Below are 72,089 nucleotides of genomic sequence, written 5' to 3' on the forward strand. Positions count from 1 at the left end.
ATTACAGCTCTCACAGCAGCTATTTTTTACAATGCAAATATCAAAATAGCCGAATGCATGGTTTAAAAGAACAAGAAATTACCAACCGTGGTTGATCAAGGGGAGGTGATGCCGCTGGTAATGGCCTTTCGTGTTAATCATATTGAAATGGGCCGTTATCTATACTCAATTAGACCGATAGAAGATTTAATACCGTCGGACGGCAATCGTGCACATGCTGTTGGGCTCATAAACCAAGCAATAATTGGAAAATGTTATGGTAAGAGGATAATACATATATACGCATATTATATATTATAGTCAGACTCACATTATCATATCTTATATTTATTACTATGTGACATATATAGTGTTTGACAATTGTGGTGCAAATGATTATTGTTGTTGTAGTGTTTTTTTTTTTTTTTTTTTTTTTTTTTTTTGGATGGTGACTCTAAAAAATTCTCATTTTATATGTGCAATGTAGATGTTGCTTTGCATCTTCTGCAGCGTTGTCCACAGTTGGCCACAACTATTCATACGTCTACACTTCGTAGTCCTGTCCGTACATTCGCAATATATCCAAGTGGACGTCCGCTCAAATTTTGGCAAAAATGGATACATGAATGTTAGTACATATTATATTAATTAATACAGAATATAATTTATATCTATATAAATATATATATATATATATATATATATATATATATATATATATATATATGACATTGATATTAATACATTTCTTTTGTTTTCAATAGCTATATTTATAGATGGAGACCGCGTCATTAAAGACATATATACAAAATTCTCCACCAATACTAATATGACCTCACGTATGCCAAATTTCCCACGTTATTTTAATTTAGATCAATTAGGTTGAAGCACGTGCACAATTAGTGCAAAAATATATAGTTGAGAAACTGATATAATTTCCAGTACAAACTATTCTAGTTTTAGTATATATTTAATTAATAAAAATTAATGTCAATGAGCATGTGAAAAAAAACTTTTATTAAGTACCTTATAAATAACATTGAAGATTTAAATTAAGTCAAAGATATTAAGAACTTGTTTATGAATACAAAAGAGTGGCAAAAACCATTATTTCCACTTGTACAATAATCCAGAGTTTGAATTAATTCCCTACATTTACAATATCAAAAAAATTTAAAAAACAATTAAAGAATTGAAAGGTTATGCATATATGTTAATCTTGCACGATAGCTTATATATAATTCTCCTACAAATCTCCATTTGTTATTGAAGCTTGTTAGAAATTTGCTCAATAAATGTTTGTTCTTATAATTGTAACAATATTTCTTCTGAATATACTATTAACTCAAAGCCATTAGTCAATCAATAGATAAGGCATTACATGGTGAAGTTTGGTCATTACAAAGAATTGCAATGCACTTCGACATTTTAGGTAAATAATTAGTTGTATTCAATTTTTATTATTACAATTACTGTTTAAATTCTTCCTCCCATTTATTTATTTATTTATTTGTTTTGATGTTTCATACATCCAATAATAGCTAAAATAATTTTTTTCATTATTAATAATTACACAGGATTTAAGAATATATATGAAATGAAATTGGTCCACATTCAAACCTCTGAACTTCTACGGCGAATGTGCGAAGAAATAAAAAAATTAGATAGAACCCAAATATCAAGATCAGATATTATAATTGCACTTCTTCAAGCTGTGGAAAAAGGAAATTTTGAATTTGTTCAAAGTATGTTAAATTCGATTCCCGATCTAGCGGAGGCCGACGATATCCATGGGAGGAACATATTTATGGTTGCAGTTTATTGTCGCCAGGCAAAAATTTTTAGCTTTATTCATGAAGTTGGCTCCAAATTAGGGGCAACAAATTATATAGATGATGATAAAAATAGCATGCTACATATGGCTGGCTCCTTATTGCCTCACCCGCAACTTGATCGTATTTCAGGAGCTGCTTTACAAATGCAGAGAGAATACACACACACACACATATATATCTATATATATATTAATTTCTTTAGCTGTATGTTTTAAAATATATTTAATATAATCATGCATTTCTAAGGACACAATCTAGTGGGAAGACTATTATTTCCTCTAGCAAAAATCTAAATTTTAAAGTCATTTTCTAATAAAATAATAGCTTTATTATTAACTTGTCCTTATAAAAACAACAACCATTAATTAGTAGTTGGTTGATTCAAATAAAAATCAATTATATTTAGTGTCCTTTAATTTGAAAAAATTAAATTTGTGCATTTTTAAATTTAGATTCTCAAACTAAAAATTATTGCATTTTGAAAATAACTAGATATTTTGACTAGCATTAGTCGCCATCACACATAAATAACAATGTCATTATTTAGTCCCTCTAGACTGTAGCTTTAATTTCATTGTAATTTAAATTCTCTATTAGTTTAAATTTTTTGTATTTTAGTACCCTTTAATCATTAACATCCTTAACCGAAAAAAAAAATAAAATGATTAGACTATAATATATATAACAATTGAAACTTAATGTTGCCCAAGTGCAATGTCCCCGAATCATGTAGGGTTAAAATAAAGTTTCTAATTATATTTTTTTGCTCTACTATTTGATTTATATATATATATATATATATATATACACACTACAAAAAATTCACATTTTGCTGACATAACAATATTGTCGGAAAAAATATAAAATTCATTAGGAAATGTTTTACCACGAAAAAATTTGTTGCAGTTTCATCACTTATTCCTTCTCTGCAATCGTAATTACTGAGAAATGTTTCCCGGCTAGAACTTTTGCCAACAAAAATTCAATTGTCTCGCCAAAAACTATTTCCATCAAGTTTTAAATTGTTGGTAAGAGATTTTGGCGACAAAATATTGCACAAGGAAAATTATTTTTTTATTGGTGAAAATATTATTACTGCAAAAATCTTTTGTGAGCAATAACTAATCTGCCATCAAAAGTCAATTTGTCAGCAAAGGTTATTTTAGCCGATGGAATAATCTTAGTCGGCAATAATTAATTTGCCATCAAAAGAGGAATTCATCGGCAAAGGTTATTTTAGCGACAAAGGTATTTCGGCAATAATTAATTTTCTATCAAAATTGGAATTTGTTGGCAAAGGTTATTTTAGCAACAAAAGTATTTTAGTCTTAAATGTCTTTAGCGATTAATATTTTTACAGTAATATTGTTTTTACCGATAAAACTATGCTTCCATCGGCAAAAGTCTTTCCAACCTTTTTTTTATTTTTTATTTTTTTTGAAAAATATTACAAATAATTTGTTTTTGTAATTTTTTTTTTGCCTATAATTTTTTTCAGTTGTGTTTTATCAACGTGAATATTATAAAAATATTCATATTGTATAAAAATAATTAAACAAAAAAGATACTTCTTACCATTAATAGTAAATATAAACATATATATATATATGTTATTAAAATTTATAAATCTACTACAATAAAATAAAATAAAATAAATATCAACAAGTAGCTAATGGAAGAGGTGGAGGAAAACGAAACCTATTAAACAATATACGATTACCAGAGCAAGAGTTTTGTGCCATAAACTGTCGTATAAACTTTCTCATTTGGTTCATATCTTCTTTATATTTTGACATCTGTTCTTCAGTTTGTTGACTGTGTGAGTCATATTTTTCTTTCAAACTTGATATCCACTCTTCATTTTGTTGTTTGCATGAGTTATATTCATTTTTCAAACTTGACATTCGCTCCTCCAAAGCAACTATATCGGGTATGTATATATGTATGTATGTGTGTATATATGTATATGAATATATCAGTTTTCTATCAATTAAATTAATTATAAACAAATATATAGAGGCGGTGGAGTCAGTTGTACCTCCATGGACATATGGATACACAAACTCAGAGTTCTTGACACCAAGACAACTATTTACAAGAGAACACAAACAATTGTTATCTGATGGAGAAAAATGGATGAAAGAGACAGCAACTTCATGTACTGTTGTTGGTGTACTCATTATTACAATCATGTTTGCTGCAACATTCACTGTTCCTGGTGGGAACGATGAAAAAACTGGTTACCCAAAGTTTCTTGATGGCAAAACATTCATGCTCTTCATCATATCAGATGCAGTCTCACTTTTCTCTTCCACTACTTCAGTTTTGATGTTCTTGGAAATCCTCACTTCAACATATGCTGAAGATGATTTCCTCAAGTCTTTGCCTAAGAAGCTCATGATTGGTCTTGGCACACTTTTCCTCTCCATTGCTGCAATGATGATATCTTTCTGTGCTGCTGTTTCCATGATGCTTGATGATAAGAAATCTTGGGCTGCGTTTTTAATCATTTCTCTGGCTAGTATTCCGGTCTCTTTGTTTGTTTTAATGCAATTCCCTCTTCTTGTTGAGATTTACCTTTCTACTTATGGACCTAATTTTCTCAATAGGAAGCCATCAAGTTGATTATATATGGAAAGTGTTTGCAAATTGTGTATTATTATTATTATTATTATTATTAATTACCAATTTTTATGTATCGAGATTGTTAGCTATAATAAACTCTTTTTTTAAGACTATTTAGCATATCATGTATCTGTGTTTTTTTTTTTTCCTTATTTTATTAATTTTCATTGGAAGATTGATGAAGTTGATATGAAGGGTTATTGTAACATGGACACATGACATTTGAGGAGAAAGCAAAAAATTATATGCATTTTTATACAGTTATATTATGTTGAAAGAAAATATTCATGTCACTAATATAGGGATATGCTATTTGAATACATGTAATTTATGAATATATATGTGAGAACAAATGTTTACAAATGTAGCTCATAAAAACATTTGTTTCAAATTATGGATAATCCAGGTGAAATGCCCATTAATTTTGAAGTAAGCAACCTTCTCTACAATAGCAAAATTTTAAGTTTTATATCCTACAATCAAAGGTAAACAACTAAAACCTGCTTTATACACCCCTTCTAACATTTAAATTCCCAAAATACCATTATCATCGTTAACTCGTTACGTGCGAAAAATCGAAGGGATGAGATGAGGTAATTTTGGACTAAACAGATTAGCAAGTACGTGCAAGAAATGTGCAGACAGGTGTTTATAGTTTATCAACTGGTATTTCTGTGCTCTAAGGCTGTTGGGGGTAGGATCTCCAGTCTAGAGTGAAGCTTTCAGCGCTTGCGACAATGGCGAGGACTAGTTCTTCTATCCTCCATCTTCCTTCCCCATCTTTCTTTCCTCTTCTCTCTTCCAAAACCAGTCATTCCTTACCCTCTCCTCTGTTCCAACGAAACCCATATTCTCATTCACTCTACCATTGCACCTTTCCCCCGAAGTCCTCCTCACCGTCTCATGAGCATGTATGGCAAATCAGTTTTCAATTCTCTGACTGTAACGTCCGAATCCAAACCCATCATCAACAGAGAGCCTACGCTGCCCCCGTACAATGTTCTTATTACCGGTTCAACCAAAGGTCCGCAGTCCCTTTTTCATTTTTGGCTTTTGGGATTGTTTTTCCATTGCTAATTGTGTTGCTGCACGAAGTCCCAATTTTATTTTTTATTTTTATTTTTTGTATTAATTTTTTGGTGTCTGCTGGTTTTGTTACTGTGATTTGATATCTAAATTCCAGTACTAATTGTCTTGTAGGTTTTCAAATTGCTATAAGAAGTTTGAGGAGAATTTAGCACAAACGATTTCACTACTCTGATTATTATGTGTTTTTTAATTTCTCTCTGTTTTCTATAGGAATTCTCATGAGTAAACAGATTGTGTTATAAGTAGTTATTGTTGTGGTTCTCTGACCACTTTAGAGAAGAAATATGAGAAGAAAAAAATAAAAAAGAATTCTATTACTCTCTTTGAAATAGAATACAAAAATACAAAAAAAAACTTCTTTCTTGGATTCTCACGTGGAACCTCTCTCTACACTTTCCAATTCTCTCTGGAATTGCTCACTCTTCTCTCAAGCTCTCTCTGGAACTTAAACACACTCTCTCTCTCAGAGTTTTCTCTCAATATTCCTCACTTAGGATAATATTGAGCTTGCTCTCTTGGCTTGGCTTGCATACAACGGGATGGAGCCTATTTATAGGCTTACAAGGTCGGTTGCATGGCCACAATCTTCAACAGCTTAGCCCACAATTGTTGATCAATCCATTTTCGGTGCAGCAATGGCCATTGTCAAGAATGGTGGCTGTCGGTGTGTCAAGAATGGTGGTTGTCGGTGTGTCAAAAATGGTGGCTGTGGGTGGTGCGGCTGGACTTCACAATTCTCCCCCTCCAGCCGCATTTAAAACTGATGGTCATCTGCCATCTATTCCAGCTATGTCTCTGCATAGCTTCAGCTTCTCTTGAGCAACAACTTTTGTTAGCATATCTGCTGGATTCTCTTTTGTGTGGATCTTTATCAGTTTCAGCAACTGTTGATCTATTACTTCGCGTATCCAATGATAGCGGATGTCAATGTGCTTTGTACGGGAATGATACATTGAGTTTTTGCTCAAATCCATGGCACTTTGGTTATCACAATGTATCTTGTAGTCTTCTTGCTTGATGCCCAATTCTGTGAGAAAACGCTTTAACCACAACATTTCCTTACCCGCTTCCGCTGCGGTAATGTACTCTGCTTCAGTAGTGGATAAAGCAACACTGTAACACCCCGTCCCGAATCGCACCGAAATCCGTGCATGTTGACCGAGGTTGACCGTTGATCGTTGACCGAAGGGGGTCAAAAGTTGACTTTTTGACTCGGTGAGAATTTTGAGTTGACTAGGGTACCGTGGCGAAGTGCACGATGCCACGAGTTCGTAGACTGGTAGCACGTCGAAAACGGAGCTACGGTTTGAAAGTTATGGACGAAACAAGTTGCGGTCCAAACTGTCCAAGGGGTGCCGGAGTTGACTTTTTGTTTATGGGGAATTGAGCTTTGACTCATGCATGGTTGTGAAGTGCTCGTCGATACGAGTTCACAAACTAGCGGCACGCTCAAAACGGACATCCGGTTAAAAAGTTATGGACGTTTGAAGTTTACCGGATACCGTATTATTTTAATGTTTTTGGGTCGGTAAACAGTGAAATGCCACGTGTCAGCTTCTGAGTGGTCCACGTGGCATGAACAGTGTCACGCAGGGGTTTTATTTGTTAAAACACTCGGGGAAGAGAGAGAAAGAGAGAGACGAGAGAGAAAGAGAGAGAGGAGAGAGAGAGAGAGTCACCGGCCGCCGGTCATTTTCACGTTTTCAGGCCTATTTACTGTACACTCGCCGGCCAACCAGATTGCCCACCTCATTTCCGGCAAAACCTCCAAATTTCACGGCGAACGGCCGCCGGACGCGCCCGGATCGGACCTCCGAAGTTTGGCGGCGATTTTTCCCCCGCCACCGCCGGCCACCGCGAATCGGCACTATTTCGGCTGATATACAGTACACGCGCCGTATACCCATCATCCTCTCCTCAAGTCCGGCCTACCCACCAAAAATCACGGCCATCGGACCACCGACGCCCCGGGATCGGAGCGTTTTCCAGCGAGGGGTCGGAAATCTTCAAACGGTGATTTCTCCGCCGTTCGACCTCCGTTTTGCTCACCGTTGGTCCCGTTGGATTGCTCTCCTCACGATCTACAAGTATACAAAATTTCACAGCCAACGGCCACCGCACGCACGCGCCGCCGGCGACGGTTGCCGGTGACCGCGGCGGCCCGCCGGAAAATACTGTTACGGTGAGTACCCGAATTTCCGACCGGCTCCAGTCCGCTGTGTTCGACCTCCTGAATCCGAATCCGGCTTCTGTTTCTGCCAATTCACGATGGTTTGGGAGAATTGCAGAGCCGAAACTCGAAAAGCTTTTCGGCGAGATTCCGACCCCGTCGGGTCCGATCACCGGGAAGTAAGACCGAATCTGTGATCAGCATCACTCGAGCTTCGATTCGGTATATAACTCGTAAATTCTAGATATCGTTTGTGTTTTGACCCCCCGGGTACCGGGTATTATTTACCCGAATAAAATATTAATTTATTTGACTGTCTGTGAATTTTGTTCTAGGAGCACCGGTGAGTCGTAGAATTGATCCCGTAGTGGATCATGGGTTAATTGCGTGCTCCAGGTGAGTGACCCACCTTCAATTTAATTTTGGGAAATTTAATTGGTGAATATATTATGTGTGATTTAAATATTTGGAATTTAATTTTTATGTGCCAAATATTTATTTGATTTATTGTGGAAATTATTGTGATGCATTTCACCAATTTATGCCATGTGGAATTATTTTATGGTTTTGAGGATTTTGAAATTGGTGTGGTTTTAATGGTAAATTTGGGCACGATTTGAATTTCAAATATTTCAAGGAAAATATTTGGTTATGTTGGTGATTTCAATTTTTATAAAATATGCCCATGAAATATTATGAGATTTGATTATGATATTTTGAGCATTATTTATGCTATTGGGAAAATGTGGATATTTGAATTGATGGATTTGAAAGTTGGTGGATTTGAAAATCATGGAATTTATGGCATTGATTATAAAGAAATTGTGGAGAATTTCCCGGTTCAAGCGGATGGATTATGCCCGCTATGCTTATGAAAAATGTGAAATCTGTTTTATGATTTAAATTTATGGATTTTATGATTTTTAGATGCACCGTGCACGTACTGGTGTTCTGATTATGTGATATGGTATATGTGATATGGATATTTTGCACACGGATATGATTAGCGCGCAGGTGGGTGTGAGTAGCGCGCGGTTGATATTATGAGGGTGTCCTGTGGATGCCATCGGAGAGGGTGGCCACCCCCCTTTGGCCGGGACACCAGGTTAGCAGCGGCGCAGTGGGACGCCACGCGACCGTATGCCGGTTTCTCTCTATAACCTCCTGTCTGGCGGTACCTTGGGACGCTGGGTACTGTTGGCGCCACTGGTATATAGTGGGTGCATCAAATGATTTTCAGAACTGTGTTTTAAAAATAAAATGTTTGGAAACTGTATTGGAATTAAAAATATAATTATTACTGTTCGGATATTTATTTGATGTCTTGGTTTTCGGGGAATATGAATAAAGGGTTTTGTGAAAATGTTTTAAAAGGGGAACCTTTCCAACTGAGAGAATTGTAAGGGTTTTGAGAGAAATTATTATTTCCAAATAATTATTATTTATACTTATTACTGTGATATTATATGGTATAGTAGTAGGGTCGCTCACTGAGATGATTAGTATCTCACACTCTTAAATTCCGTTCCTCTAGGTACCAGGTTGTCGGTGTTCATTCGGAGCGGACTTGATCTTCCTCGCTGTTTTAGTTCGGCAGTACCCGTTTATTCTTTTATTGCAGTTGTAATATTTCTTTCACTCTTGTTGTATTTATTATGCACTGGATTACTGTATTTATTTTGGAGTGCTGTAATTTGTGGAATCAATCTGTAGTAATGTGGGAGGAATAAGGGGATGTTTTTAGAAGTGTGTTTTCAGTGCAGGAAATTTTTGGTTAGTTCTACCCTTAGGGGAGGTGCTGCCGGATTTTTCGTTGGAAGGTTCGGTGGTATTTCCCTCGGATCAGGGCTTGTCTAGGGTTCCGGGGAAGGAATTCTGGACGGGTCCTGACAGTTGGTATCAGAGCTCTAGGTTCTAGTATTCCTAAGGGACTGTGCATTGTTGTGTGTCCCATCCGTGTCTAATCTCTCGTTTTACCCGCGTGAAAGCGTTCTTTCCGTTTGTCTCGAAGTAAATTCGTTGCTCAAGTTTGAATAACTCTAATCTTCGAGGGTGTCAATTAGGATCATCTAGCCTAACGGGGAATTCCTATGGCCTAGTCGATGGTCGAGGATGCCTTTTCTTTTTGAAGGTCAAACTTATCATCGTGAATGGTATCCGTTTCGTTCATGGAGAAGAATGATGATTGCCTAAGGATGTGTGTCGATCGATTTCAAGACGTCAAAATATTTTTCCGATCGTTTATTAAAAATTAAATGCTTTTCAAAGTGGTATTTGAAATTAAAGGTGTTTTATTCAAGTATTTTTGGTTTGTGTTCGTACATGTATTTGTATGTTATATTGTTTGATATTATATTGCACCATATGGAGGCGGCGAACCAATGTGGTCCATGTAGAGCTAGCCCCATGATCATGTTGCCTACGAGTCTAGGGGATTGGACGGCCAAGATAGGCAACCACCCTGGTTTGTATTGGTAGCAGAGTGTCGGCGACAGTTGGAATCATGGATTACGTAGCATGTAGAAGGTGTCGTACGTACCTCCATTACAAGCGTGCATATTTTATTTTATGCTATGGATTTTAAGATATGAATTTCAATGTGGAGTTTTAACAATTGCCTATGCAAGTTAGGTATATTTGAAAAATATATTTTATTATTTGTTTTATGTTATGGTTTTTCCAAAAGCGACTTAAGGTTAAGTATCGCCAGTCGAGAATCCAAAGCAAGGTATCGTTGAGTTCAAAAAGGAGATCTTAAAGGAAGCACGCGATTCAAAGTATGCGATACACCCCAAGGGTACCAAGACGTATGGAATGCTCACTGGATGACATGGTGGTTTGGCACGATAAAGGAAGTTGCAAGATCCGAATAAAGGTACTTAGGTCACCGATAAGTAAAAGTAGGGAGATGTAAATATGGATTTCGTGCTTAAACTATCATTCATAAAGAGAAGGTACGACAGCGTTTAGAGAATCAAGCAAGATCCGGATAGCGACTAAAGTTCTACTTGGTGGTTGATGAGGTTAATGAGATGAGGATGATTCCTTAGGCATGGTTGGATGTTTAAGCATGGTTATTTTCATTCTAGAAGCTAAGATCTTGATATCTTATTTCCTTGGAGATTTAAGGTTCGCATTGATGGTGCTTCATCGATTCAAGGTGGTTGATATTGTTGGTGATAATTTACAATGATAAGGAGTATGATTTTTGGGACGGAGTTAGAATTTAAGGAGTGTGGAATACTTTATTGGGTTAAGGATCTAGTGATTTGTTCATAGTATTGGTGGTGATGCTAGAATTAAGATTTAAATTTCTTATTGCTTGAGGTGTGGATTCATGGAATTTATTTGAAATGAGGGAAACTTAGGGTTTTCAAGAATGGTATTTGGATGTTGAGAATTTTATTCATGACCTTGATGAATTTAGTTAAAAGAAAGATTGATGTTTGTCGAGGTTAAGACTATTGATTAATCAATGAGGAGCAAGGGTTTTATAATTGTAAGTACTAGGAGGGTAATCGAAGACAAGTGAATTAATCTCAACCTTAACTTGGTGATACCAGTATTTGAGGAAATTAGACTTAAGTTCTAATCTAACCTTTTAAAGTACTGATCGAGTCACGAGAGTTGGTTGTTGGTTTAAGGATGCATGCTTTAGAAGCACCTTATGGTTAGCGTTCGACTATGACCAAGACTTGCAGATCGTGTTCTCGTGGACCAATTTGACTATCCTTAATTAGTGGGCATGAGAAGGAAAGTTGCACAAGAGGGAAGTTAAAGTCACTATTAGGCGAATGTAGTGGCAGATGCTTTGAGTAGGAAGGCTACTGGATCCCTTGCTCACGTCCAAGTCGTCCAACTACCTCTCATGGTGGAGTTGAAGAAGATGGGGGTGTTAATGCATATGCACCCTTCAGGAGTTCTTATGGCTAGCTTCCAGGTACGACCGGTGTTGGTGGATCGTATAGTAGAGACCCAAATGGAAGATCCTAAGTTGAGGACAATTAAGGGCAAGGTACAAGAAGGTCTTGATCCGGAATTTTCCATAAGGAGGGATGGAGCCCTCGTGTATAAAGGACGACTTTGTGTTCCGGATATCCCAGGACTCAAGCAGGAGATTTTGGAGGAGGCGCACAGCTCGATGTATGCGATGCATCCGGGAAGTACCAAGATGTACCGGACGCTTGTTAAGTATTATTGGTGGATTGGTATGAAGAGAGAAGTGGCAGACTTCGTATCAAAGTGTTTGATTTGTCAACAAGTGAAAGCAGAAAGACAGAAGCCTTCGGGACTACTCCAACCTTTACCGATTCCCGTGTGGAAGTGGGAAGAACTCAACATGGACTTCGTATTCAAGCATCCTTCCACACCTAGAAGGTACGACGGCATTTGGGTAATCATTGATCGTCTCACCAAGTCGGCACACTTCCTACCGGTACGAGAACGTTTTTCACCCGAGAAGTTAGCCCAGTTGTTCGTGCAAGGCATACGTGGGATCAGTTCAAGATGGCCTTCTCTACTGAGTTTTGTCCTCCTGCCTACCGTGAAGCAAGAAGGAGAGAGTTCGAGGAACTACGACAGGGGAACATGACGGTGACAGAGTACGAGAGGAGATTCCGAGAACTATCAGAATTCTACATGCACCTAATTCCCGACGATCACACGAAGAAGGTGAGGTTCATGAACAGTGAAATGCCACGTGTCAGCTTCTGAGTGGTCCACATGGCATGAACAGTGTCACGTAGGGGTTTTATTTGTTAAAACACTCGGGGAGGAGAGAGAAAGAGAGAGAGGAGAGAGAGAGAGAGTCACCGGCTGCCGGTCATTTTCACGTTTTCCGGCCTATTTACTGTACACTCGCCGGCCAACCAGATTGCCCACCTCATTTCCGGCAAAACCTCCAAATTTCACGGCGAACGGCCGCCGGACGCGCCCGGATCGGACCTCCGAAGTTTGGCGGCGATTTTTCCCCCGCCACCGCCGGCCACCGCGAATCGGCACTATTCCGGCTGATATACAGTACATGCGCCGTACACCCATCATCCTCTCCTCAAGTCCGGCCTACCCACCAAAAATCACGGCCATCGGACCACCGACGCGCCGGAATCGGAGCGTTTTCCGGCGAGGGGTCGGAAATCTTCAAACGGTGATTTCTCCGCCGTCCGACCTCCGTTTTGCTCACCGTCGGTCCCGTTGGATTGCTCTCCTCACGATCTACAAGTATACAAAATTTCACAGCCAACGGCCACCGCACGCACGCGCCGCCGGCGACGGTTGCCGGTGACCGCGGCGGCCCGCCGGAAAATACTGTTACGGCGAGTACCCGAATTTCCGGCCGGCTCCAGTCCGCTGTGTTCGACCTCCTGAATCCGAATCCGGCTTCCGTTTCTGCCAATTCGCGATGGTTTGGGAGAATTGCAGAGCCGAAACTCGAAAAGCTTTTCGGCGAGATTCCGACCCCGTCGGGTCCGATCACCGGGAAGTAAGACCGAATCTGTGATCAGCATCACTCGAGCTTCGATTCGGTATATAACTCGTAAATTCTAGATATCGTTTGTGTTTTGACCCCCCGGGTACCGGGTATTATTTACCCGAATAAAATATTAATTTATTTGACTGTCTGTGAATTTTGTTCTAGGAGCACCGGTGAGTCGTAGAATTGATCCCGTAGTGGATCATGGGTTAATTGCGTGCTCCAGGTGAGTGACCCACCTTCAATTTAATTTTGGGAAATTTAATTGGTGAATATATTATGTGTGATTTAAATATTTGGAATTTAATTTTTATGTGCCAAATATTTATTTGATTTATTGTGGAAATTATTGTGATGCATTTCACCAATTTATGCCATGTGGAATTATTTTATGGTTTTGAGGATTTTGAAATTGGTGTGGTTTTAATGGTAAATTTGGGCACGATTTGAATTTCAAATATTTCAAGGAAAATATTTGGTTATGTTGGTGATTTCAATTTTTATAAAATATGCCCATGAAATATTATGAGATTTGATTATGATATTTTGAGCATTATTTATGCTATTGGGAAAATATGGATATTTGAATTGATGGATTTGAAAGTTGGTGGATTTGAAAATCATGGAATTTATGGCATTGATTATAAAGAAATTGTGGAGAATTTCCCGGTTCAAGCGGATGGATTATGCCCGCTATGCTTATGAAAAATGTGAAATCTGTTTTATGATTTAAATTTATGGATTTTATGATTTTTAGATGCACCGTGCACGTACTGGTGTTCTGATTATGTGATATGGTATATGTGATATGGATATTGTGCACACAGATATGATTAGCGCGCAGGTGGGTGTGAGTAGCGCGCGGTTGATATTATGAGGGTGTCCTGTGGATGCCATCGGAGAGGGTGGCCACCCCCCTTTGGCCGGGACACCAGGTTAGCAGCGGCGCAGTGGGACGCCACGCGACCGTATGCCGGTTTCTCTCTATAACCTCCTGTCTGGCGGTACCTTGGGACGCTGGGTACTGTTGGCGCCACTGGTATATAGTGGGTGCATCAAATGATTTTCAGAACTGTGTTTTAAAAATAAAATGTTTGGAAACTGTATTGGAATTAAAAATATAATTATTACTGTTCGGATATTTATTTGATGTCTTGGTTTTAGGGGAATATGAATAAAGGGTTTTGTGAAAATGTTTTAAAAGGGGAACCTTTCCAACTGAGAGAATTGTAAGGGTTTTGAGAGAAATTATTATTTCCAAATAATTATTATTTATACTTATTACTGTGATATTATATGGTATACTAGTAGGGTCGCTCACTGAGATGATTCATCTCACACTCTTAAATTCCGTTCCTCTAGGTACCAGGTTGTCGGTGTTCATTCGGAGCGGACTTGATCTTCCTCGCTGTTTTAGTTCGGCAGTACCCGTTTATTCTTTTATTGCAGTTGTAATATTTCTTTCACTCTTGTTGTATTTATTATGCACTGGATTACTGTATTTATTTTGGAGTGCTGTAATTTGTGGAATCAATCTGTAGTAATGTGGGAGGAATAAGGGGATGTTTTTAGAAGTGTGTTTTCAGTGCAGGAAATTTTTGGTTAGTTCTACCCTTAGGGGAGGTGCTGCCGGATTTTCCGTTGGAAGGTTCGGTGGTATTTCCCTCGGATCAGGGCTTGTCTAGGGTTCCGGGGAAGGAATTCTGGACGGGTCCTGACAAACACACTTCTGCAATCTTGACTGCCATGACACAGCTCCCCCTGCAAAAGTGTAGAGATAACCTGATGTAGACTTTCTATTATCAGGGTCTCCGGCCATATCTGCATCTGTATAGCCTTCTAAGATTGGATCACCTCCCCTGTTGCTCAAGCACAGCTTCGATGTACGTTTAAGATACCTGAGAATCCATTTGACTGCTTCCCAGTGTTTCTTTCCAGGATTTGAAAGAAATCTGCTCATAACACCTACTGCATGAACAATATCTGGTCTGGTACACACCATTGCATACATCAGACTTCCTACCGCTGAAGAATATGGTACTGAAGCCATCTCCTCTATCTCTTCTTTGGATGAGGGGCACAATCTTTTACTCAACTTGAAATGATTTGCAAGTGGAATGCTGACCAGTTTGGCTTTATCCATGTTGAATCTCTTTATCACCCGTTCAACATACTTCTCTTGAGATAGCCATAACCTTCTATTCTTCCTGTCTCGGATTATTTGCATTCCCAAAATTTGTTGAGCTGGTCCTAAGTCTTTCATATCAAAGGACTTAGACAATTCTTTCTTCAGCTGACTAATCTTCATTGCATCTTGTCCAACGATCAACATGTCGTCCACATATAGCAAAAGTGCAATGAAGTTTCCACCTGAAAATTTTTGAATATAAACACACTGATCTGCTGCAGTCCTTTTATAGCCTTGACTCACCATAAACGAGTCAAACTTCTTATACCATTGTCTTGGTGCTTGCTTGAGGCCATACAAGCTCTTCTTTAGCTTGCATACGAGGTTTTCTTTCCCTGAAACCTCAAATCCTTCTGGCTGCTCCATGTAGATTTCTTCATGTAAATCACCGTGAAGAAATGCTGTCTTCACATCCATCTGTTCAAGCTCTAGGTTTAGACTTGCTACTAAACCAAAAATGACTCGAATTGAAGTCATTTTTACCACTGGTGAAAAAATCTCATCAAAGTCAATTCCTTTCTTCTGAAGAAATCCTTTGACCACCAATTGGGCTTTGTGTTTCACCACCTTTCCGCTGCCATCTTTCTTGAGCTTGAACACCCATTTATTCTTTAGTGCCTTCTTTCCTGTTGGAAGCTCAACCAACTCATAAGTATGATTTTTCTGCAAGGATTCCATCTCATCTTGCATTGCTTGCAGCCACTTTTCCTTCTCTTGATGAGAAACAGCTTGCTGGAAACTCTCTGGCTCCCCCTCTTCAGTAAGCAGAATATACTCAAATTCTGGAAATCTCTTTGATGGAATTTGGCCTCGCTCAGATCTCCGAACTTGTAACCCACTGGTTTCAGGAGGTGTACCATCATCTGACCGCTGTGATGGCCCTGCAGCTGCTTGAGAGGATTGAGTCTCCCCCTGCTCAATATCCCCTTCTTCCTCCTGGTCTGCTTCTGGTATATCTTCATGCACCTCATTATCTTCTGTGGCTATATGTGCTGGTGCTGGATTAGGACAAAAATTCTCGGCACTAGAACTACAATTAGGAGACATTCTGGGCTTTTCAATGTCTTCCATTTTCTGGTTTTCATGGAATACTACATCCCTGCTTCTAATAACCTTCTTTGTTTTTGGGTCCCATAACCTGTATCCGAATTCTTCATCTCCATATCCTATAAAGATGCATGGAGTAGATCTTGCATCGAGCTTCTGTCTGAGCTCCTTGGATACATGTACATAAGCTAAACAACCAAACACTCTTAAATGAGAGTAGGAGGGAATCTTACCCGACCACATTTTCTCCGGAATTTCAAAATTCAACGGTACTGACGGTGATTTGTTGATTAAATAGCAGGCGGCACGAACAGCTTCTCCCCAGAATGGCTTTGGCAGCTTAGCCATACTGATCATACTTCTGACCTTTTCCATAATGGTTCGGTTCATTCTTTCGGCTATTCCATTATGTTGTGGGGTGCGTGGGACCGTCTTCTCATGTCGAATGCCGTGTCTTCTGCAGTAGGCATCGAACTCCTTGGAAGTATACTCGCCTCCATTATCTGAGCGGAGACATTTCAGCTTCTTTCCTGTTTCACGCTCTACCATGGTATGAAACAGTTTGAAGTAATCAAATACCTGGTCCTTTGTTTTCAAGAAATATACCCACACCTTCCGAGAAGCATCATCAATGAAGGTCAGGAAATACTTGTTGCCACCTAATGATTCCACCTCCATGGGACCACAAACATCAGAGTGCACCAGACTAAGCAACTCTGATCTTCTCGATGCAGAGGAACTGAAGGAGACTCTATGTTGCTTACCAAACAAGCAGTGATTACAAGGATCTAGCGCAGCATCCTTGCAAACAGTGATAAACTTCTTCCTTGCCAAAGTGGACAATCCTTTTTCACTCATGTGACCGAGTCTCTGGTGCCACAGATTTTGAGACGCCTCTCCTTCTGCAATATTGAGGCTATCTGCACATATCTTCACATGGGTTTTGTACAGCGTTCCACAAATATGTCCTCGGGCGACAACTATGGCACCTTTCGTCATTTTCCATGTGCCTTTGCTGAAGTAGTTGTCATAGCCTTGCTTGTCTAAGGCTGCTCCCGAAAGTAGATTAAGCCGAAGATCTGGAACATGACGGACATCCTTCAAAGTGATTGTACAACCAGCATTCGTTTTTATCTGAATATCACCAATTCCCATAATCTTTGCGAAATTGGAATTTCCCATCTTTACCGTACCAAAGTCTCCTGCTTTGTACGTTTTGAAGAAATCTCTGTGTGGAGTGACATGGTAGGATGATGCAGTATCGACTACCCACTCAACATCTTGGGTTGATATATGAAGGCATGTCTCTTCTTCGATGGAGTAGAGCGCCACTTCGCCTGTAACAGTGACTAGTGTCTCTCCATCCTTCTTCGGCTGATTACCTTGGAGTCTCTGCTCTATCAACAACTTTCTGCAGTTCTTCTTCATGTGACCCTCCAGGCCACAATGATAGCACTTATATGATGATTTTCTGCCGTCTGTAGATCTGCCTCTGCTCTTGCTCCTGCCTCTCCCCCTATCTCGACCACCTCTTTGCTGTCTTCCTCTCTCTGTGACGAGGGCATGTGACTAATCCATGCCAATGTCCTTTCTCCTGGCCTCTTCATTAAATAGGGCATCCTTAACCATAGACATAGTTTGCCATTCGGGGCCGAATTGCTGAGAGAGACTACCAATGTCTCCCAACTGTCTGGAAGAGAGCTTAGAAGTAGGAGGGCCTGATCCTCATCCCCTAGTTGGTAATCCACAGCAGATAGTTGATTTACCAAGCTCTGGAACTCACTGGTATGCTCGGCTACAGAAGTTCCACTCTGTAATTTTAGATTTACCAATCGCTTAAGCAATAGGGCTTTGTTCCGAGCAGTCTTGGCCTGGTACATGTCCTCCAATTTTGTCCAGAGGGCATATGCATCCGTTTCCTTCGCTACATGATGGAAGACACTGTGGTCGATCCATTGCCTGATCTGACCGATCGTTTTCTTGTTTAATTTCTTCCATTCTGCTACTTTGCTGGGAGGGGTTTTCTCCTTTAGCTTCTATAGGATCAAACAGATCCTTACAATTGAGGAGATCTTCCATCCGAGGTCTCCAAAGTGTATAATTTGAGGCAGTGAGCTTAACCATAGCTCCCGAAGATGATTCTTCCATTGACATTATGGCTTGACCAAAAATGGAGCCGAATTTGGCAAAACGGAGTTAACCGTTGCGTCTGGAACGGCCGAAAATGGTGGACTTGACTCTTCCAGGGTCAAAATATAATTACCAGAAATTTTGGGGCGAAACTGTAATGTCACAAAATTGCTGGGTCAACCTGCAAATACAGAAACTTCAGGGGTCAATCTGTAATTTCCAATAATTCAAGGGCTGTTTCGTAATTGCAGAAACTACAGGGGTCAATCTGTAATTTCCAATACTTCAGGGGCTGTTCCGTAATTGCAGAAAGTATTGATGATGTGGCAGATTGTGCTGACGTGTCAACACGTGGCAGATGACGTGTCGGCTGGCGTGGTAGATGACATGGCAGGGTGCGCTGACGTGTCTGCTGACGTGGTCGTCTTCAACCTCCAGACGACGCGTGCGGCGCGTGAGGCGCGTGAGCTATTGCAGAAAACTTCAGGCGGCGCATGCGGGCGCGTGAGACGGTGTCTTTCTCTCCGGAAAACTTGTGTGTTCTCGTCTCGTCGACTACTTTCACCGGGTATTGTCAAATTAATTATTTGAGCAACTTTTCGAAACACCAACTTGAAGAACAGTAGCTCTGTTTCTTCAAATTTTGAACCCAAGCTCTCGACCTGGAGCTCTGATACCACTTGTTGTGGTTCTCTGACCACTTTAGAGAAGAAATATGAGAAGAAAAATAAAAAAGAATTCTATTACTCTCTTTGAAATAGAATACAAAAATACAAAAAAAACTTCTCTCTTGGATTCTCACGTGGAACCTCTCTCTACACTCTCCAATTCTTTCTGGAATTGCTCACTCTTCTCTCAAGCTCTCTCTGGAACTTAAACACTCTCTCTCTCGGAGTTTTCTCTCAATATTCCTCACTTAGGATAATATTGAGCTTGCTCTCTTGGCTTGGCTTGCATACAACGGGATGGAGCCTATTTATAGGCTTACAAGGTCGGTTGCATGGCCACAATCTTCAACAGCTTAGCCCACAATTGTTGATCAATCCATTTTTGGTGCAGCAATGGCCATTGTCAAGAATGGTGGCTGTCGGTGTGTCAAGAATGGTGGCTGTCGGTGTGTCAAAAATGGTGGCTGTGGGTGGTGCGGCTGGACTTCACAGTTATTTCAAAGTTCAATTTTTTCATTGAGTATTTGGAGGGTTGAAAGACTTTAAATTATTATTATTATTATTTTTTCCTTTTCCTTTTAACCTTATTAGAAGGGATGGTTCTGCTTCTCTATTGAATCCAACAAGTCTTTTTGTTCCAAGGAGGATATATTTTTCCAAAGTAAAGATGAGCAGAAGCGTTTCTAGCAGTCAAGAACCATTTAAAAAGGACATTTCAAACATGGGATTTCAGACAACATCGATACTAGACATTACATTTGCTCTCGTAATGGTTAATCAGATTATGGAAAATCATTAGCAATTTCAGTTCAATTCCATATGCCTGTACTTAGATATCTCAATGAAACATTGGAAATGAGTATCTTTGTACATGAAAGGATATAGTCTAGACTTAATAAGCTGCTGAGATACGGACCAGGCCTGGCTGCGCATCACCGGAAAAATTTTACAAGTCAAGTTTAGAACTACTATGAAAGTCCTGTACTTTTTTGTATTTTTGTTTAGAAAAAAGATAATGCCTTTTTTCTTTTTTCTTATTGTTTTATACTTGCATATATTGCCTGTTGTGTAATGTAGCTCCTCTCATTGCCTTTTTTTTCCTTTTATTTTTCAGTTCAAATGAATCTTTGTAAGCAATGGAAAATTGACATATTATTTATGATTTGGAAAAGTTTAGCTACAGAATTATCCACTCAATTAGCATTGAGATTGTTTATTCAAAAAGCTCTGTTCTAAGCTTTATTTTTATTCCTCATATTTGAATCAGGTATAGGATATGGTCTGGCCAAAGAGTTTCTAAACGCAGGTGACAATGTTGTAATCTGCTCAAGATCAGGTAAGAACTGACCTTGTGTCCATATTATTTGAAATCTCTGTCTGTCATATAAATTGATCGCTATATTTGCAAATATACTTGTCAGAAAGGAGAAATTGTGGTTTGAGAAGTTAAGCATGAGTTTTCCAAATGGTTGGTCTCTGTAATAGCTTAGAATCTTTTGTTGTATCATATCACAGCAGATGGTGTGGAATCAGCTGTCCAACAACTTAGACAGAATTTGGGGAGCAGCATGTGTGCGTACCTCCTTAAGTACCTATTTTCATATTTGTTAAATGTTTCTTTCTAGCATGTGTGGGTACCTCCTTTAAGTACCTATTTTCATATTTGTTAGATATTTCTTTCTGTTTTATCTTCTTCATAATTTTCCTTCATAATTCTCTACTGGATTAGCCTGTTGCTTCGTTATATAAACTGTTGTTTCTCAGTAATTACCTTTTTTACAGGGTACTGAATGTGATGTTAGAGAAGGACAGGATGTGAAAGATTTAGTTGCATTTGCACAAAGAAACCTCGGATACATTGTTATATGGGTATTAATGTCAGATATTTTGTCTTCTTTGGATAATTTTATGTATTCCAAAATCTAAATGTCCAAATGCTTTCTTGTAGATAATGATATTCAATGTTGTTATCCTTCACATAAAATGCGTGCGCGCACACGCACACACACACACACACACACACACTTGCAATTTACATGAAAAAAACATAATTGGAATTTGATTTGCAGTACATTCAATCAATTCTCTTAGTGGTTCATTTCAGTTTTGAAGTTTTTCTGTGTGCTAATTTTCAGAAGGTTCAATTATATCTGATTGCATCTTGAGAATATGCAGATTAATAGTGCAAGATCAAATGCATATAGTTATAAACCACTGGCAGAGGCTTTAGATGATGATCTCATGCGAGTCCCTTTTTTTTTTTTTTTTTTTTCATGTTTTCCTTTTTCCCCCCCTTTATGATTTCTTTCCTGTTTCAGTTTCATGTATATGTTTCCTTCATTTATACTCATACATGTGATCACTGTGGGGGTTTCATTACATACAGTGAAGTTGTCGCTACAAATTCTCTGGGATTGATGATCTGTTGCCGAGAGGTAGTGAGAAAGATTTGGTTCAGATGGAAGACCAACCCCAAGGTGCCATTTTAGTTTGCAGTTACTGTAATACATTATGAAGAAATATTTGGTTTATGTTATCCTTTGCCTCCAGCATCTCATGTGTACTGTAAATCCTTGCATCGGATGGCAGTGTCCTTTCATTTTAATTTCCATCCTACTGCAATCTTTCACGCCAAACACCTCATCAATGGTCAGTCAGATAAACTAGCTTTGTGTCTATCATAACCACCTAGACACTCAGTATTTGGCCTAAAATAGCTCCTCTTTGAATCTTGGTGGCTTAGGTATTAGATGATGCACACAGTTGAATGCTAGTGTGGAAACTAATTGTCAAGAATTATGAAATCATGATTCACTTGTATTTTGTGGTATAGTGTATACTATTACCGTACACTTAATGAGCAAGACTTGTGGTGATTGTCACAATGGTTTTTCCTCTCTGTTTATCTGATTATTTAATATTTCGTTATTTATATTTTTCTTTTCTCATAGATTTGCTGCATATGGGGCAACAAAACTCAGTGTGGTACATTTAACCAAATCATTACAGGTACATGCTCTACTGGTTTTTCTCTTACATAAGCAAAGTTAGTTTCTTTCTGAATATATTACTTTTTACTCCACAATGAAGAGCTCCCTGAATTTTTGCAGGCGGAATTGCGGATGCAAGATGTCAAAAATGTTGTTGTGCATAACCTTTCGGTATGTTCTTGCATAATTTGTGTAGTTATACTTCTTTTTACCTCAAAGAAAAATACTAATTGGAGTATTTTCGAGAATAACAGTAAACTATAATTTTTTTATATTCTATTTTTGTATTTGTTGTAAATTAATACACCAGGAACAGAAGCAAAAGAAGAATCTACTATGTGATTTAACCATTTGTCGCCCACTGTACACATGTGTTACATGCTTTAGTTTCTTTTTTATTTTTTGTTGTGTTTGCAGCCAGGAATGGTCACAACTGATCTTCTCATGTCTAGTGCAACTAAAAAGCAAGTCAAATAAGAATTGTGTGTTAATTCTCATACATGCTTCTTGCAGGTCAAGCTTTTTATCAGTGTTTTGGCAGAACCAGCTGAAGTGGTAAGATGTTGCTTTTCGTGCAGGGATTTGCCATTGAGTATAGGATTATTAAGGTCTTATGAAACAATCCAGAAGCCTTTTGATCATTCATGGTTATTTGATTACCATGTTAATCCTCCGACAAGACTAAGATTACTTCCTATAACTTTTTGGATTATGGTGCCATCTCAGCTGCTCATGATTCATGAGTTATATGTCAATATGTTATGAACCATTGCTACCATATATTTTGGCTTAATAAAATCTATCTCAATCATTCTTGTTCAATATTATTGGTGGATATCATGGGAAGGAAAATGAGCTTATATTTGCTGTTTTTGTAAACATGGGTTGCATGACTTGCATGTACATGGAATGGAAGATAAATTTTGTATATTTGGTTTATTTTCTGCATCTATTGTTTTATTCTTTTATTTCTATTATTTATGTAGTTGTCGCTGTTATCACGTTGCGGAGTATCTCGTTCCAAACATTAGATCCATCCTTGCCAATGGATCTATGAAGCCAACTTACATCCATTTTTTCACTAGCTCGAAAGCCTACACTCAAATTTTCTCAGTTAAGTGAAAGAAAAAGGCCATGTGTTTTAGTTGCAATTATGGATTTTGATCTCAAATACAGTTCCAAACATTCTGTAATGTTTTTTATGTGAAAACTTAATTGAGCAATTTTTCTCTATTTACTTCTTTGTACAGAGAATTGCTTTTGGTGCTAGAAGAAACAGATACGTGCTTGAAGATTGATTGGGATGAGAGATAAATGTATTCATTTCTTTTTCTTTATTTTCATTAAAGAGTTTAAAATATATTTTTTTGTAACATTATTTATCTAATCTTTTGAGTGGCATTTTTTGAGTTAACAGGTCTAATATGCAGAGTCTTTTTTTTTTTTTTTTTTAATGCTTGGAGTTATTTACCTTTTAATCGATCATCACATTATCAGAGGATTAAGACGTAAATTGGATGAGTTTATTTCCATGTGATTTGGAGCTTGGATTCACTTGATTATATGGAAAATTAAAATTTCTCTAATATTTGCCTTTCATCCTGACTTTTAACTAAAGTATTTTCTTTCTCTACATTTTCTGCCTAACCAAACAATAGAAATTAATATCTCTTTTCTTTTTTCACTATTTTTTTTTTCTCTCTAATTAGTGATTTGTAAGTACAAATTATAATCATAGGCTTTTTTATTAACTTGTTGAGCTAGCAGAGTTTTGCTTCTAACTTGCTATGGTTCAATGGCAACATCTGAACAGGTTGGTTTATTAAGTTTATCCTAACTTATTAATCCTTACTGTTTGGATACTTCATCAGATTTGGTGTAGAAGTAAATTCTTGGAGATGTGCACGCTTTTTCAAGATCTTTCATGTCATTTGTTGTTTTGTACGGTTAAAGTTGCACCTGTAAGTGTGTGTCTTTCAATTGAATGCTTTCTGTTTGCATATTGTGCATTAGGTTTTGTACTTAAGACATATAGCCATGCCTAGGAGACCTATGTCCTGTTAGGAAGTGTTTAACTGGTTCATAGATATAGCATCATAGTAGCACATCGTATATGAAGCATTTTGAATCTCATGCCATCTTCAATTGTCTTTCCTACTTCATCTTCATTTAGTATATTTTCTTGTCGAGGTCTGTTATTCTAATATGCACAAAACCTTCTTCTTCTTCTTCTTCTTTTTTTTTTATTTTTTTATTTTTTTATTGGGTCTTGTTGCAAATCTTCTTTGCTGCAGAGAAGGGGCAGGGCCGGCCGTGTACAACTGGGTGAATGTTGCTTCCTCTACCCCAAATGTGTTTATGAAGCTTTTGCAGAATATCAACTTCCAGAACTTCTGGGAACTCCTTTGAACTCTCTCTGCATGCAAATAAAAAGCTTGCAGGTTGAAAGTATAGGAGAATTTTTGTCATCTGCTCTGCAGCCACCAGAACCAGTTGCTGTAAGTGATGTTGCTCGGTTAAATATTTATTACTGCTTACTCTACTTGATGCCTGTCTTGGTATAGTGTATGGAAAACCTGTCCGTGGTCCAATCACCCGTAATATCATTTTCCCTATCTTAGATCAATTATAAAAATTTCCAATCAATGATAGGGTTATTTTTATCTATCTACGTATCATATAGGTTTACTGATTTCCAATTTGTATCCCTTTTTGTTGGAAAGTGGTGTTTTCTATGTTTATTCGTTGATTACTTATCAGTTTGCACACAAATTAAGAAGTCCTACAAATTACAGGTCCAAAATGCTATTGGTTTTCTGAAGATGATTGAAGCATTAGATGAGAAGGAAAAATTGACCGAGCTTGGTTAGTTGAACCCTGCTGAGAAAACGTGGTACTCTGTATTTAATAAAACTACTTATGATTGTCTCACTGCTTATACTTTGCCTTTCTCCTTGTTCTGTTTTGCTTATACTCCAAACACTGTTGTTCATCATTTTTTTTTTTTTTCAGTCATTTTTTTCTTTTTTGCTATTAGATTTTGATTTCCTACTTTTTTCTTGAAAAATTTGCATTGTTTTCATTAACAAGGGATATAGTATTCTTTTTTTTTTTTTTTTTTTTCCTCTTTCTTTTTTAAATTTCACGACATATTTGCTGCCTTACATATCAAATTTCTTCCACCGATGACTGTTTCTGGTCTAGCTTTAAAAGAAAACAATTGCTGTAGCTAATCTAGTTAATCTTTTGAACTATAATACTCCTGCAATTTTGCAGCTTGAAGATCCTAGCCTGGACATTCACAAGGAAGGGAAATATCTTATGCTTGCGGTTCAAGGGCTGGTATCTGGAGATCAATGTGAAGGGAGATTTGTATTTGGCAGGGATAGCAAGAAGCCAAAGGAGTCTGGTAATGATGACAGATTCACGAGAGATGGAATGAATCCCAAGAGCTTGCTTCAAACTCTGATGATGAGGGCAGGGCACTCTCCTCCAAAATACAAAACAAAGCACCTCAAGACAAATGAGTTTAGAGCGCTGGTATAGTTCAAGGCTATGCAATTTGTTGGAAAACCTAAGAAAAACAAGCAGCTTGCTGAAAGGGATGCTGCTGTAGAGGCATTGGCATGGTTAACTCATATGTTTGACAACAGTCGAGATGAAGATGACAAGTCCCCACCTGATGTGACTGACAACATGCTTAAACTTCTTGGGAAATGTGGAAGATCAAAACTAGAATCTGGTTGATGATGGATGATGGAAAATGGTAAGAGATTGACATATAAGTTCTCGGCATCCTTGGTTAGGATTTGTGCACTGGTGACCTGCAGAATGCATCATGATGTAAAATTTGGCAGCCGGAGGGTGCAGGGAAGTTTTCTAACCGAGTAAATACTCATTCAGTTATCTTCGTTGGGTGCATGGAATAACAGCTTCCCTCAAATGAGATAATCTTGACAAGTTTAACTATGATTGCGTTATTGTGCCATAGCAATGAGAAGATTATAACGGTGAATAACTTCTCGTCAAAGTTTTGACCCCTAGTTCTGTAACTTAATCATAACTTAGAACACAGGAAGTGAAGGTTCGAAAGTTTCCAACAATACAGGGTTTCATCTATCTCTAGTTGAAACTAGTTCAGGTGAGCAAAAAGATGGAGATTGCAACGGCTTGACCAAGCAGTCTTCCTCAGAAAAAAAACTGAATTACATTCGATAGCTTTTTGAACAAATTTATACTTTTTATCACATAAACTATTGTAATTTTCTGTAAATTATTCAATGAACTCATTCTTTATTCCTTCTGAAGTTATAAAAAATATGATTAGAAAATATGTATATATATATATATAGTTAGATAAGAAAAAATAGTAACAAAAGAAAAAACAAAATTGAAACTACAGCTAAATATTTAGTCAACTACTTTAATTAATTATTTCAGTACAATGATTGCCTTTGAAATGAACATAAAAATATTCGTTCTAAAATGTATATTGGGATGGAGATAGCATTTCCCAACCAACATTAGATAATTCAATAATTGAAGTCATCCTATTTCAGATACAATCAAATGTCATTTTTTTGCTGTTTCCTACATTTTTCCTTCAATACTGGATTCATAAACTCAAAATCTGCTACCACAGATTATTCTGTTTTTTTCTTTTAAATTCCTTTTAGCAATCTCCTTTTAAAACTTTTTTGTTCTGGGTTCTGAAGGTTGACTATGAGTAAGAAAAAAGGTATTGTGTCAAGGATTGGAATTGTTTTTCTTAACAAAGAAAACTACTGGATCGGGGAGTTCAAGGTTCAAACCTACTTAATAGGTGAAGATTTGTGGACATAGAAGAATCCATGGAAGAACCTCCAAAACCAGTTGTAGATAGTGGTGATGAAGCTGGATTCAAAGCTTGGGATGAAGAAGAATGCCTCATCTGCACTCCATGCAATCCAGATGTCTTGTGGTTCAGATGCTTTCTGTGAGACCAGAGACTTTAATTCTACCAAAATTGCTTGGGATACTTTGGTTAAGACAAGAAAATATTGCATAATAATTAAGCAGATTGCCTCTTCATCTACATATATCCAAAGGTTGAATTAATCATATCATAAGAATAATTACGCCAAATCATTTGGTAGTCACATTCTGGGAAAATAAGAAGCTTCCAACTGAAGGGAAGAGAGTTTTCATTAAAACTCTTGGGGAGAATCAAGAATAAAGTAGTTCTTCAATTTGTGCGTGCAATAGATCATACATAAATGAACAACTGCATTCAATCTCAAAATAATTTCTTTCTTTCCAGTTGGAATAGAAATCTCCATGAATAATTAAGGCTCAAGTGCAACACACATTTCTTAATTTTAACTCACTATGAATTAATGCTCCATAAATTTAACAATTGCCATGCAATCAGGTCCAAAACTAGAACTACTAAATTTACCAATTCCCATATATAAATCGCATTTTCAGTAGAAAGAGAAGCAACACTTGAGATTTTGTTTCCTTCACTGCACCTGATTGCGAGCCTAGCCTACCATGTCTAACAACTCCAGCCTCCCAACATGAAAGAAATGTCTCTCAACCATCATAAATTCTACATTTGATACCTTCGTGCAAATAAATCTCATTTAACTGACTCTTTCATGGAATGATGGCCCAAATTCTTGCATTCTATACTTTGTGCATGCATATTCGATTTCAGATGATATGCTTCTGTTACATTGTATCAGTACCTTCAGTTGCATTGTGCTTACTTTAATTTAACAACTCTGATATAATGCGGTTCTTACACTACAAAATCATAATCATCATTTTTATTGTTAGCATTATATACTTAGTGCACATGCATATCCGGTCAGGGTGTTGCCGTGAAGAAGAGAAGGTGGGATTTTTGTACATCGCAAAGCTTTTACAAGGGAGATTCGTGCATTAACAAACATATAAGACATTGAAACATTGTGAATCTACATGAGTTCTGTATACATCCACATCATTCACTTTTGGTTTGTGAACTCTTGGAAGGAGAAATTTACTAAGCAGTCAGGAAAAAGGAAGAGAGTTTGAGCGGAGTAAAAGGGTGAAAGTTGTGAACTTTTGGACTTTTATTTTGCAGGATTATTTGCGTAACACTGAAGTAGCTCCAGGTTAGATTTATCGCAGTCATTAATTTTTTTTAAGGGTTATATATAATTCAATTTTATTTCCTCTAGTACCAGAGCTTTGCACTTTTGTTTATCAAATTTAAAATATTATATTTATGAGTACTTTCGATTATTTTTTGATATATAAGAAATTGTCCATGCTATTCATAACTTCAGATGCCATATCACTCTTTTCCTTCGCAACTAATTCGGTGTCGATTGATAAGCCTTACCCGTAGTCTTAGCTTACAACAGTTTCTTGATTACTCTTATCTGTACTGTTTCTTGATTACTCCTATCTGTATTTATTGATTGTATCTTGTAGATAGTAGTTATCCACGGCTTTCTGTTTCACTATTCACGTGTATATATATTAACACTGTTCATCAATAATAAGATACAGCTTTTACGCATATACTCTGTTTCTGTTATATCGATGTTCCTTGGTACCCTTATTACATCGCATTACGTTTAACAACATTTCCTAAAATCTTTGTCTAAGAAGATGATAATAGATCTTTCAACACTTTTTTCTATCTGTTAAAACAATGATCATAGCTTAGCTTTTAGTGCTTCATTAATATTTTAATTTTTCATTATGCTTCATCAAAAGTCATGGCTTGTTATACTAGTCATTTTGATAATAGCTAGTGTATATTCCGGTTAGCTTATTTGTATTGATGCAATTTTCTCTTCTGGTTGAAATTTAATTTTCTATTTATCGATCTCGTATTTTTGAGAGGAAAGTCAAATTTTGGCTATAGGCAGGGTATATGCACCTACAGATCCCAAGGGTACAAAGTCCCTAAATCTAAATCGAGACTTTTGAGCACAATATTTACTTGTAATTTTGTTTTTTCTTTGAAAAATGAGATGATGATTTATTATAGTTATTATACTAGGGACAAATAATTAAGGGTGTGAAAGAACTTACGAAAACCATACACACGTTCTCTCTGATCTCTCTCTAAAAAGATAATAATAATAATAATAATGATGATGATGATGATGATGATGATAATGATGATGAAATAGAAAATAAAAAAATAAATTAAAGAGGGAAAACACAAAAAAAAAAAAAAAGTAATTAAGAAGAAGAAGAAGAAACCATACACACACAGAGGTCCTAATACCAATTGAGAACACTTAAAAGAAATAGGCCAAGCCTGCGTGAGCTGGAGCCTAAAGTCCAATATCATGAATTTAATAAAAAAATAAAAAAAATTAAAAATAAAAATCTTATTTAAATTAGCTTTCCCAAGGGGGAAAAAGAATAGTATCAATTTGTTAAAACACCGACTAAAAATGTTAACAACACATTATTATTATTATTATTTTGGCTAAAAGTTAACAACATATTATTTTGTTGATTTTGACCGGGATTTATATATTTTTTCAACAATATGAAATTTACTTTATATTTAATTTATATTCTAACATCTTCTCCATTTAATTACAATATCAATGGAAAATGACTATTTATTTTGTAAGATGCTAGAATTCCTAATTTTCCCCAAATGAATCATACAAAATCACATCAATATATGTTTAAAAACTAGCACGTAAAGCAACTAATACGAGGATATTGGCAATTAAACCCAAATGTTGAGTCACTTCAATCTGTAATAATTTCATGAGGTGTAGATTGTGTGTGTGTGTGTGTCTCTCTCTCTCTCAAAAGAGAAACACTTACTAGAAACAAATAGAAAAATAATATATATACATATACACACATATATATTCTTGCTGCAAAAGTATCCTCCTTATGTAATAAATTTTTAGCTAAGTTTCTTAACAATATTAACCGTGATTTGTTCTTCTCCTAATTAATTAATTTCTTCTTTGTTAGATTTCTCTTTTATATATGCTTTCTCTTTTTAAAATATATCATTTTTATTTAAAAAAAAACAACGAAAAGTAAAAAGCTTTGATACCATAATAAAATATGGAGAAAAGAATATTTTATGTATAGATTCTAATGCAATAGGACATGATTATATATAATATTATATTCTGCCTCTAGCTCTAAGTAAAGTAGCAATACTACTTTTTATTTATTTTTTGATAGGACATGAGGGGGATAAATAATGTATCAATGCTTAACAAAGAAGAAATAAAAAAATTAAAAAGAAAAAATCTAACACCCCGTCCTAAATCGCACCGGAATCCATGCACCGGAATCCAGGTCAAAAGTTGACTTTTTGCTCTAGTTGGGATTTTGAGTTGACTAGGGTACCGTGGCGAAGTACATGACGCCCTGAGTTCGTAGACTAGTAGCACGTCAAAAACGGAGCTACGGTTTGAAAGTTACGGGCGAAACAAGTTGAAGTGCAAACTGTCCAAAAGATGCCGGGAGTTGACTTTTTCTTGTGATGTAATTTTGAGTTGACTCTTGTATGGTTGTAAAGTACTCGTCGATACGAGTTCATAGACTAGCGGCACGCTTAAATCGGATATTTGGTTAAAAAGTTACGGACGTTTGAAATTCGTCGCGTACTGTATTATTTTAATATATCTGGCTTAAGTGCACAGTAACGCCACATGTCAGCTTCTGATTGGTCCACGTGGCATGAACAGTGTCACACAGGGGTTTTTATTTGTTAAAACTCTCGGGGAAGAGAGAGAGAGGAGAGAGAGAGAGAGAGTCGTCGGCCACCAGAGATTTTCAAATTTTCCGGCCGAGTTACTACACACGCGCCGGCCAGCAAGGTTGCCCTCCTCATTTCCGGCAAAACCTCCAAATTTCACGGTGAACGGCCGCCGGACGCGCCCGGATCGGACGTCCGGAGTTTGGCGGCGAGTTTTTCCCCTCCACCGTCGACCACCGCAAATCGACCCACTTCCGGCCATTTTCCGGCCACACGTACCGTACACCCATCCTCCTCTCCTCAAGTCCGGCCGACCCACCAAAAATCACGGCCATCGGACCACCGACGCGCCAGGATCGGAGCATTTTCCGGTGAGGGGCCGGAAATCTTCAATCGGTGATTTCTCCGCCGTCCGGCCTCCGTTTTGCTCACCACTGGTCCCGTTGGGTTGCTCTCCTCACGATCTACAAGTCTGCAAAATTTCACGACCAACGGCCACCGCACGTGCCGCCGGCGGCGACGGTTGCCGGTGACCGCGGCGGCTCACCGGAAAGTACTGTTCTGGCGAGTACCCAGTTTTCCGGGCGGCTCCAGTCCGCTGTTTTCGACCTCCTGAACACGAATCCGGCATCCGTTTCCGCCAATTCGCGACGGTTTGGGAGAATTGCGGAGCCGAAACTCGAAAAGCTTCCCGACAAAATTCCGACCCCATCGGGTACGATCATCGGAAATTAAGACCGGATCTGTGATTAGCATCACTCGAGCTTCTATTCGGTATATAATTCATAAATTTTAGTTATCGTTTGGTGTTCGCTCCCCGGGTACCCATTTGGGAATTACCCGAATAAAATATTAATATTTGTGGTTTGGTACTGTGGATGTTTTAGGTGTACGTGCGAGTAGCGGAGCCGATCCTACGGAGGATCTTGATTGAGATACGTGCATAAGGTGAGTGACCCACCTTCAAATTAATTTTGGGAAATTTAATTGGTAAATATATTATGTGTGATTTAAATATTTGGAATTTAATTTTTATGCGCCAAATATTTATTTGATTTATTGTGGAATTATTTGTGAATTTATTGGATTTAAGAAAATGTGCATTTTACAAATTTATGCCACGTGAAATTATTTTATGGGATTGAGGATTTTGAAATTCTTGTGATTTTAATATTAAATTGGGCACGATTTGATTTTCAAATATTTCAAGGAAAATATTTGGTTATGTTGGTGATTTCAATTTTTATAAAATATGCCCATGGAATATTATGAGATTTAATTATTATATTTCGAGAATTATTTATGCTTGGGAAAATGTGAATATTTGAATTGATGGATTTGGGAGTTGGTGGATTTGAAAATCATGGAATTTATGGTGTTGATTATAAAGAAATTACGGAGGATTTCCGGGTTCAAGCGGATGGACTATACCCGCTGTGTTTATGCAAAAATGTGAAAATTGTTATATAAATTAAATTTATGGATTTTATGATTTTTAGATGCACCGTGCACGTACTGGTGTTCTGATTTTATGTGATATGGTTAGTGTGCACACGGTTGTGATTAGCGCGCAGGTGGGTGTGAGTAGCGCGCGGTTGTGATTAGCGCGCAGGTGGGTGTGAGTAGCGCGCGGTTGATATTATGAGGTTGTCCTGTAGTTGCCATCGGATGAGGGTAGGCCACCCCCCCATGGCCGGGACACCAGGTTAGCAGCGGCGCAGTGGGACGCCACGCGACCGTATGCCGGTTTCTTTCTATATAACCTCCTGTCTCGCGGTACCTTGGGACGTTGGGTACTGTTTGTCAGGACCCGTCCAGAATTACTCCTCCGGAACCCTAGACAAGCCCTGATCCCAGGGAAACCCTACCGGACCCTCCAACGGAAAATCCGGCAGAGCCTCCCCTAAGGGATTTACTTGCCACAAATTACCTGCACTGAAAACACACTTCTATAAACATCCCCTTATTCCTCCCACAAACTACAAATTGTTCCACGAATTTCAGCACTTCTCAAAAACAACAACAGTCCAGTGCATAAATAACAATTACACGTCCAATACAGTATACAGAGCATTATACAAAAACATGTGAAATTTATAAAATGACAGATAAAGAAGCGATACAAGGTCGAGAGGAAAAAAAAAAGGGAAGAAAAACTTCTTGAACCTTCGGCAATGAACTGAGATGTCGGGCTCGTCCCGGACAATCAACGTCTCCAACCTGGACCTAGGAGAACGGAATTTAAGAGTGTGAGATGCTAATCATCTCCGTGAGTGACCCTATCTACTATACAATATAATACCATGGTAATACAGTAGATAGATAATAATTCATTGGAAATAATAATTTCTCTCAAAACCCTTACTATTCACTCCGTTTGAAAAGTTCCCCTTTTAAAACATTTTCACAAAACCCGATATTCGTACCTCCCGAAAACCAAGGGACCAAATAATTTAATAAACAACAATTAAATAAATAAATACCCGAAATATAAATAAACTGCAATAAATTATAATAAATAATTTTAGAACACCTTTGGGATTTAAAACATTATTTGCAATTTACACCGACGCACCACACCATATACCGGTGATGCCCTCCGATACCCAGTGTCCTGAGCACCGACTGGCGGGGGGTTAAAAAGAGAAACCTGCAACGGTCACTTCGGTGTCCCGACAGTACCACTACTAAAACCATCAACCCGGCCAAGGAGGGGGGCGGCTGTGCACAACAATAACCTTGCCTGCCCACGGTCCAATGGCAACTCACGGGTGAAGTAATAACCGCACGCTAAACCACATAATAATCGTGTGCTACCACGTGTCCATACACCATACATCAGAACACCAATACTGTATGAGTGTGTAACACCCCGTCCCGAATCGCACCGGAATCCGTGCACGTTGACCGAGGTTGATCGTTGACCGTTGACCGAAGGGGTCAAAAGTTGACTTTTTGACTCGGTGGGAATTTCGAGTTGACTAGGGTACCGTGGCGAAGTGCACGATGCCACGAGTTCGTAGACTGGTAGCACGTCGAAAACGGAGCTACGGTTTGAAAGTTATGGGCAAAACAAGTTGAAGTGTAAACTGTCTAAAAGGTGCCGGGAGTTGACTTTTTCTTGTGATGTAATTGTGAGTTGACTCTTGTATGGTTGTAAAGTACTCGTCGATACGAGTTCATAGACTAGCGGCACGCTTAAATCGGACATGTGGTTAAAAAGTTATGGACGTTTGAAGTTTACAGGATACCGTATTATTTTAATGTTTTTTTTTGGGTCGGTGAACAGTGAAATGCCACGTGTCAGCTTCTGCTTGGTCCACGTGGCATGAACAGTGTCACGCAGGGTTTTAATTTTGAAAAACTCTCGGGGAAGAGAGAGAAAGAGAGAGAAGAGAGAGAAAGAGAGAGAGGAGAGAGAAAGAGAGAGAGAGAGCCACCGCCGGCCACCGGATTTTGCCACTGTTCCGGCCGAGTTACTGTACACGCACCGGACAGAAAGCTTGCCCACCTCATTTCCGGCAAAACCTCCAAATTTCACGGCGAACGGCCGCCGGACGCGCCCGGATTGGACGTCCGAAGTTTGGCGGCGATTTTTCCCCTCCACCGCCGGCCACCGCGAATCGGCACTGTTCCGGCCATTTTCCGGCCACACGCGCCTGACAGCCTTGATCCTCTCCTCAAGTCCGGCCTACCCACCAAAAATCACGGCCATCGGACCACCGACGCGCCGGGATCGGAGCGTTTTCCGGCGAGGGGTCGAAAATCTTCAAACGGTGATTTCTCCGCCGTCCGACCTCCGTTTTGCTCACCGTCGGTCCCGTTGGATTGCTCTCCTCACGATCTACAAATCTGCAAAATTTCACAGCAAACGGCCACCGTCGGAAATTACTGTTCCGGCGACGGTTGCCGGTGACGTGGCGGCCCACCGGAAATTACTGTTCCGGCGAGTACCCGAAAATTCCGGCCAGCTCCAGTCCGCAGTGTTCGACCTCCTGAACCCAAATCCGACTTCCGTTTCCGCCAATTCGCGACGGTTTGGGAGAATTGCGGAGCCGAAACCCGAAAAGCTTCCCGACGAAATTCAAACCCCGTCGGGTACGATCATCGAAAATTAAGACCGGATCTGTGATTAGCGTCACTCGAGCTTCGATTCGGTATATAATTCGTAAATTTTAGTTATCGTTTGTGTTTTGACCCCCCGGGTACCGGGTATTATTTACCCGAATAAAATATTAATTTATTTGACTGTCTGTGAATTTTGTTCTAGGAGCACCGGTGAGTCGTAGAATTGATCCCGTAGTGGATCATGGGTTAATTGCGTGCTCCAGGTGAGTGACCCACCTTCAAATTAATTTTGGGGAATTTAATTGATGAATATATTATGTGTGAATTAAATATTTGGAATTTAATTTCTATGTGCCAAATATTTATTGGATTTATTGTAGAATTATTTATGAATTTATTGGATTTAAGAAAATGCGAATTCTACAAATTTATGCCGTGTGGAATTATTTTATGATTTTGAGGATTTTGAAATTGGTGTGGTTTTAATGGTAAATTGGGCACGATTTGAATTTCAAATATTTCAAGGAAAATATTTGGTTATGTTGGTGATTTCAATTTTTATAAAATATGCCCATGAAATATTATGAGATTTGATTATGAGATTTTGAGCATTATTTATGCTATTGGGAAAATGTGGATATTTGAATTGATGGATTTGAAAGTTGGTGGATTTGAAAATCATGGAATTTATGGCATTGATTACAAAGAAATTGTGGGAAAATTCCCGGTTCAAGCGGATGGATTATGCCCGCTATGTTTATGAAAAATGTGAAATTTGTTTTATAATTTAAATTGTGGATTTTATGATTTTTAGATGCACCGTGCACGTACTGGTGTTCTGATTATGTGATATGGATATTGTGCACACGGATATGATTAGCGCGCAGGTGGGTGTGAGTAGCGCGCAGGTGATATATGAGGGTGTCCTGTGGATGCCATCGGAGAGGGCGGCCACCCCCCTTTGGCCGGGACACCAGGTTAGCAGCGGCGCAGTGGGACGCCACGCGACCGTATGCCGGTTTCTTTCTATAACCTCCTGTCTGGCGGTACCTTGGGACGCTGGGTGCTGTTGGCGCCACTGGTATATAGTGGGTGCATCAAATGATTTTCAGAACTGTGTTTTAAAAATAAAATGTTTGGAAACTGAATTGGAATTAAAAATATAATTGTTACCGCTTCTGGTATTTAATTGATGTCTTGGTTTTCGGGGAATATGGATAAAGGGTTTTGTGAAATTGTTTTAAAAGGGGAACCTTTCCAACTGAGAGAATTGTAAGGGTTTTGAGAGAAAATATTATTTCCAAATAATTATTATTTATACTTATTACTGTGATATTATATGGTATAGTAGTAGGGTCGCTCACTGAGATGATTAGCATCTCACACTCTTAAATTCCGTTCCTCTAGGTACCAGGTTGTCGGTGTTCACTCGGAGCGGACTTGATCTTCCTCGCTGTTTTAGTTCGGCAGTACCCTGTTATTCTTTTATTGCAGTTGTAATATTTCTTTCACTCTTGTTGTATTTATTTTGCTTGCTGCAATTTGTGGAATCGATTTGTAGTACTGTGGGAGGAATAAGGGGATAATTTTAGAAGTGTGTTTTCAGTGCAGGGAATTTTGTGGTAAGTAAATCCCTTAGGGGAGGCTCTGCCGGATTTTCCGTTAGAAGGTTCGGTAGGGTTTCCCTGGGATCAGGGCTGTCTAGGGTTCCGGAGGAGGAATTCTGGACGGGTCCTGACAGTTGGTATCAGAGCTCTAGGTTCTAGTATTCCTAAGGGACTGTGCATTGTTGTGTGTCCCATCCATGTCTAGTCTCTCGTTTTACCCGCGTGAAAGCGTTCTTTCTGTTTGTCTTGAAGTAAATTCGTTGCTCGAGTTTGAATAACTCTAATCTTCGAGGGTGACAATTAGGATCATCTAGCCTAACGGGAAATTCCTATGGCCTAGTCGATGGTCGAGGATGCGTTTTCTTTTTGAAGGTCAAGCTTATCATCGTGAATGGTATCCGTTTCGTTCATGGAGAAGAATGATGATTGCCTAAGGATGTGTGTCGATCGATTTCAAGGCGTCAAAATATTTTCCCGATCGATTATCAAAATTTAAATGCTTTTCAAGGTGTTTTATTCAAGTATTTTTGGTTTGTGTTCATACATGTATCTGTATGTTATATTGTTTGATATTATACTGCACCATATGGAGGCGGCGAACCAATGTGGTCCATGTAGAGCTAGCCCCATGATCATGTTGCCTACGAGCCCGGGGAATTGGACGGCCAATATAGGCAACCACCCTGGTTTGTATTGGTAGCAGAGTGTCGGCGACAGTTGGAATCATGGATTACGTAACATGTAGAAGGTGTTGTACGTACCTCCATTACAAGCGTGCATATTTTATTTTATGCTATGGATTTTAAGATATGAATTTCAATGTGGAGTTTTAACAATTGCCTATGCAAGTTAGGTATATTTGAAAAATATATTTTATTATTTGTTTATTGTTATGGTTTTTCCAAAAGCGACTTAAGGTTAAGTATCGCCAATTAAGAATCCAAAGCAGGGTATCATTGAGTTCAAAAAGGAGATCTTAAAGGAAGCACGTGATTCAAAGTATGCGATACACCCCAAGGGTACCAAGACGTATGGAATGCTCACTGGATGACATGGTGGTTTGGCACGATAAAGGAAGTTGCAAGATCCGAATAAAGGTACTTAGGTCACCGATAAGTAAAAGTAGGGAGATGTAAATATGGATTTCGTGCTTAAACTATCATTCACAAAGAGAAGGTACGACAGCGTTTAGAGAATCAAGCAAGCTCCGGATAGCGACTAAAGTTCTACTTGGTGGTTGATGAGGTTAATGAGATGAGGATGATTCCTTAGGCATGGTTGGATGTTTAAGCATGGTTATTTTTCATTCTAGAAGCTAAGATCTTGATATCTTATTTCCTTGGAGATTTAAGGTTCGTATTGGTGGTGCTTTATCGATTCAAGGTGGTTGATATTGTTGGTGATAATTTACAATGATAAGAAGTATGATTTTTGGGACGGAGTTAGAATTTAAGAAGTGTGGAATACTTTATTGGGTTAAGGATCTAGTGATTTGTTCATAGTATTGGTGGTGATGCTAGAATTAAGATTTAAATTCCTTATTGCTTGAGGTGTGGATTCATGGAATCTATTTGAAATGGGGGAAACTTAGGGTTTTCAAGAATGGTATTTGGAAGTTGAGAATTTTATTCATGACCTTGATGAATTTAGTTAAAAGAAAGATTGATGTTTGTCGAGGTTAAGACTATTGGTTAATCAATGAGGAGCAAGGGTTTTATAATTGTAAGTACTAGGAGGGTAATCGAAGATAAGTGAATTAATCTCAACCTTAACTTGGTGATACCAGTATTTGAGGAAATTAGACTTAAGTTCTAATCTAACCTTTTAAAGTGCTGATCGAGTCACGAGAGTTGGTTGTTGGTTTAAGGATGCATGCTTTAGAAGCACCTTATGGTTAGCGTTCGACTATGACCAAGACTTGTAGATCGTGTTCTCGTGGACCAATTTGACTATCCTTAATTAGTGGGCATGAGAAGGAAAGTTGCACAAGAGGGAAGTTAAAGTCACTATTAGGCGAATGTAGTGGCAGATGCTTTGAGTAGGAAGGCTACTGGATCCCTTGCTCACATCCAAGTCATCCAACTACCTCTCATGGTGGAGTTGAAGAAGATGGGGGTGTTAATGCATATGCATCCTTCAGGAGTTCTCATGGCTAGCTTCCAGGTACGACCGGTGTTGGTGGATCGTATAGTAGAGACCCAAATGGAAGATCCTAAGTTGAGGACAATTAAGGGCAAGGTACAAGAAGGTCTTGATCCGGAATTTTCCATAAGGAGGGATGGAGCCCTCGTGTATAAAGGACGACTTTGTGTTCCGGATATCCCAGGACTCAAGAAGGAGATTTTAGAGGAGGCGCATAGCTCGATGTATGCGATGCATCCTGGGAGTACCAAGATGTATCGGACGCTTGTTAAGTATTATTGGTGGATTGGTATGAAGAGAGAAGTGGCAGACTTTGTATCAAAGTGTTTGATTTGTCAACAAGTGAAAGCAGAAAGACAGAAGCCTTTGGAACTACTCCAATCTTTATCGATTCCCGTGCGGAAGTGGGAAGAACTCAACATGGACTTCGTATTCAAGCTTCCTTCCACACCTAGAAGGTACGACGGCATTTGGGTAATCATTGATCGTCTCACCAAGTCGGCACACTTCCTACCGGTACGAGAACGTTTTTCACCTAAGAAGTTAGCCCAGTTGTTCGTGCAAGGCATACGTGGGATCAGTTCAAGATGGCCTTCTCTACTGAGTTTTGTCCTCCTGCCTACCGTGAAGCAAGAAGGAGAGAGTTCGAAGAACTACGACAGGGGAACATGACAGTGACAGAGTACGAGAGGAGATTCCGAGAACTATCAGAATTCTACATGCACCTAATTCCCGACGATCACACGAAGAAGGTGAGGTTCATAGACGGATTGAAAGAGAGCATCAGCTACACCCTTTCTGGATCAGTACATCCCACCTATCAGTCCGCCAGGGATGCAGCGCTTGAGCTAGAGAGACAGGAGGAGATACACAGACCCGCGAGGCGCAGATCATTCGAAGGTTCGTATAGCGGAGTACCTCGACAGGGGGCAGCTAAGAAGAGCCATAGCTCAGGCTCAGACAGTGATGGGTTAAGCCCACGAGGCAGATTCCAGAGGAGAGATAGTTATCGCATGCCCCAGCCAGCTCGCCATTCGATCAGTGTGGATGCAAGCTCGTATCAGCAGTCACGCATTAGTTCTCCGCTGATTTGTCCACTTTGTAGGGGGAATCATTCTGGGCAGTGTCAGATGGATGGTTTATGCTTTCGGTGTGGGCAGCCAGGCCACATAAGGAGGGATTGCCCTTATGGTAGCAGCAGTGTGCTAGAAGCAGGTCGACGGACACAGCATACGGGGATATTTCCAGGACAGAGTTCCCAGGGAAGTCAGCCAGTAGGAGTTTCTTCGGGATCAGTTTAGCCGTCTACAGGATCGAGTCGAGGTAGAGGAAGGAGACCCTAGCAGACAAGTCAAGGCCGGGTGTTTGCTATGACGCAGCAGGGAGCCAGGACTACGCCCGACGATTTTCAGGAGAATCCTTGTGGCCTAGCCAGTTAATCAATGAATGTTTCTTCTGCATCGAAGATCAAGTGATGGAAGCGGACCTGATCCTATTGGATCTATCCGGACTTGAAGTAAGTTTTGGGCATGGATTGGTTGGCAAGGAACCACTAAGTCGAGGAAGCGACGTGGGAGCCCGAAGCGCAGGTGCGTGATCAGAATCCTCATTTGTTCCAGTGACGTGCGGAAATTTCGAGGACGAAATTTTTGTAAGGGGGGAAGGCTGTAACACCCCGTCCCGAATCGCACCGGAATCCGTGCACGTTGACCGAGGTTGATCGTTGACCGTTGACCGAAGGGGTCAAAAGTTGACTTTTTGACTCGGTGGGAATTTCGAGTTGACTAGGGTACCGTGGCGAAGTGCACGATGCCACGAGTTCGTAGACTGGTAGCACGTCGAAAACGGAGCTACGGTTTGAAAGTTATGGGCAAAACAAGTTGAAGTGTAAACTGTCTAAAAGGTGCCGGGAGTTGACTTTTTCTTGTGATGTAATTGTGAGTTGACTCTTGTATGGTTGTAAAGTACTCGTCGATACGAGTTCATAGACTAGCGGCACGCTTGAATCGGACATGTGGTTAAAAAGTTATGGACGTTTGAAGTTTACAGGATACCGTATTATTTTAATGTTTTTTTTTGGGTCGGTGAACAGTGAAATGCCACGTGTCAGCTTCTGCTTGGTCCACGTGGCATGAACAGTGTCACGCAGGGTTTTAATTTTGAAAAACTCTCGGGGAAGAGAGAGAAAGAGAGAGAAGAGAGAGAAAGAGAGAGAGGAGAGAGAAAGAGAGAGAGAGAGCCACCGCCGGCCACCGGATTTTGCCACTGTTCCGGCCGAGTTACTGTACACGCACCGGACAGAAAGCTTGCCCACCTCATTTCCGGCAAAACCTCCAAATTTCACGGCGAACGGCCGCCGGACGCGCCCGGATCGGACGTCCGAAGTTTGGCGGCGATTTTTCCCCTCCACCGCCGGCCACCGCGAATCGGCACTGTTCCGGCCATTTTCCGGCCACACGCGCCTGACAGCCTTGATCCTCTCCTCAAGTCCGGCCTACCCACCAAAAATCACGGCCATCGGACCACCGACGCGCCGGGATCGGAGCGTTTTCCGGCGAGGGGTCGAAAATCTTCAAACGGTGATTTCTCCGCCGTCCGACCTCCGTTTTGCTCACCGTCGGTCCCGTTGGATTGCTCTCCTCACGATCTACAAATCTGCAAAATTTCACAGCAAACGGCCACCGTCGGAAATTACTGTTCCGGCGACGGTTGCCGGTGACGTGGCGGCCCACCGGAAATTACTGTTCCGGCGAGTACCCGAAAATTCCGGCCAGCTCCAGTCCGCAGTGTTCGACCTCCTGAACCCAAATCCGACTTCCGTTTCCGCCAATTCGCGACGGTTTGGGAGAATTGCGGAGCCGAAACCCGAAAAGCTTCCCGACGAAATTCAAACCCCGTCGGGTACGATCATCGAAAATTAAGACCGGATCTGTGATTAGCATCACTCGAGCTTCGATTCGGTATATAATTCGTAAATTTTAGTTATCGTTTGTGTTTTGACCCCCCGGGTACCGGGTATTATTTACCCGAATAAAATATTAATTTATTTGACTGTCTGTGAATTTTGTTCTAGGAGCACCGGTGAGTCGTAGAATTGATCCCGTAGTGGATCATGGGTTAATTGCGTGCTCCAGGTGAGTGACCCACCTTCAAATTAATTTTGGGGAATTTAATTGATGAATATATTATGTGTGAATTAAATATTTGGAATTTAATTTCTATGTGCCAAATATTTATTGGATTTATTGTAGAATTATTTATGAATTTATTGGATTTAAGAAAATGCGAATTCTACAAATTTATGCCGTGTGGAATTATTTTATGATTTTGAGGATTTTGAAATTGGTGTGGTTTTAATGGTAAATTGGGCACGATTTGAATTTCAAATATTTCAAGGAAAATATTTGGTTATGTTGGTGATTTCAATTTTTATAAAATATGCCCATGAAATATTATGAGATTTGATTATGAGATTTTGAGCATTATTTATGCTATTGGGAAAATGTGGATATTTGAATTGATGGATTTGAAAGTTGGTGGATTTGAAAATCATGGAATTTATGGCATTGATTACAAAGAAATTGTGGGAAAATTCCCGGTTCAAGCGGATGGATTATGCCCGCTATGTTTATGAAAAATGTGAAATTTGTTTTATAATTTAAATTGTGGATTTTATGATTTTTAGATGCACCGTGCACGTACTGGTGTTCTGATTATGTGATATGGATATTGTGCACACGGATATGATTAGCGCGCAGGTGGGTGTGAGTAGCGCGCAGGTGATATATGAGGGTGTCCTGTGGATGCCATCGGAGAGGGCGGCCACCCCCCTTTGGCCGGGACACCAGGTTAGCAGCGGCGCAGTGGGACGCCACGCGACCGTATGCCGGTTTCTTTCTATAACCTCCTGTCTGGCGGTACCTTGGGACGCTGGGTGCTGTTGGCGCCACTGGTATATAGTGGGTGCATCAAATGATTTTCAGAACTGTGTTTTAAAAATAAAATGTTTGGAAACTGAATTGGAATTAAAAATATAATTGTTACCGCTTCTGGTATTTAATTGATGTCTTGGTTTTCGGGGAATATGGATAAAGGGTTTTGTGAAATTGTTTTAAAAGGGGAACCTTTCCAACTGAGAGAATTGTAAGGGTTTTGAGAGAAAATATTATTTCCAAATAATTATTATTTATACTTATTACTGTGATATTATATGGTATAGTAGTAGGGTCGCTCACTGAGATGATTAGCATCTCACACTCTTAAATTCCGTTCCTCTAGGTACCAGGTTGTTGGTGTTCACTCGGAGCGGACTTGATCTTCCTCGCTGTTTTAGTTCGGCAGTACCCTGTTATTCTTTTATTGCAGTTGTAATATTTCTTTCACTCTTGTTGTATTTATTTTGCTTGCTGCAATTTGTGGAATCGATTTGTAGTACTGTGGGAGGAATAAGGGGATAATTTTAGAAGTGTGTTTTCAGTGCAGGGAATTTTGTGGTAAGTAAATCCCTTAGGGGAGGCTCTGCCGGATTTTCCATTAGAAGGTTCGGTAGGGTTTCCCTGGGATCAGGGCTGTTTAGGGTTCCGGAGGAGGAATTCTGGACGGGTCCTGACAGAGTGCGTCTAAAAATAAACAATAACAACCAACCGTACCGTTTTCCAAAATTACCGTGGGAAGTATACCAAATTTTCACAAAACACCATCCCACATATTTTTATTTAACAACCCGGTACGAAATAGCGATAACAACAAACCACAATTTTCTCGAAATACGAGATGCAACCATAAAAATACCGCGGGCATAATTTATAAAATTTAACCAAATATTTAACCCAATCATGCCCGGAAAATCAAATTTAAAACCACATACAAATACTACCAAAATACACCTTGCTCATGCATAACAAATTAAACCACAATATAATTCATAATTAAACCACACCACATGAGCATAATTTAAATATTAATTTAAATACCAAATAAACATAATTAATTGTCCAAAATAATTTTTGAAGGTGGGTCACTCACCTGGAGCACGCAATTAATCCATGATCCACCATGGGATCAATTCCACGACTCACAGGTGCTCCTAGAACAAAATTCACAGACAGTCAAATAAAATAATATTTTAATCGGGTAAATAATACCCGGTACCCGGGGGTCAAAACACAAACTTTAACCAAAATGGTCGAATAATATACCGAATCGAAGCTCGTGGGACGAGGATCACAAATCCGGTCTCCATCGACCCCAATTCCGCCGGAGGTGGCCGAAATTTGGTCGGGAAGCTTCGGCCGGTTTTGATCTTGAGGAATCTTTCAAACGGTGGGGATTTTGGGCAATCTAACCCCGGAAATGGACTTAGAGGGGTCAAAAATAGTGGGATAGAGGTATGGGACGGGCTGGGTTGGTCGGAAACGGCGAGAATCGCCGGAAAAATTTCACCTCGCCGCCGTGACTTCGCCGGCCCGATCTGGGCGCGTCCGGCGGCGGTTGGCCGGGAAACTTGGTGGCTGAGGTCGCGAGGTGGCGGGCTTCCTTGGTGGCCAGCGCGTGTACAGTATGGGTGGCCGGAAAAAGTGCAGCAAGGAGAGAGAGAGGGACGGCCGGTGGGAGAAAAAAAAAACAACTGTGCGTGTTTTGGTGCTCGGGGAAGAAGAAGGAAAAAAAAAAAGGAAAAAAGAAAAGAAAAAGAAAAAAAAAAAAAAGAAGAAAAGAAATGGTGTTTTCCCACGTGGGGAAAAGAAAAGAAAAAGAAAAGAAAATAAAATAAAATATATAAAAATAATTAAATAATAATATTATTATTTAAAATAATAATAAAAATAATTTGATTTTTAAACATGGTTGACATGTGGCTTCTCAACATGGTGACACATGGTCACCTTCAATAAGTCACACGTGGCACATCGTTATGCGTGTAAAAAATAATATTAAAATAATACAGTATTTGAAAAACTCTACAGGTCCATAACTTTCAAACCACATGTCCAAATCGGACGTGCCGCCAGTCTACGGACTCATATTGACGAGCACTTCACAACCATGCATGAGTCAAAGCTCAACCTTGCATGAATAAAAAGTCAACCCCGGCACCCCTTGGACAGTTTGGACCTCAACTTGTTTTGCTCATAACTTCCAAACCGTAGCTCCATTTTCAACTTGCTACCTGTCTACGAACTCGTGCCAACGTGTACTCCGTAACGGTACCTCAGTCAACCTAGAATTCCAACCGAAACAAAAAGTCAACTTTTGACCCCTTTGGTCAACGGTCAACAGTCAACCCGGTCAACATGCAAAAATTCCGACATGGTTCGGGACGGGGTGTTATGTCAGGACCCGTCTAGAATTCCTCCTCCGGAACCCTAGGCAGCCCTGATCCCAGGGAAATACCACCGAACCTTCCAACGGAAAATCCGGCAGCACCTCCCCTAAGGGATTTACTTACCACAAATTTACCTGCACTGAAAACACACTTCAAAAATATCCCCTTATTCCTCCCACAAACTACAAATTGGTTCCACAAATTGCAGTACTTAAAAAAATAAATACAGTAATCCAGTGCAAAATAAATACAACAAGAGTGAAAGAAATATTACAACTGCAATAAAAGAATAACAGGGTACTGCCGAACTAAAACAGCGAGGAAGATCAAGTCCGCTCCGAGTGAACACCGACAACCTGGTACCTAGAGGAACGGAATTTAAGAGTGTGAGATGCTAATCATCTCAGTGAGCGACCCTACTACTATACCATATAATATCACAGTAATAAGTATAAATAATAATTATTTGGAAATAATATTTTCTCTCAAAACCCTTACAATTCTCTCAGTTGGAAAGGTTCCCCTTTTAAAACAATTTCACAAAACCCTTTATTCATATTCCCCGAAAACCAAGACATCAATTAAATACCAGAAGCGGTAACAATTATATTTTTAATTCCAATTCAGTTTCCAAACATTTTATTTTTAAAACACAGTTCTGAAAATCATTTGATGCACCCACTATATACCAGTGGCGCCAACAGTACCCAGCGTCCCAAGGTACCGCCAGACAGGAGGTTATAGAAAGAAACCGGCATACGGTCGCGTGGCGTCCCACAGCGCCGTTGCTAACCTGGTGTCCCGGCCAAAGGGGGGTGGCCGCCCTCTCCGATGGCATCCACAGGACACCCTCATAATATCAACCGCGCGCTACTCACACCCACCTGCGCGCTAATCACAACCGTGTGCACACTAACCATATCACATATACCATATCACATAATCAGAACACCAGTACGTGCACGGTGCATCTAAAAATTATAAAATCCATAAATTTAAATCATAAAACAAATTTCACATTTTTCATAAGCATAGCGGGCATAATCCATCCGCTTGAACCGGGAAATTCTCCACAATTTCCTTATAATCCATACCATAAATTCCTCCATGATTTTCAAATCCACCAACTCCCAAATCCATCAATTCAAATATCCACATTTTTTCCAAGCATAAATAATTTCTCGAAATATCAAAATCAAATCTCATAATATTCCATGGGCATATTTTATAAAAATTGAAATCACCAACATAACCAAATATTTTCCTTGAAATATTTGAAAATCAAATCATGCCCAATTTACTATTAAAACCACACCAATTTCAAAATCCTCAAAACCATAAAATAATTTCACATGGCATAAATTTGTAAAATGCACATTTTCTTAAATCCAATAATTTCACAATTAAGTCCACAATATTCCAAATAAATATTTGGCACATAGAAATTAAATTCCAAATATTTAAATCACACATAATATATTCACCAATTAAATTCCCAAAATTAATTCGAAGGTGGGTCACTCACCTGGAGCACGCAATTAACCCATGATCCACTACGGGATCAATTCTACGACTCACCGGTGCTCCTAGAACAAAATTCACAGGCAGTCAAATAAATTAATATTTTATTCGGGTAAATAATACCCGGTACCCGGGGGGTCAAAACACAACGATAACTAAAATTTACGAATCATATACCGAATCGAAGCTCGAGTGATGCTAATCACAGATCCGGTCTTAATTTCCGATGATCGTACCCGACGGGGTTTGAATTTTATCGGGAAGCTTTTCGGGTTTCGGCTCCGCAATTCTCCCAAACCGTCGCGAATTGGTGGAAACGGAAGTCGGATTTGGGTTCAGGAGGTCGAACACTGCGGACTGGAGCTGGCCGGAATTTTCGGGTACTCGCCGGAACAGTATTTTCCGGCGGGCCGCCACGTCACCGGCAACCGTCGCCGGAACAGTAATTTCCGACGGTGGCCGTTTGCTGTGAAATTTTGCAGATTTGTAGATCGTGAGGAGAGCAATCCAACGGGACCGACAGTGAGCAAAACGGAGGTCGGACGGCGGAGAAATCACCGTTTGAAGATTTTCGACCCCTCGCCGGAAAACGCTCCGATCCCGGCGCGTCGGTGGTCCGATGGCCGTGATTTTTGGTGGGTAGGCCGGACTTGAGGAGAGGATGCTGGGTGTATGGCGCGTGTACTGTTTGTCGGCCGGAATAGTGCCGATTCGCGGTGGCCGGCGGTGGAGGGGGAAAAATCGCCGCCAAACTTCGGACGTCCGATCCGAGCGCGTCCGGCGGCCGTTCGCCGTGAAATTTGGAGGTTTTGCCGGAAATGAGGTGGGCAATCTGGCTGGCCGGCGCGTGTACAGTAACTAGGCCGGAAAAACGTGAAAATGACCGGCGGCCGGCGGGTCCTCTCTCTCTCTTTCTCTCTCCTCTCTCTCTTTCTCTCTCTTCTCTCTCTTTCTCTCTCTTCCCCGAGAGTTTTTCAAAATTAAAACCCTGCGTGACACTGTTCATGCCACGTGGACCAATCAGAAACTGACACGTGGCATTTCACTGTTCACGACCCAAAAACATTAAAATAATACGGTATCCGGTAAACTTCAAACGTCCATAACTTTTTAACCACATGTCCGATTTAAGCGTGCCGCTAGTCTATGAACTCGTATCGACGAGTACTTTACAACCATACAAGAGTCAACTCACAATTACATCACAAGAAAAAGTCAACTCCCGGCACCTTTTAGACAGTTTACACTTCAACTTGTTTTGCCCATAACTTTCAAACCGTAGCTCCGTTTTCGACGTGCTACTAGTCTACGAACTCAGGGCGTCATGCACTTCGCCACCGTACCCTAGTCAACTCAAAATGCTCACCGAGTCAAAAAGTCAACTTTTGACCCCTTTCGGTCAACGGTCAACGGTCAACCTCGGTCAACGTGCACGGATTCCGGTGCGATTTGGGACGGGGTGTTACAGCCTTCCCCCCTTACAAAAATTTCGTCCTCGAAATTTTCGCACGTCACTAGAACAAACAAGGGTTCTGATCATGCACCTGCGCTTCGGGCTCCCATGTCGCTTCCTCGACTAAGTAGTTCCTTACCAACCAATCCATGCCCAACACTACTTCAAGTCCGGATAGATCCAACAGGATCAGGTCTGCTTCCATCACTTGATCTGTGAAATCGTCGGGCGTAGTCCTGGCTCCCTGCTGCGTCATAGCAAACACCCGGCCTTGACTTGTCTGCTGGGGTCTCCTTCCTCTACCTCGACTCGATCCTGCAGACGGCTGGACTGATCCCGAAGAAACTCCTACTGGCTGACTTCCCTGGGAACTCTGTCCTGGAAATATCCCCGTATGCTGTGTCCGTCGACCTGCTTCTAGCACACTGCCGCTACCATAAGGGCAATCCCTCCTTATGTGGCCTGGCTGCCCACACCGAAAGCATAAAACCATCCATCTGACACTGCCCAGAATGATTCCCCCTACAAAGTGGACAAATCCGCGGAGAACCAATGCGTGACTGCTGATACGAGCTTGCATCCACAATGATCGAATGGCGAGCTGGCTGGGGCATGCGATAACTATCTCTCCTCTGGAATCTGCCTCGTGGGCTTAACCCATCACTGTCTGAGCCTGAGCTATGGCTCTTCTTAGCTGCCCCCTGTCGAGGTACTCCGCTATACGATCCTTCGAATGATCTGCGCCTCGAGGGTCTGTGTATCTCTTCCTGTCTCTCTAGCTCGAGCGCTGCATCCCTGGCGGACTGATAGGTGGGATGTACTGATCCGGAAAGGGTGTAGCCGATGCTCTCTTTCAATCCGTCTATGAACCTCACCTTCTTCGTGTGATCGTCGGGAATCAGGTGCATGCAGAATCCTGATAGTTCTCGGAATCTCCTCTCGTACTCGGTCACTGTCATGTTCCCCTGTCGCAGTTCCTCGAACTCTCTCCTTCTCGCCTCACGGTACGCAGGAGGACAAAACTCTATCAATGGCAGTTGTTCATCCCAGCTACCACGAAACTGCATAATGCAAGACCTTAGCAGGTCTTCTAATGTCCGAATTGTGCACTCTGCTTGTCCATCAGATTGCGGGTGAAAAGCGGTGCTGTAGTTAAGTCTTGCTCCTAGTGCATCAGCCAATTTCCGCCATAGTCGTGAAGTAAAGCGCGGATCTCGATCGGAGACGATGGCTAACGGTACTCCATGAAGACTTACAATGCGTTGCATGAACAACTAAGCTAACTTCTCGGGTGAAAATGTTCTCGTACCGGTAGGAAGTGTGCCGACTTGGTGAGACGATCAATGATTACCCAAATGCCGTCGTACCTTCTAGGTGTGGAAGGAAGCTTGAATACGAAGTCCATGTTGAGTTCTTCCCACTTCCACACGGGAATCGGTAAAGGTTGGAGTAGTCCCGAAGGCTTCTGTCTTTCTGCTTTCACTTGTTGACAAATCAAACACTTTAATACGAAGTCTGCCACTTCTCTCTTCATACCAATCCACCAATAATACTTAACAAGCGTCCGGTACATCTTGGTACTTCCCGGATGCATCGCATACATCGAGCTATGCGCCTCCTCCAAAATCTCCTTCTTGAGTCCTGGGATATCCGGAACGCAAAGTCGTCCTTTATACACGAGGGCTCCATCCCTCCTTATGGAAAATTCCGGATCAAGACCTTCTTGTACCTTGCCCTTAATTGTCCTCAACTTAGGATCTTCCATTTGGGTCTCTACTATACGATCCACCAACACCGGTCGTACCTGGAAGCTAGCCATGAGAACTCATGAAGGATGCATATGCATTAACACCCCCATCTTCTTCAACTCCACCATGAGAGGTAGTTGGATGACTTGGATGTGAGCAAGGGATCCAGTAGCCTTCTTACTCAAGGCATCTGCCACTACATTCGCCTAATAGTGACTTTAACTTCCCTCTTGTGCAACTTTCCTTCTCATGCCCACTAAGTAAGGATATTCAAATTGGTCCACGAGAACACGATCTGCAAGTCTTGGTCATAGTCGAACGCTAACCATAAGGTGCTTCTAAAGCATGCATCCTTAAACCAACAACCAACTCTCGTGACTCGATCAGCACTTTAAAAGGTTAGATTAGAACTTAAGTCTAATTTCCTCAAATACTGGTATCACCAAGTTAAGGTTGAGATTAATTCACTTGTCTTCGATTACCCTCCTAGTACTTACAATTATAAAACCCTTGCTCCTCATTGATTAACCAATAGTCTTAACCTCGACAAACATCAATCTTTCTTTTAACTAAATTCATCAAGGTCATGAATAAAATTCTCAACATCCAAATATCATTCTTGAAAACCCTAAGTTTCCCTTATTTCAAATAAATTCCATGAATCCACACCTCAAGCAATAAAGAATTTAAATCCTAATTCTAGCATCACCACCAATACTATGAACAAATCACTAGATCCTTAACCCAATAAAGTATTCCACACTTCTTAAATTCTAACTCCGTCCCAAAAATCATACTCCTTATCATTGTAAATTATCACCAACAATATCAACCACCTTGAATCGATGAAGCACCATCAATACGAACCTTAAATCTCCAAGGAAATAAGATATCAAGATCTTAGCTTCTAGAATGAAAAATAACCATGCTTAAACATCCAACCATGCCTAAGGAATCATCCTCATCTCATTAACCTCATCAACCACCAAGTAGAACTTTAGTCGCTATCCGGAGCTTGCTTGATTCTCTAAACGCTGTCGTACCTTCTCTTTGTGAATGATAGTTTAAGCACGAAATCCATATTTACATCTCCCTACTTTTACTTATCGGTGACCTAAGTACCTTTATTCGGATCTTGCAACTTCCTTTATCGTGCCAAACCACCATGTCATCCAGTGAGCATTCCATACGTCTTGGTACCCTTGGGGTGTATCGCATACTTTGAACCGCGTGCTTCCTTTAAGATCTCCTTTTTGAACTCAACGATACCCTGCTTTGGATTCTCGACTGGCGATACTTAACCCTTAAGTCGCTCTTGGAAAAACCATAACATAAAACAAATAATAAAATATATTTTTCAAATATACCTAACTTGCATAGGCAATTGTTAAAACTCCACATTGAAAATCATATCTTAAAATCCATAGCATAAAATAAAATATGCACGCTTGTAATGGAGGTACGTACGACACCTTCTACATGTTACGTAATCCATGATTCCAACTGTCGCTGACACTCTGCTACCAATACAAACCAGGGTGGTTGCCTATATTGGCCGTCCAATCCCCTGGACTCGTAGGCAACATGATCATGGGGCTAGCTCTACATGGACCACATTGGTTCGCCGCCTCCATATGGTGCAGTATAGTATCAAACGTTATAACATACAACTACATGTACGAACACAAACCAAAAATACTTGAATAAAACACCTTTAATTTCCAATACCACGTTGAAAAGCATTTAATTTTGATAATCGATTGGAAAAATATTTTGACGCCTTGAAATCAATCGACACACATCCTTAGGCAATCATCCTTCTCCTCCATGAACGAAACGGATACCATTCACGATGATAAGCTAGACCTTCAAAAAGAAAAGGCATCCTCGACCATCGACTAGGCCATAGGAAGTCCCCGTTAGGCTAGATGATCCTAATTGACACCCTCGAAGATTAGAGTTATTCAAACTCGGGCAACGAATTTACTTCGAGACAAACAGAAAGAACGCTTCCACGCGGGTAAAACGAGAGACTAGACATGGATGGGACACACAACAATGCACAGTCCCTTCGAAATACTAGAACCTAGAGCTCTGATACCACTGTAACAGCCCAGACCACCCGCATCAGGATATTGTCCTCTTTGGCCCAGGGTTCACACCCTCTCTCCCCCCTGGCCTCAAGGTTTTGCTCACAAAACGCGTCCTAATGGTTAGGGGTCCCACCCCTACACCTGCCAGTCCCACTGGCCCGGGCCTCCCAGGCCCAATCAAGATATTGTCCGCTTTGGGGTATTCCAGGCCGTAGCCCCCCTCACGGTTTTACTTTTCGCAGCAGAAGCTGGAAACGCGTCTTGAAGGGAGAGGTATCCACATCCTTATAAAGACCGCTTCGTGCCCCTCTCCAACCGATGTGGGATGTTACAATCCTCCCCCCTTGGGGCCCAGCATCCCCGCTGGCACACCGATCCGGGTACTGGCTCTGATACCAACTATCAGGACCCGTCCAGAATTCCTCCTCCGGAACCCTAGACAGCCCTGATCCCAGGGAAATACCACCGAACCAGGATTGTAACATCCCACATCGGTTGGAGAGGGGCACGAAGCGGTCTTTATAAGGCTGTGGATACCTCTCCCTTCAGGACGCGTTTTGTGAGCAAAACCTTGAGGCTAGGGGGGAGAGAGGGTGTGAACCCTGGGCCAAAGAGGACAATATCCTGATGCGGGTGGTCTGGGCTGTTACAGTGGTATCAGAGCCAGTACCCGGATCGGTGTGCCAGCGAGGACGCTGGATCCCAAGGGGGGAGGATTGTAACATCCCACATCGGTTGGAGAGGGGCACGAAGCGGTCTTTATAAGGCTGTGGATACCTCTCCCTTCAGGACGCGTTTTGTGAGCAAAACCTTGAGGCTAGGGGGGAGAGAGGGTGTGAACCCTGGGCCAAAGAGGACAATATCCTGATGCGGGTGGTCTGGGCTGTTACATGTTACACTGTTGGCGCCACTGGTATATAGTGGGTGCATCAAATGATTTTCAGAACTATGTTTTAAAAATAAAATGTTTGGAAACTGTATTGGAATTAAAAATATAATTACTACCGTTTCTGGTATTTATTTGATGTCTTGGTTTTTGGGGAATACGAACAAAGGGTTTTGTGAAAAGGTTTTAAAAGGGGAACTTTTCCAACTGAGAGAATTGTAAGGGTTTTGAGAGAAATTATTATTTCCAATTAATTATTATTTATCTACTTATTACTGTGATATTATATTGTACAGTAGATAGGGTCACTCACTGAGATGATTAGCATCTCACACTCTTAAATTCTGTTCCCCTAGGTCCAGGTTGGAGACGTTGATTGTCCGAGGCAAGCCCAACGTCTCAATTCGTTTGCCGAAGGTTCAAGAAGTTTTTCTTCCCTTTTTCCTCTCTGCCTTGTATTGCTTCTTTATCTGTTATTTTATAAATTCCACAGTTAATTGTATAATGCTCTGTATACTGTTTTGGACGTGTGGTTGTTATTTATGCATTGTGTTGCTGCTGTTGTTATTTGGAGTGCTGTAATTTGTGGAACCATTTATAGTTTGTGGGAGGAATAAGGGGATGTTTTTAGAAGTGTGTTTTCAGTGCAGGTAATTTGTGGTAAGTAAATCCCTTAGGGGAGGCTCTGCCGAATTTTCCGTTGGAGGGTTCGGTAGGGTTTCCCTGGGATCAGGGCTGTCTAGGGTTCCGGAGAAGGAATTCTGGACGGGTCCTGAAAAAAAAACTATTCTCTGTACAAAAAGAAAATTTTTTTTATAGGAGAAATCTCAACCAAACAATGTTTAAAGAGCCTCACAATAAGTTGTCTTAGAAATCTCAACCAAACAATGTTTAAAGAGCCTCACAATAAGTTGTCTTTTTTATTTTTTTTAAATTTTTTTTATTTTTATTTTTTTTATAGCTAATGCTAATGTTTCATTGAAACCAAAAAGCGAGCAGATTACACAATAAGTTGTCTTATGTTTAATAAGTTTTATATTGATCATATAATATGCTTCTCGTACAGTATACGAGTGAGATTAATTTGGTCAGTACATATAATATGCTTCTCGTACATATGAATGTGCTTCCATAGAGATATAGTCAAGGGAAAAGTTTTTTATTTTATCAGCAAATCTACATTTTATACCCTTTTTTTTTTCTGGTAAATAAAATTAAGCATGAACTTATAGGATAACTCATTTGAATGTCCTTGTGGGGTCAGCTAGTGCAATAAAAGCTACTGTTTTCTCGATCGAGTTCAAATTCTTTCACCCTTGACATTAGGAAAAAATGAATAGAAAACTTGTTGAACTAGATAATTTTCAGAGAAATATTGCTTCTGTATATATAATATTTATAACCACAAACTTTTATTTGTTCTTTTCTTCTACTCTTTCATTCCCTCTTTGGAATATATATATAAAAAAAAAAAAAAAATCCTTCAATCTAGTTTGCATATTTCCTTTGTTCTTTTCTTGTTTTTATCAATTTTACTTTCACTGTAGAGAATTGTCTTTTTATCTGATGCCGCTTTTATCGCACGCCAATAATATATATATATATATAGATGATAAAAAAATAAAAATAAAAATTTGTTTAAATATGTGTAAGTGGTTTTGTGCATCTTGCCCTAAAAAGAATTCGGTTTCTATTTTGCAGCTGAGAGAGCACTAACATAAGTATGTGTAAGTGCTTTCTCTTTTGCAGCTGTAAGTGATTTTGTAAAAATATGCGTAAGCCTTTAGAACCCTAAGATCATTTAACTTCCACGAGATAGGCATAATATTTGATTTTTTTTTTTTAAATTTTTTTTGTGTTTTGACTAACTTGTATTCCAAAGACCATTGAATCTTGTATAATATTTGACTTTCTTTTGTTTTTTTTTTTTTTTTTTTTCGTTTTTTTACTAACTTATGTTTGAATCAAAACTTTCCTATCATAATTTTAAATAATTACATTTTCTTAAATACATTTATATAAAAAAAATACGCTATTGAAATGCAAATTATCATTATATTCAGTTATATTTTTTTTTTTAACATTCCCTCTCATGGAGATCCATTATGACTATTTTTTTATGCTCAATTGAACCATTCCATATGTTTTTAACAGAAATTATTAAGTTTTAAATATTGAATATTATGGATCTTTGCTTTGATATTAAATTAAGTTGTCATTGTATAAATACATTATTTTTTGTATTGTAGTGAATATTCCAAATGATCAGTACCAACAATACGAACGGTTTTCCAAAGCTCTGCAAGATGGAGACCTAAATGCGACAAAGGAATTCATTACGCAACGCCCAAATGCAGTAAGAACAATAATCACAGAAAGTACAGGGAGGACGGCCCTTCATGTCGCGGCCATTGCCGGACATACAGAAATTGTGGCGACACTGGTGGAGAAAATGTCACCAGAAGACTTGGAAATGAAAGACTCAAGTTGTAATGCAGCTATTAATTACTTTGCAAATATCAAAATGGCCGACTGCATGGTTAAAAAGAACAAGAAATTACCAACCATGGTTGCTCAATCGATGATGATACCGGTGGTATTGGCCTTTCGTATTTATCATATTCAAATGGGTCGTTATCTATATTCAGTTGCACCGATAGATGATTTACTATTGTCCTATTGTCGGACAATCATGCACATGCTGCTGAGCTCATAAGCCAAGCAATAATGACGAAATGTTACGGTTATAGCATAATATATTTTATATACATATTATATATATAGTTAGACTCACATTATCATATCTTACATTTATTAACATGTAAGTTTGATAATTGTGGTGCAAACGATTATTGCTGTTGTGATCTTTCTTTTTTTTTGACGTGATTCTAAAAATTCTCATTTCATATGTACAATGCAGACGTTGCTTTGCATCTTCTGCTGCATTGTCCACAGTTGGCCGCAACTTTTGATCTGTCTACACGTACACCTGTGCATATACTCGCAATGTATCCAAGTGGACGCCGGCTCAAATTTTGGCAAAAATGGATATACAAATGTTAGTACATATTATATTAATTAATACAGAATATAATTTATATCTATATAAATATATGTATATGATATCGATATTAATACAGTCTTTTGTTTTCAATAGCTATAGTTATAGATGAAGACCGCGTCATTAAAGAGATATATACAAAACTCCCCATCAATAGTAAGATGAGCTCAGGTATGTTAAATTTCCCACGTTATTTTAATTTAGATTATTTAGGTTGAAAAACGTGCTCAATTAGTGCAAAAAAATCTGAAAAACTTTGTCATAATTTTCTGCAGGTAACTTCTACAAACTGCTCTAATTTTAGTATATATTCAATTAATAAAAATTAATCTCAATGAGCATCTGAAAAAAAAAAACTTATTAAGTACCTTATAAATAACATTCAAGATTTAAATTAAGTCAAAGATATTAAGAACTTGTTTCATGAATTCAAAAGATTGGCAAAAACCATTGTTTCCACTTGTTATACAATAATCCAGAGTTTGAATTAATTCCCTACATTCACAATATCAAAAAAAAAAAAAAAAAAAAAAAAGGTAAAGAATTGAAAGGTTACGCATATATGTTGATCTTGCACGATAGCTTATATATAATTTTCCTAAAAATCTCCATTTGTTACTGAAGCTTGTTAGAAATTTACTCAATAAATGTTAGTAGTTATAATTGTAACAATATCTCTTCTGAATATACTATTAATTCAAAGCCATTAGTTAATCAATTCAGATGAGGTATTACATGGTGAAGTTTGGTCATTACAAAGAGTCGCAACGCACTTCGACAATTTAGGTAATTAATTAGTTATATTCAATTTTTATTCTTACAATTATTGTTTAGATTCTTCCTCCCATTTATTTATTTGTTTATATGTTTCATACATCCAATAATAGGTAAAATAATTTTTTTTAACTATTAATAATTACACAGGGTTCAAGAAAATATATGAAATGAAATTGGTGCACATTCAAACCTCTGAACTTCTAAGGCGAACATGCGAAGAAATAAAAAAGACAAAACCCAAATATCAAGATCAAAGATTAAGACTGCACTTTTTGAAGCTGTGGAAAAGGAAAATTTTGAATTTGTTCAAAGTATATTAAAGTCGAGTCTAGATCTAACGGAGGCCTCCAATTCCCGTGGGGGGAACATATTTATTGTTGCAATTAGTTTTCGCCAGGCAAAAATTTTTAGCCTTATTGGTGGAGTTGACTCCATATTAATGGCAACAAATCGTATAAATTATGATGGAAATAACATGCTACATATGGTTGGCGTAGTATTGCCTGAGGCACAACCTGATCGTCCTTCAGGAGCTGCTTTACAAATGCTGAGAGAATTACAATGGTTTAGGGTACGTAATATATATATATATATATAAATTTCTCTAGCTACATGTTTTAAAATGTATTTAATATAACCATGCATTCTTAAGGACACAGTCCGGAGGAAAAACTATTACTTTTTCTAACATAAATCTAAGCTTTAAAATTATTGTTTAATAAAATAATGGCTCCAATTCAAATAAGGATCAATTGTATTTTAATATTCTTTAATTTGAAAAAGTTAAATTTGCATCCCTTAAATTTACAACATTTTAATTCAGATTTTCAAATTAAAATTTGTTGCATTCCTTTAAATTTAAAACATTTTAATTTAGATTTTCAAGTTAAAATTTGCTACATTTTGGGACTACTAAATATTTTGCCCAGTTCGTCTCCCTCCCATATAAACAACAACTTCTTGTTATTTGGCTCCTTTAAACTCTAGCTTTAATTTAATTCATTTCATTGTAATTTAAACCCTCTACTAGTTTAAAATTTTTATATTTAGTACCCTCTAACCATTAACAATTGAGACTTAAGTGGCTTAAGACTTAAGTGGCTCTGTAAGTGTAACTTCCCCAAATCATGTAAGGTTCAAATAAAGCTTTTAATTATATATTTTTGCTATAACATTTGATATATATATATATATATATATCCGTTTTCTATCAATTAAATTAATTATAAACAAATATTCATACTATATGTATAGGTGGTGGAGTCAATTGTACCTCCATGGACATATGGACACACAAACTCAAGGTTCTTGACACTAAGACAACTATTTATAAAAGAACACCAACAACTATTATATGATGGAGATAGATGGATGAAAGAGACAGCAACTTCATGTACTGTTGTTGGTACACTCATTGTTACAATCATGTTTGCTGCAACATTCACTGTTCCTGGTGGGAATGATGAAAGAACTGGTTATCCAAAGTTTCTTGATGACAAAACATTCATGTTCTACGTCGTATCAGACGCAATCTCACTTTTCTCTTCCATTACTTCGGTTTTGGTGTTCTTGGGAATCTACATCAACAAATGCAGATGATTTCCACAAATCTTTGCCTTGGCCCATGATTGGTCTTGTCGCCCTTTTCCTCTCCATTGTTGCAATGACAATATCTTTCTGTACTGCTGTTTCCATGATGCTTGATGATAAGAAATCTTCGGTTGCCTTTTTAATCAATTCTCTGGCTAGTATTCCAGTTACTTTGTTTGTTTTGATGCAATTCCCTCTCTTATTGAGATTTACTTTTCTATTTATGGACTAAGTATTTTTAAGAAGCATGAAGTTGATTATATATAGAAAGTGCATGCAAATTGTGTATTATTATTGTTTACCAATTTTCATGTATCAAAATTGTTAGCTATAGTAAACTTTTGTTTCAAGATTGTTTACCATATCATACATCTGTGTTTTTTTTTTTTTTTCTTTCCTAATTTTATTTAATTTTCGTTGGAAGATTGATGAAGTTGATGTGAGGGGTTGTTGTAACATGGACATATAACATTTGAGGAGAAAGCAAAAAATATGTATTTTTATACTGTTATGTTATGTTGAACAAGAATGATCATATATAATGGTATGTTATCAAAATACACATAATTTAAAAAAAAAATACATATATATATATACATATATATGTATATGTATATTCTTTTGAGAACATATGTAACTCAAAGAAATATTATTTCAAATTATGTAAAATCTAGCGTGAAATGCCCACTAATTTTCACGTGAGCAACCATCTTTATCATTGTAAAATTTTATTTCTTCAACCTTCCAATCAAAGGTAAACAACCAAAACCTGATTTATACACCCCTCCAACATTAAATTCGCAAAATGCCCTTATCGTATTTACCTTGTTATGTAAGAAAAATCGAAGCTTTCAGATAAGGTAATTTTGGACCGAATAGACTTTAAATGTAGCAAGTACATACAAGAAATGTTGAGACACGTGTTTATCAGCTGGTGTCTTTGTGCTTTAAGGCTGTTGGTTGAAGGCTTTATAGTTTAGAGTGGAGCTTTCAGTGCTTGCAACAATGGCAATGACTAGTGCTTCTCTCCTCCATCTTCCTTCCCCATCTTTCTTTCCTCTTCTCTCTTCCAGAACCAGTTATTCATTACCTCTCCTCTCATTCTTTCTACCACTGCACTTTTCCCATTGTTTCTTCCCGCCAAACTCATCCTCACTGTCTGATGAGCATGTATGGCAAATGGGTTTTCAATTCTCTGACTGTAAGGTTTGAATCCAAACCCAGCATCAACAGAGAGCCTATGCTGCCCCATTACTGGATCTGTCCAAAATCTCTTCCTGAAACCCTAGATAAGCCCTGATTTCAAAAAAAACCCTATCGGACCATCTTACAAAAAATTCAACAGCAACTCCCCTAAGGATAGAGCATGCCCTAAAAATTTTTTATATGAAAATACACTTTTATATAGTACCACTTTATCCTTCCCACCTTACTACAATTAATCACATCATTTTACAAACACACCAATGCATAATATAGGTATGAGAGAAATAAAGCAACAAGAATAATAGTAATATTAATGACAATAATAGCTTAACTTGTCCGAAGGCCTCCACACTTGCCCGAAGACTTACATGTTTGCATGAAGGATTCCATACTTGACCGAAGACTTACATACTTGCTCGGAGACTTCCATATTTGTCCGAAGACTTACATACTTGCCCAGAAGTTTCCATACTATAATAATAATAATAATAATTGATAATAATAATAATAATAAATTAATGATAGTAGTAATGATAATAATAATAACAATAATAAATAATGAAACTAATAAAAAAATAATCATAAGAAATAATAATAACAATTACAATAACAACAATAATGACAATAACGATAATAATAATAATAAAAATTGTAATACCCCGTCTCGAAGTACACCAGAATTTTCTCAAATTTGACCAAAGGTGACCGTTGACCGCTGACCGTTGACTGAAGGGGTCAAAATTTGACTTTTTGACTCGGATGAAATTCTAGGTTGACTGAGGTACTGTTACGAAGTACACGTTGACACGAGTTCGTAGACTAGTAGCATGTAAAAAACGGAGCTACGGTTTGAAAGTTATGAGCAAAACAAGTTGAGGTTCAAATTGTCCAAAAGGTGCCGGGAGTTGACTTTTTATGGTTGTAGAATTTTGCTTTGACTTTTGTATGGTTGTAAAGTGCTCGTCGATATGAGTTCACAGACTAGCGGCACGCTTAAATTGGACATCTTTTTAAAAAGTTATGGATGTGTGAAATTTTCTGCTACCGTAATATTTTAATATTTTTGAATCAGTGAACAGTGAAACACCACGTGTCGACATTTGAGAGGTCCATGTGAGTTAATAGTGTCACCCATGGTGGCTTTTATTCTGGCAAAACGGGGGGGAGGAGAGAGAAAGAGAAAGAAGGAGAGAGAGGAGAGAGAAAGCTAGAGAGAGAAACGACCGGCCACCACCGGTTGGCCACGGTCCTGCCCCCGGAGGGCCACACGTGCCGGCCAGGCAAGAGCGCCTCTCCATTTCTGACCGGCCACCCAAATCTCACGGCCAACAGGCCGGTAACGTGCAGGGATAGGAGCGTTTTCCGGCGACGGTGATTTTTCCCCTCCACCACCGGCCACCACCGATTTGCCCAGTTTCCAGCCACCCCAAGCCACACGCGCCTGATCGGTCTCTCACCCGTGGGAATTCCGGCCTACCACCAAATTTGACGGCCACTGGACCTCCGACGCGCTGGGATCGTTGTATTTTTCGGCGAGGGGCCGAAAATCTTCAAACCCAGATCCCTTCGTCGTCCGGCCTCCGTTTGCCTCCATGCTGGTCCCGTTGGAACCCTCTCCCCTCGATCTACAAAACCCCTAAAAATCTCAGCCATCGGCCACCGAACGCGCCGGCGGCGGCGATGGTTGCCGGTGACCGCGGCGGCTCGCCGGAAAATCCTGTTCCGGCGAGTACCCAGTTGCACCGCCGGTCCCTCCCCACTAATTCTAACCTCTTGAATCCAAATCCGGTGTCCTTTTCCTCTAATTCGTGATGGTTTGAGAGGATCGAAGAGTAGAATCCCGAAAGCTTTCCGGCGAGATTCCGGCCACCCCCGGTCCGATCTCCGGGAAGTAAGACCGGATTTGTAATCCTCGTCGCTCAAGCTTCGATTCGGTATATTACTTATCAATTTTGGTTAACGTTTGTGTTAGACCCCCAGGGTACCGGGTATTATTTACCCGAATAAAATATTAATTTATTTGAGTTGTGTAATATTGTTGTTCTAGGAGCACGTGTGCGATGTGGAATTGATCCCATGGAGGATCTTAGGTTAATTGCATGCTCCAGGTTAGTGACCCACCTTTAAAAATATTTTGGGGTAATTAATTATATTTATTCAGTGTTTAATTGATATCTGCAATTATGCTCATGTGGTGAAATTTAATTATAATTATGGAAAAATATTATTTTATAAGTACGTGTATGTTTATCGGTGCTAAATGGAATTTTGCGTTATTCAGAAACCCCGATTTTTATTATGGTGATTTAATTTTATTTATTATGCATGAGCAATGTATTTTCAGTAATAAATCATATGTGGTTTTAATATTATTTTTGGGCATAATTGGTTTAAATATTTTAAGAAACTTATTTGTTTAAATTGGTGGTTTAAATTTTATAATTATGCCCGTGGAATATTATTTGTTGGACCTCGTGTTACGAGAAAAATTATTTTTATATTGTTATCGATGGTTTCGTACCGGGTATGTTAAAGAAAAATGTGGGATGGTGAAATTGAAAACTGGTATATTTCCCACGGTGATTTTTGGAAAATCGGTACGGTAATAATTAAATTAATAATTATTTTAGACGCACTCATACAGTATTGGTGTTCCGGTGTGTATGTGGTTAGTTCGCAAGTTATTATGTCTCCCGTGAGTTGCCATTGGACCGAGGGCAGGCAAGTTTTATATAGTGCACATAGCCGCCCCCCTCCTCGGCCGAGATGACGGTTTCAGCAGCGGTACTGTCGGGATGCCGAAGTGCTGTATGCAAGTTTCTCTCTTTAACCTCCCGCCAGTCGGTGCTCGGGACACTGGGTATCGGAGGGCATCACTGGTATATGGTGTGTGCGTCGAGTATAAATTTTTAGATAGAAATTTCAAACCCCAAAGTGTTCAAAAATTATTTATTGTATTTTATTACATTTTATTTATATTTGGGATATTTATCTATTGTTTATTAAATTAATTGATCCCTTGGTTTTTGGGAAATACGAATAACGGGTTTTGTGAAAATGTTTTAAAAGGGGAACATATCCAACGGAGTGAATAGTGAGGGTTTTGAAAGAAATTATTACTTTCCAATGTTTATTATTATTTATTATTTAACTGTTGGGTACTTATTAATTAATTTCCCTTAATATTAAAGGTGTTTAGTAGATAGGGTCACTCACTGAGATGATTAGCATATCATATTTTTAAATTCCGCTCCCCTAGGTTCAGGTTGGGAGACGTTGATTGTTCGGGGCGAGCCTGACGTCTCAGTTCATTGCCGAAAGTCCAAGAAGTATTTCTTCCCTTTTTCCTTTTCATCTTTTATTACTTCTTTATCTGTCATCGTATTAATTTCACATTTATTGTTATAATGCTCTGTATACTGTATTGGATGCATTTTATTAATTTTGCACTAGTTTACTGTTATTCTTTTGGAGTGCTGTAAATTTGTGGAATCAAATTGTAGTAATGTGGGAGGAATAAGGGGATGTGTATAGAAGTGTGTTTTCAGTGCAGGAAATTTTTGGTTAGTCCTACCCTTAGGGGAGGTGCTGCTGGATTTTCTGTTGGAAGGTTCGGTGGTATTTCCCTGGGATCAGGGCTTGTCTAGGGTTCCGGTGAGGAATTTTGGACGGGTCCTGACAGTTGGTAACAGAGCTCTAGGTTCTAGTATTCCTAAGGGACTGTGCATCTCATTTTACCCATCTTAAAGCGTTCTTTCCCTTTGTCTCGAAGCAAATTCGTTGCCCGAGTTTGAAAGCTCTAATCTTCGAGGGTGTCAATTAGAATCATATATTCTAACGGAGAATTCCTATGGCCTAGTTCGATGGTCGAGGATTGTCTTTTCTCTATCGAAGCTCAAGTAATGGGGGCAGATCCAATTCTGTGAATCTTTTTGGGATTCGAAGTGGTCCTAGATATGGAGTGAGTAGTTCTTCTGTTTATGGACCGCTAGCATAAAGGAGTAAAGTTAAAGTGATTCAGCTTACCTGAAGTGGTGCTTCGTAGAGGAGTTAGGAGACCTTTACCGTGGTTAATTTCTGTCCTCGTCTCCAAGGAGCTATTGGAGAATGGTTGTTAAGGGTCTATGGCCCAAGTGGTTGATGCAAAAGAAGATGGTGAGCGTTGGAACCACTAATAGTGGGAAGCAATTCGAAAGCATTTTCCCAGCAAGTTATCTGGAATACGATCGTAAAAAGGATATCGAACCATTATTGATTTGGCTTTGGACATCGATCTATTTCAGTACCGCCATGCCGTGCGACTCCATTAAAGTTAAAGGACTTAAAGGCTTAGCTGCAAGATTTGGTGAATAAGGTTTCACTAGGTCAAGCTTATCATCGTGAATGGCATTTGTTTCATTCATGGAGAAGAAGGATGATTGCCTAAGGGTGTGTTTCGGCTATCAACAATTTAGCAAGGTCACCACCCATAATCGATACTTGTTGTCAAGTATGGATGTGTGTCGATCAACCTCAAGGTGTCAAGATATTTTTCCGATCGATTATTAAAAATTAAATACTTTTCAAAGTGATATTTGAAATTTAAAGGTATTTTATTCAAGTATTTTTTGTTTATGTTCGTACATGTATTTGTATGTTATATTGTTTGATATTGTACTGCATATACCGCACCATACGGAGGCAACCAATCAATGTGGTCCATGTAGAGCTAGCCCTATAATCATGTTGCCTACGAGTCCAGGGGATTGGACGGCCAATATAGGCAACCACCCTGATTTGTATTGGTAGCAGAGTGCCGGCGACAGCTGGAATCATGGATCAAGTAGCATGTTAGAAGGTATCGTACGTACCTCCATTACGAGTGTGCATATTTCATTTTATGCTATGGATTTTAAGATATGATTTTATGCATTTATTCATGTTTTTATTATTGTTCCAATGTGGAGTTTTAACAATTGCCTATGCAAGTTAAGGTATTTTAAACTAATTGGAATAATTTTCTTATTATTTATTATTCCATTGATTTAATAAGTAAATTTTATAAATTATATTTTGATTTTCGAAGAAGTTTGGAAATTTAATTTGGGTTGATAAATTGCATATATTTCATGTTGGTGATATATTTGAAAAATATATTTTATTATTTGTTTTATGTTATGGTTTTTCCAAGAGCAACTTAAGGTTTAAGTATCGCCAATTGAGAACCCAGAGTAGGATATCGTTGAGTTCAAAAAGGAGATCCTAAAGAGAGCACGTGATTCGATGTATGCGATACACCCCAAGGGTACAAAGATGTAGGGAATGCTAACTAGATGACATTGTGGTTTGGCACGATAAAGGAAGTTACAGGATTCGAATAAAGGTACTTAAGTCACTGACAAGTAAAAGTGGGGAATAGAAAAGTTTGAGGTAGTTTCAATCCTTGCCCATTTCCGTGTCGGGTGGGGAGATGTAAACAGTGATTTTGTGCTCAAACTATCATTCACAAAGAGAAGGTACAACAACGTTTAGAGAATCAAACAAGATCCAGATAGCGATTAAAGTTCTACTTGGTTGTTGATTTAAGGATGCATGCTTCAGAAGCACTTTATGGTTAGCGTTCGACTATGACCAAGACTTGCAGATCGTGTTCTCGTGGCCTAGTTTGAATATCCTTAATTAAGGGGCATGAGGAGGAAAGTTGCACAAGAGGAAAGTTAAAATTCACTATTAGGCGTGATGGTATTGTAGTGATAGTGGATGAGGTCTCTATTATATTTGCTAAGTTAAGCTGCTCAGGTTCGGAAGAAGAGCTATACAGTTGTGTGTATACAGATACACTTGGAGCGAGACTTAACTACTACATCGCCTTCCGCCACAGGTCATTGGACAAGCAAAGTGCAGAATTCACACTTGGAAGTTATGTTGAGACCGTGCATTATGCAATGTCGAAAGAAGCTGGATTGAGCAATTGGCATCGATAGAATTCGTTACGATATTAGCCACCAAGCGAGCAACAAGGTGTCTTCGTATGAGATTCTATATAGAAGGCAGTGTCGAACCCCACTATATTGGAGTGAAGTAGGTGAGGAGAAGCACCACACAACGACCAACCTAAATTGGATGCAAGCACCTACGGATGACTATGAATAAGGTGAAAGTCATCCGAGAGAGTTTGGAAGCCGCTCAAGATCGACAAATGAGTTAAGCCGACGTGCATGGAAAAGATGTTGAATTCGAAGTCCGAGATTAAGTTCTTAAGATTATCTCCATAGAAGAAAGCCGTACACTTTGGTTGATAGAGAAAGTTAAGTTCTCGTTACCTTAGTTTCTACGAGGTTATTGGAAGAATTGGTTTTGTGGTATGCAAGTTAGTATTTTCGAGAAAGTAGACATGGGTATGCAGCGTAATTCACGTATTGTTGCTACAAAAGGACATCGAAGACCGATCATGTAAAGGGCAACTAAGACAGATTTTAAGTCATGAAGAATGCGTATGGGTCAATAAGACTATTTTCTCAAGTCAAAAGTCTCGTGGTGAAGTAATCTAGTCGAGAAAGCGACGTGGAAGCTCGAGGCACAAATTCGCAATCAATATTCTTATGCATTTCAGCGACGTAAGAAATTTCAAGGATGAAATTTATGTAAGGGGGGAAGATTGTAACACCCCGTCCTGTAGTACACCGGAATTTTCTCAAATTTGACCAAGGGTGACCGTTGACCGTTGACCGTTGACCGAAGGGGTTAAAAGTTGATTTTTTGACTTGGATGAAATTCTAGGTTGACTGAGGTACCGTTACAAAGTACATATTGGCACGAGTTCGTAGACTAGTAGCACGTCGAAAACGAAGCTACGGTTTGAAAGTTATGAGCAAAACAAGTTGAGGTTCAAACTGTCCAAAAGGTGCCCCGAGTTGACTTTTTATGGTTGTAGAATTTTTCTTTGACTTTTGTATGGTTGTAAAGTGCTCATCGATACGAGTTCACAGACTAGTGGCATGCTTAAATTGGACATCTGGTTAAAAAGTTATGGACGTGTGAAGTTTTCTGACTACTGTAATATTTTAATATTTTTGAATCGGTGAACAGTGAAATGCCATGTGTCAACATTTGAGAGGTCCCCGTGAGTGAACAGTATCACCCGCGGTGGCTTTTATTTTGGCAAAACCGGGGGGGGGGGGGGAAGGAGAGAGAGGAGAGAGAGAGCTAAAGAGAGAAACGACCGGCCACCACCGGTTGGCCACCGGAGCGCCACACGCGCCGGCCAGGCAGGAGCGCCTCTCCATTTCCGACCGGCCGCCTAAATCTCACGGCCAACAGGCCGGTAACGCGCAGGATCATAGCGTTTTTCGGCGACGGCGATTTTTCCCCTCCACCACCGGCCACCTCCGATTTGCCCAGTTTTCGACCACCCCAAGCCACAAGCGCCTAACTGGTCTCTCACTCGTGGGAATTCCGACCTACCACCAAATTTGACGGCCACTGGACCTCCGACGCGCTGGGATCGTTGTATTTTTCGGCGAGGGGCCGAAAATCTTCAAACCCAGATCCCTTCGCCGTCCGGCCTCCGTTTGCCTCACTGCTGGTCCCGTTGGAACCTTTTCCCCTCGATCTACAAAACCCCCAAATATCTCAGCCATCAGCCACCGGACGCGCCGCCTGCGGCGACGATTGCCGGTGACCGTGGCGGCTCGCTGGAAAATCCTGTTCCGGTGAGTACCTAGTTGTACCGCCGGTCCCTCCCCACTAATTCTGACCTCCTGAATCCAAATCTGGTGTCCTTTTCCTCCAATTCGCGATGGTTTGAGAGGATCGAAGAGTTGAATCCTAAAAGCTTTCCGGCGAGATTCCAGCCACCCCCGGTCTGATCTCCGGGAAGTAAGACTGGATTTGTAATCCTCGTCGCTGAAGCTTCGATTCGGTATCTTACTCATCAATTTTGGTTAACGTTTGTGTTAGACCCCCTGGGTACCGGGTATTATTTATCCGAATAAAATATTAATTTATTTGAGTTGTGTAATGTTGTTGTTCTAGGAGCACGTGTGCGACGTGGAATTGATCCCATGGAGGATCTTAGGTTAATTGCATGCTCCAGGTTAGTGACCCACCTTTAAAAATATTTTGGGATAATTAATTATATTTATTTGGTGTTTAATTGATATCTGCAATTACGCTCATGTGGTGAAATTTAATTATAATTATGGAAAAATATTATTTTATAAGTACGTGTATGTTTATCGGTGCTAAATGGAATTTTGGGTTATTCAGAAACCCCGATTTTTATTATCGTGATTTAATTTTATTTATTATGCATGAGCAAGGTATTTTCAGTAATAAATCGTATGTGGTTTTAATATTATTTTTGGGCATAATTGGTTTAAATATTTTAAGAAAATTATTTGTTTAAATTGGTGGTTTAAATTTTATAATTATGCCCGTGGAATATTATTTGTTGGACCTCGTGGTACGAGAGAAATTATTTTTATATTGTTATCGATGGCTTCGTACCGGGTATGTTAAAGGAAAATGTGGGATGGTGAAATTGAAAACTGGTATATTTCCCACGGTGATTTTTGGAAAATTGGTACAGTAATAATTAAATTAATAATTATTTTAGACGCATTCATACAGTATTGGTGTTTCGGTGTATATGTGGTTAGCGCGCAAGTTATTATGTCTCCCGTGAGTTGCCATTGGACCGAGGGCAGGCAAGTTTTATACAGTGCACATAGCCGCCCCCCTCCTCGGCCGGGATGACGGTTTCAGCAGCGGTACTGTCGGGATGCCGAAGTGCCATATGCAAGTTTCTCTCTTTAACCTCCCGCCAGACGGTGCTCGGGACGCTGGGTATCGGAGGGCATCACTGGTATATGGTGTGTGCGTCGAGTATAAATTTTCAGATAGAAAGTTCAAACCCCAAAGTGTTCAAAAATTATTTATTGTATTTTATTACATTTTATTTATATTTGGGATATTTATCTATTGTTTATTAAATTAATTGATCCCTTGGTTTTCGGAAAATACGAATAACGGGTTTTGTGTAAATGTTTTAAAAGGGGAATATTTCCAACGGAGCGAATAGTGAGGGTTTTGAAAGAAATTATTACTTTCCAATGTTTATTATTATTTATTATTGAACTGTTGGGTACTTATTAATTAATTTCCCTTAATTGTTATATTATTAATATTAAAGGTGTTCAGTAGATAGGGTCACTCACTGAGATGATTAGCATCTCATATTTTTAAATTCCGTTCCCCTAGGTCCAGGTTGGGAGATGTTGATTTTCTGGGGCAAGCCCGACGTCTCAGTTCATTGCCGAAAGTCCAAGAAGTATTTCTTCCCTTTTTCCTCTTCATCTTGTATTACTTCTTTATCTGTCATCGTATTAATTTCACATTTATTGTTATAATGCTCTGTATACTGTGTTGGACGCATTTTATTAATTATGCACTGGATTACTGTTATTTTTTTGGAGTGCTGTAAATTTGTGGAATCAAATTGTAGTAATGTGGGAGGAATGGGGGGGTATGTATAGAAGTATGTTTTCAGTGTAGGAAATTTTTGGTTAGTCCTACCCTTAGGGGAGGTGCTGCCGGATTTTCTGTTGGAAAGTTCGGTGGTATTTCCCTGGGATCAGGGCTTGTCTAGGGTTCCGGTGAAGAATTTTGGACGGGTCCTGACAATAATAATAATTAAAACAACAACAATAATAATAGCAATATTAATAACAATAATAATAATAATAATAATAACAACAACAATAATAATAATAGCAATATTAATAACAATGAAAATAATATTAATAATAATAATAGAAACAATAACATATGATAATAATAATAATAATAATAATAATAATAGATGATAATTAAAAAATTAATAATAGTAGATAATGGAAATAATAATAAATATAATCATAGTATGTAATAATAACGAACACCACAACAATAATAATAAAAACGAAAACAATGTTAATGATAGTAATGATGATGATGATGAAGATGATGATAATAATAATAATAACTGCTAATAATGATAATATTAATGAATAAATAAATAAATAAACAATAATAATGATAATAACAATATTAATAACAACAATAATATTAATAATAGTAATAACAATAAAAGCAATAAGGATAATACTAAGAAATTAATCTATGAATAAATAAAGTAATATAAGATAAACTAATATTTTAAAATTCATAACGTATTACAAAATATGCACACTCGTATTAGATGTACATACAATACCATCTAACATGCTGTGCAATTTATGATTGCAAATGTCGACGGCACTCTGCTACCAATACAGATCGGGGGTGATTGCCCATATTGAACGTCCGATCCCTTGGCCTCGTAGGCAATATAGTTATGAGGCTAGCTCTTTATGGACCACATTGGATCGTCGCCCCATATGGTATGGTATATACAAATATAATATAATATAATATATATATATATATATTTATAAGATACTTGATACACCATACTATATACCAGTAACACCAAACGGTACACAGCATACGGTCGCCTTGGCATCCCAATGGTACTCGATACTTATAACAATCATATTGACCATGGAGGGGAGCGACTTATATGCGCTGTATAAAACTTGCCAACCCTTGGATCCATAGCATCTCACAGGACGACCGTATATACTTATGCGCTTATAACAGTTACAATACAAAGCACCAGCACATATATACTAGTGGTGCAAGATGGTACCCAATGTCAGGACCCGTCCAAGACCCCTCACCAGAATTCTAGACAAATCCTGATCCCAAGGAAATACCACCGAACCTTCCAACGGAAAGTCCGGTAGCATCTCCCTTAAGGGTAGGACTTACCACAATTTCCCTGCACTGAAAATACACTTCTATACACACCACCTTATTCCTCCCATGTTACTACAATTTAAGTTCCACAACTGGCAGCACTTCGATAACAAATTAAATAAAAGGCATATAATGGAATTAATTTAGTGAATAACCAATTAAAATATACCATCGTAGATTCTCATCCGCCCACACCACCCACTTAGTGCTGCACATGTAACATCCCACATCGGTTGGAGAGGGGCACGAAGCGGTCTTTATAAGGCTGTGGATACCTCTCCCTTCAAGACGCGTTCCTGGGAGGGAAAGTAAAACCGTGAGAGGGGCGATATCTTGATTGGGCCTGGGAGGCCCGGGCCAGTGGGACTGGCAGGTTAAGAGGTGGGACCTCTAACCATTAAGACGCGTTTTGACAAAACCTTGAGGCCAGAGGGGAGAGAGGGAGTGAACCCTGGGCCAAAGAGGACAATATCTTCTCTTTTTTATAGGCTGACAGGATTCGCCCTGGGAACCCTCCTAGAATTTTCCGGGTGGTTTCGCCCAATGAAGTTCCACTGAACAATCCTTAGAGAATATCCAATGGAACCCCACTTAAAATGTGAACAAATGAACATAAGCATTATCAATAATACATCAATATATATATATATATAAAACCATAATAGCATAAAAGTCCACAACTATGGTTCACAACCAGCTTATCGTACTACAGGTCATACCTGCACATATATATAATAGGGTCAATATTGTGACTAATAAGTAAATCAGAGCATTCTACAAGCATTTATAAAATTTAGAAGAAACAACTGACACAAATAAATCTAGAAAGATAAAGATAATAGAGAAGACAAGTACTACTGCTGTGATGGGAAGCACGAAATAATAAGCATTGCATGAGGCAGACGGCCAACTAACTGTCTAGACCTAGAGGAAGGAATTTAAAACAAATAAAACTTGAGATAAAGAAATATCAGTGAGTGGCATAGCATAATAGGAAAATTATAATTTATTTCCATAAAACTTTCTCTCAAGACCTCTCGTTCCACTCTTTTGAAAGCTTCCTCGTTAAAAAAATCAATTCATAAAATCCAAAGTTGTATCCCAATTCAATATCATAAAACCGATGCTCAAATTATATGAAGTCAATGACCATTAAGATATTATAAACGGGTTAATCACAATATAAATATTGAATATAAAATAATACAAACACAGTTTTATAAAATAATTATGACAGTACAATAATAATCACAAATATTGGAAAACTGATAATATACTCGGAATCATAAACAATGTACCACATGATATATATAATACTGCCAAGCAGTGCACAATACCCCGGAACACCACCGGACAGTAAAGAAATGAAAACCATAAACCATGGGATAAACCCACCTCACGATCCTTAATATACAAAAAATATCATGGCAATAATAAACCGTTGGGAAGAACCCAACCTCACGGCCCGTGGCAATAATAAACCTGTGGGATGAACCTAACCTCGTGGCACCATGGCAATAATAAACCAACGGGATGAACCCAACGTTACGGCCTGTGGCAATAATAAACATGTGGGATGAACCCAACCTTAAGGCACCGTGGCAATAATAAACCAGTGGGACGAACCCAACCTCACGGTACCATGGCAAACTCAAGTGCTATAATATAATACTAATCTAAAACACTAGTACTATGTGGTGCAACCAATTAAAAATAGACAATATAGTATCTATAAAACAATCTTATAAGATCATACTTTTCCAAACAATACTATATCATAAACCATAATTTAATATTCAAATTCAACCTTTTATTTTAATATTTTAAAAATTCCAAATCATCATTTCATACCAAAACCAGAAAAACCATAGTGAAATA

At 39.1% G+C, this 72,089-nt stretch overlaps 2 protein-coding genes and 1 pseudogene across 2 annotated transcripts; all 3 read left to right on the top strand.

Annotated features, from left to right (window-relative positions):
• The first annotated feature begins 1,726 nt into the window (after positions 1-1,726).
• Positions 1,727-4,439, top strand: LOC112489460 (uncharacterized). Its single transcript, XM_060819777.1, has 2 exons — positions 1,727-2,015; positions 3,832-4,439. Exons 1-2 carry the CDS (start codon positions 1,727-1,729, stop codon positions 4,437-4,439), a joined length of 897 nt encoding a protein of 298 aa, XP_060675760.1.
• Positions 4,440-21,498: 17,059 nt separating this feature from the next.
• On the top strand, positions 21,499-22,671 carry LOC132799360 (chlorophyll(ide) b reductase NOL, chloroplastic-like; annotated as a pseudogene).
• A 3,078-nt stretch (positions 22,672-25,749) lies between these two features.
• On the top strand, positions 25,750-58,196 carry LOC132805031 (ankyrin repeat-containing protein NPR4-like). The gene is made up of 6 exons (XM_060819778.1): positions 25,750-25,936; positions 55,009-55,248; positions 55,680-55,817; positions 55,917-55,991; positions 57,095-57,168; positions 57,852-58,196. Exons 1-6 carry the CDS (start codon positions 25,750-25,752, stop codon positions 58,194-58,196), a joined length of 1,059 nt encoding a protein of 352 aa, XP_060675761.1.
• The last annotated feature ends 13,893 nt before the right edge of the window (positions 58,197-72,089 follow it).

This window comes from Ziziphus jujuba, chromosome 8 (genome assembly GCF_031755915.1).
Source record: "Ziziphus jujuba cultivar Dongzao chromosome 8, ASM3175591v1".
NCBI lineage: Eukaryota > Viridiplantae > Streptophyta > Magnoliopsida > Rosales > Rhamnaceae > Ziziphus > Ziziphus jujuba.

Excerpts from the sequence above, each read along its gene's own strand:
- LOC112489460 (XM_060819777.1), top strand. The coding sequence starts at position 1,727 with ATGTTAAATTCGATTCCCGATCTAGCGGAGGCCGACGATATCCATGGG. Across the intron at positions 2,016-3,831 it reads TATATATATTAATTTCTTTA|AGGCGGTGGAGTCAGTTGTA; the intron begins GCTGTATGTTTT and ends ACAAATATATAG.
- LOC132805031 (XM_060819778.1), top strand. The coding sequence starts at position 25,750 with ATGCAATTTGTTGGAAAACCTAAGAAAAACAAGCAGCTTGCTGAAAGG. Across the intron at positions 55,992-57,094 it reads CAATAGTAAGATGAGCTCAG|TATTGCCTGAGGCACAACCT; the intron begins GTATGTTAAATT and ends TGGTTGGCGTAG. Across the intron at positions 57,169-57,851 it reads GAGAATTACAATGGTTTAGG|GTGGTGGAGTCAATTGTACC; the intron begins GTACGTAATATA and ends CTATATGTATAG.